Source organism: Alnus glutinosa, chromosome 5 (genome assembly GCF_958979055.1).
Source record: "Alnus glutinosa chromosome 5, dhAlnGlut1.1, whole genome shotgun sequence".
In the NCBI taxonomy this organism is placed as follows: domain Eukaryota; kingdom Viridiplantae; phylum Streptophyta; class Magnoliopsida; order Fagales; family Betulaceae; genus Alnus; species Alnus glutinosa.
Genome location: NC_084890.1, coordinates 28,820,513 through 28,892,038, shown reverse-complemented (window position 1 = coordinate 28,892,038; position 71,526 = coordinate 28,820,513). Strand labels below are relative to the sequence as shown.

The window sequence follows — 71,526 nt, the reverse complement described above, 5'->3', positions numbered from 1 at the left end:
TGGCTCAATATAGGTAATTAAGCACTTGAGGTACAGCACTGTTTCTGTCCCTCCATTATATGAAGAATCATTCAAGAAAGCAATATTGACTTTCCAGCATCAACGGGTTTATGATCCTATCAATGAAGAAATTGTACATTTGTCCGACATATCTGATAATGTTGGAGATGATTTGGACTTCCTAGGCCCATATCCTTTATTTACAACTCAGCTTATTTGTCTAATTCTCTGCACATTTTTGCTCTAATAGTTGAAATGCTAGAAATCCTTGACATAGGATACATTGATATCACAACATACAGCGAAAGGCATAGCAGAAGGTGATCTTGATCCATTTACCAAAATGCAGTTTCAGGTACATCCTCTCTCTCTCTCTCTCTCTCTCTCTCATATTTTCAAGGGCAGTTGCTTTGGGATTCTTTGTACAATTGATTAGGTGCCCTCCTTCACTTGTGCTCCAATTAGCCTATGTTGGAAAGAGAGAAGAAGAAAAGCATAAATGGAAAATTACTCAGAATAGAAAAAAGGAAGATTTTGAGGGAGAGTTTCTCAAGAATCATATTAACTAATGGAGAGTTTGTTAAAATCATATTTAGCTAAGTACTTGTACATGTGCATTCATAAGCACAAACTTTATGACCGGGCTTAATCTTATATCCTGGTCTATATAATCCAATACAAGTGAATCAATTAGAAAGTGCAAGTCTTGTATCTTGTGTATGATAGTTAATCTTCTTTTCAGTCTGGTAATAGCGATGATGCCTAAGTCAATAGTGTTTAAGAGGAAAATTGAAATGCACTAAGTATGAGTTTTAAGCTTTGGGCCAAAAGTCCCTTTTACCTTGCTTGGACTCACCTTTTATGGTGGTTTTGATGTAGCTGTCGCTTTGTTACGTTCTAGCCTAATCGTCGGGTTACCCTGATGATGGCTTAGGCTTAAGCATCTCGTATCCAATAAATTAGGAGTATATCTTTCGAAGTAGGCTTGAGCATGTTATTTGGCTTGGAGCGCATTTCACTGATATTGGAGTGAATCTCTTACTAGACATGGCACAATAGAACCGGGTCTATGGATCGGTTTCAGGCCTTTGCATGTGAACTTTGTGGGTCATCTGGGTTTGTCAGCGTAATTTCCAACGGTATTAATATAGCAAAGCAGAATAGTGAGAACTTTCAACTTTCATTTTGATACCTATATTGTCTATTCTGTACTGCATTAGAGATGAAAATGTTACTTTTGACTTGGGGAATTGAACTAGTTAATTTTGTTACACTTTGCTTAAAGTTTGCTCCTCACTACTTGTGGTTGTGCTCGACTTGTCCATCTTTTGACAAACAGGGAGAGAATGTGAGTGCTGACATGGTGCTTTACAAAACATCCCAACTTAAACAATTTAATCCTGATAGCGTGAGGAAAAAGCTAGATTTGCCGGTTCAGAAGAATCTCTTGACTAAGTATTTCTGTATCCTTTGAAGCCCTTTTTTCTTGGCTTGGATTATTTCATTCTTTCTTTCTTTTTCCTTTTTGTAAGTTACATTTCACATTTTAAAAATTAAGTACATGAGTTTCTATATGTATCTTGTCATATTTTTTCTGGTTCATGCTTTAGAACCAAAAAAATGCTAGGAGCATGTCTTGTGATGCGGGATCATCCTGTAGAGATCTGGCCTGTATCTACCATTTTTCTTGGAACCACATTAGACAAAATTTCCATTTTCCTTTGCACATAAACTGCTGATATGTCCTACTGTTGTATTTGGACAAATTATAGCTCATTTTTGGGGTCTTAAATTCATCCAACAAAGTTCACAAATGATGGTTTTAAGGACTAAACAGGTATAAGCATGTGATTTATGTCAGAAAAGGACATTATATTAGGGAGGTTAGAGTCTAAAAGCTAAATAATGGTTTATAAGTTTATGGCACCGCTGAGCACCAAAGGTTTCCGTTACATTTTGTTCTTATAATTCAATTTTCTTTAACGCCTAAAGGCTTTGCATCCCTTGAAGCAAAGAGAAAATTCAGGGCCCCTCGAACATCACCTAATCATCCAATTCCAGAGGATAACTCTCCTCTTGTTTCCAAGGAAATTATCACGTTGGAGGCTGCTGCATGTAAAACGAACTGCTTGCCAGCATCCCTGATTGACTCTGAAAACATTGGCACTGTTTCTCCTGCTGACAACCCTGTGAGTGATATGAACGGGAGTGGTGACAAATTTCAGTTGAATATCACTTGATAGTTGATTGTTAAAATCTTTTTAGGCCTAATTTTGATATAATAAATTAATTTATTTTCTTTCTTTAGGTAGAAGATGGCTTTGTCACTGAAATTCCAGAATTTTCAGAATCTCCAACCCTTGGTAAGGCTATAGTTTCCCTTAAGATCTACATATTCAATGATGAGTTTACATGGTACTCACTTGAATATTGATGCATGTAAAAGATATGGTGTCTGAGACAAGAAGTCCAGAACAAACTCCTCAGCAACCCAGGTATTCAATTCATAAACCTTGTACAACATTGCATAAGGAGCATGAATGTAAGAATGTTCCGGATGCAGTTGAGGGCGAAACAAAGACAGGTACAAGAAAGGTCATCATAAGAAGTTCTTACTTTCAGCATAAGTCTGAAAACCAGAAGGACGTGAACAATAAACAAGAGAAGGTCAAGGCTGATGATGTCGTTGATATATATGAGAATACCATACCCGGGGATGCTTCTTTCAGAAATAATTATCTTAAGGACAAAGTCATGAAAAGGAAGACCTCGTCAAATGACTCTTCTCAAAAAGTGGGTGCTCTCACTTTAATCTCTTAGTTATGTTGTGATGGCACCTTGAATAATCTTTGTACTCTTTTTATTATTTAAACTGCTTCAGGAAAATGTGCAACCGAAGCAAAGGCGTACAGATGCACCTCTTCCCGATAATGGTATGTATCAATGTCAAGAGTTATTAATGAACTCTATCCGAGAAGTAAAATTTATTTATTGCTTTAATTTTTATACTTTTCATCGAGCTGTGACTCTGAATTCTTTGTTTTCAAGTCTATCCTTTACTAAATTAGACTTATGTGATTAACGTATTTAAGCATAGATGTGATTGTTTGATCTTATGTCGTCTTGCTATATGAAGCTTTCTTTCTCGTTCAATGAGTTCCTATTTTATTTTCAGTTGTCATTCATTTTTATGGCGGTACCTTTTTGAAACCTGTTATGGTCTCAGAGTACATCTATAACTGCTGAAAACATCTATTTAGTTTAGTTAAAAGCTATTTATTTTAGTGAACTCCTGCTTTAGCTTTATAGACTTTCAGTTATATGCTGTAATTCCTAGAACTTGAATCTTGACAATATGTGAGAATTATGGGAGTTCTGTTTAAAGGAATGATTATATACCATAAAGTTATGTTGCTTGCTTGCAAATGTGTTTGTCTATTGTGGTGCATTCCTCTTATCAGAATGATCACTGCTGATATATGCATTCCTCTTATCTTTGCACATAAGATAAAAGGAATCCTTGAAGAGTTATCAGCTTCTAGAATGATTAATTTTTCATGATAGCATAAGATAATAGGAATGCACATATATTTACGATATTAACGTCGTTGATGTTGAAGAATAGAAGCTCCCTTCATGTTGATTGATCAATGAATGCACATGAATTTCTTAAATGATGTCTATAGTCAAGGTCGCCGCAGGGATCTATGAAAGAAGGCTTAAAATGGTACAACAATTGCAAGGTGGCTGGATTGGTATGGTCCGTCCTATCATTTGACAAATTGTGCAGACCAGGGAAAGAACCATCTACTAGGAAGTTCATTGCATTTGAGTTTGGGCTGCAAGTTGGTACCTTGATCAACTAGCATCTAAGATATTGAACATTTGCAATGATGAAGGTAGAAATGATAATATAGAAACTTGTAATAGAAAGACATGGTGAAAAGATCTCCTGTGGAGGAATACAAAAGGGATGAAGAGGATGTATTGTATGGGAGGATAAACCATCTGGATGAGTACTTAAATAAGGAGAATAACTAAAGAGAGGATGGGAATTATATGGCTTTACAGAAATGTTTCTGAAAGGGGGCTGAGAAGGGCCTTAAAGGAATATGATCGAGAGACCACAGAGCGAAATGAGAAGCTTCAGCTATCAGATCAGGAGGCAATACAGTAGAGCAAACTATAGAGGGATGTAGGGGGAAAAAAAACAAAAAAAAAAAAAACTAATGAATGGCATTAGACAGGTATAAGTTTGTGGTTTGTAAGCACATGTTGACTTAGATACCTGAAAGAACCAGATGTTTTAATTCTTTCTAAGATTTCCATGTAAACAATATTCATAATCTATAATAAGTTATTTATAGATCAAGCAATTTGTTTCATATGGTTGAAATTAAAGATTTGACAATTATAGGTACATGTTTGCATGAACCTGCATTTGATTTTAAAGGTATATTAAGATTCTGTAAGTTGATTTATGTAGCTAAGTTGTTTTCTTATTGAGTCATGCCTTTGTTGCTAAGTACCTAAGGCTGGTCTGTGCTAGATTTTTTTTAACATAGTAGATAAGACGTCTTGTATGTTTCGTTCTTAACTTTGAAAAAAACATTTGATATGTTTCGTTCCTTTTAGGTCACTCTGTTCCTGACTTCAACAAAACATCTACAGAGACAAAAGCTGAAGAAGGAAAATTTGGATCTAACATTTCCCATTTAAGCCGTTATTCTGAAATAGCAGAAAAATCAATGGAAAAATTTGTTTCAGTAATATCATCATTTAGATGCTCGTCATCTGGTTCTCGTGCCAGCGGTCTCCGTGCTCCTCTGAAAGATGTTCGAAATACTTGTACCAAAAGGTAATATACCTTAACCTTGATGCCAAAGTTTTATTGCTCTTATGACTTTTACTACTAGCATCATAATCTTTAACTTAGTGCACTTTCATTGAAGGCCAACCATTGGCATGGACTTTAGCCAATTTGCATATGTACCAAAGACCCAGAAAACTGAAATAGCATCTCGCAGAGATTGAATTTGGATTGTATTTTGCATAATTTTTTCGGGCAGGATCCATCTCAGTTGCAACAGGTGCTTTAAAGTCTTTTTTTCTTTCCTTTATGTGGCTTTAAGTGGGACTCAAATTAATTTTTCCTTGTTTATCTACAATTGCTGTTTTCTTCTATTTTTACTTACTACTATCTCCTTCTGTTTAGGGCTCACTTGCCACAGGGACTTGTTTTAGATTACTGGAGGCCTTTGCTTACACTGCCACCTGCCTGATCATCAATGTGTTTGTGTTTTTTTTTAATCATATTTCTGTAATTTTAGACGTTTCTCTTGTTCTTGGGCTATAATTTGTGCAAAATTCTTTCTGGTTGAAACAAATACAAAATGAAGTTGATTTCTCTACAGTCTTCATTGCTCACCTTTATTGTGTTCAAAAGTAAAAGATTCGTTTCAGTTCATATTGTGCCATGTTCCATGTATTATACACAGAGAGGATAGTGTCATCATTGAAAGCAAAATCTGCTTTACAGCTGCTTGTTATCAACATTTTACCATTAATGTGATAATGACCATCCTAGAGGTTTTTCTCTTTCAGCAATATCACCAGAAATAACATGACAAAACTACTTGCAACAATTAAATTTTTACCCCTCAAAAAGTCTTCTTTTTACTTTCCCAGTTGGGCAAACATTCTAAGGTAAAAAAAAAAAAAAAAAAAAAAAAAAAAAAAAAATGACTTCATCAATCAGTTAGTCAGATTTGGAAGCATGCTTAAGCCTACTGTACAAGCTCAGAGGATAAGGTTGGCAATTATAGACTAGGAAAGCAGTTTGAAATTGACATTGCAGTTAAGTATAGGAATGAAGATGATTCATTCAATCAGTTATCTTAGAAAATAAATAACACAGAAAAAAAAGAAAAAGAAGGGATAGATGATTTCATCAATAATTAATTTATAGGGATAAGTACTGCCAAAATCCAAATACGGCCTCTATAAAAAATGGTTGTTTGGAGTTTGTACTCTATTGTATGCTATGCACCAAAGGATAAGGAAAGGAATTAATATCTAAACACAGGGCGATGAAGATGTCAAAATCAATGACCAAACCCCAAACACGGCCTTAAAAACTCTAAACTTCCTAGTGTGCACTCCAATGGCATCCAGCAGCGCGCCCCATGGGCAACTCCTGGTGTGTGCAACACGTGGCACCGTCGCTTTCTACGTGTATGTAGGTTCGTTTTCTCTCCTTTTTGAATGACGGCTACATCAACCTTACTTATGAAAGACACCCACCCACCCCCACCCCCCACCCCCCCCTATTGGCTATATTCCTATGGATAATGCCACCCCAATTATTCTTGTGGACCTCAAATCAATTAACTCTACTCATAATATCTGATCGAGAAAGGTTGAAAATTGTAATGCAAATGTAACAGTTTTAATTAATTTTTTTTTTTTTTTTAATAAAAATTGATTCAAAAGTTGGTTCAGACTATTACGTCAGTATTGTGTGATAGTTGTGATAAAAAAATGTGATTTTTAGCATTACTCGTTTTGATATCACGTTAAATCATCGTTTATGTATAAAACTTAAATTGATAAAAAAATGGTTGACATAATCATTTCAATTAAATTCCCTTAAACACAATTTATAAAATTGTTAAGTGTCTCTTGAGTATGTGAGAAGCACATATGGGGCAAAACTAACATTTTAAGTTTTTGCCCGAGGGAGGGCGTGGAGGTAAAAATTTGATTTTAAAAGGGTTAAAAAAAAAAAACCCAATTGGGGAAGGCATGGTAGCTTGGGAGGGATTGAAGCCCCCTAAGTCACCGTGTAGTTTCGCCTTTGAGAACATGCAAATTAAAAAAATAATGTATTTCTCACGTGCTAAAAGATACATACAATTTTATAAACTGGGTTGGAGAAAATTATTAGTCTGTTTGAAAGAAATTTATGTCCTCAAATTAATATTCTAACAATATATATAATTGTAAAAGAAAAAGAAAAGGAAAGGAAAATAAGAATATTCATATTTGGCATATTGTGAATTCATTGCTACTACTATGATCATGTTTTCAACCTTCTTTAACTATCAATGATAAAGTTTTTCTTTAAAGTGAGTTTGAGGAATATTTGGCTTTAAAAATACAAGTGCAAATCACATATTATAAGGAAAAATGTCACATATTGTTAATCATATTAAAAATATGTGTGAGAATCGCATACACTAAAAACAAACATCGGTTTAATAAATTGAATTAAAATAATTTCTTCACTACTAACCAATGGCCAGAGATCCTAAGCAATTCTAATAGTAAATGCGAGAAAGATTCGGGCAACCCATCCATTGCTTGAAGTCTTGAACAAATAATAATTCAAATAATAAATTACTAAAAATTTGAATCCCTAAAAATTCAATTTCTAAGATTTGGAGGAGAAAAGGTTAAATCACTTGTATAAAAGTCCATTTGCATCCAAACAACCACAGTTTGAAAATCCAAAAAATCACAAAAAAAAAAAAAAAAAATTATATTGGTTGGATTTGATTAAGTCAGCAAAAGTAACAGTAGAAGATCTATTTGACTTTGCCCTTTTCACCTTTCTCAATTAATTAATTATTTTATTTTAGTAGTTGTAGTTTATTCAACTTTATGACATGCTCATAGTCGTTGAACACGTGGCACTGACACATGATGGGACCCTGGCGTTCCACACGTGGCCTCGATGTCATGGATTTTGTTTGGATTGGGATTGTGTCCTTGTACTAAAAATCATTGGTTCATTGTTGTAACTTGTAAGTTACAATATAATAGTAAATAATAAATAAATAAATCATTTAATATATAGGACTACTTGTCTACTTGTGTCTTTATTCTTTAATGCAAATTGTCTCTCTCGTTTAAGGCCAACAAAAAATAAATAAATAAATAAAGGAAAAAAAAAAGTTTTCTCTCATTTGGGTGTTTTTTTAATCATTGGTGTCTTTTATTTAATTGAAAAAAGTTTGGGTTTAAAGAAATAATAAATTAATTGACTAGTGTGATATAAAGTAGAAATAAATTTTGATTTTTTTTTTTTGATTTTTTTTTTTTTATGAAAAAAGTTTGTTTACCTAAAATTCAATGACTATAATAGATTTAGGTGAACTTAATTTTCCTTACCGATTAGAGTATTATCACAACTAATTTCTAGTAGCTAGGGCTTGATTTAAAACAATTGGTTACAATTAATAAATGAATGGTACCATTCATCTACAGGGCGTGTCGGAATCCTCTGCTTTGTTGATTTATTTAGGTCTCTTTTGATTAGCGTCTGAACAGATATAATGTTATTATAGTTACGTCTAAATAAAGAGTTCAAACATCTGATTGTCCGTGGTCTTATCCCTTTTTATCAATGAAAAGTATTGCAAAAAATTACATTAATACACATATAATTCTCACAAGTCATACAAATAAAGTGATTAATACACAATTGAAGAAAAAAGAAAAAAAAAAAAAAAAAAAGTCATATGCATACTTTATATGAGTTTGAATCATTCAATGGGATTAAAAATGTAATTGACTGAGACTTACAAGATATATTGCACTGATAATAATTAAAATATATATATAAAATAATTAGTTAGGGATTAAAATTTACATGTATATCTTTTTCTTTCATCGTTTATCAAAATGGACTCTTCAAGAAATGCAAATGATGTCGAAATATGTGATAATAAAAAAATCTGAATGTTATTTTCATTATACAACATGCCACTATATATATATACCTCAAAGTCCCAAATAATTAAAAACTTGCAACAGATGATTAATTATTAATGGACAAACATATCTCTATGAAATTAAAAATTTGATCGACTTTTCCATTAGAATTCTTGACACGCAAAATAAATAAATAAATAAATAAAAATCATTTGTGGTTACTAATCCTATAATATATAAAACGTCCAAATTTTTTAATTTTATAAACAATCAATAATAATAAAGATCAAAGTTTTCTTTTTAAAATAAATTTATTAAAATATGTAATTCTCATATACAAATTAAATTTTAATAATGCACCTAAGAATCACACTGGCTTCAATATTTGAGAGATGAATATTTGTGCATACACAAAAGTGAACAAAACAAACAATTTGCCAAATTTACTAACAAATTAAATAATTAATGAATGACAATAAATAACTGCTCAGAAAAATTTATTAAAAAAAAAGAAAAAGAACGCCAGTGCCATTATTGCAATAGTACTACCCTATACAGCTACACAGTGTCAGCCATGATGCATACCAGAATCCCGGGGTCATCTTGTGGTTGGAGATATCAAATTAATTGATTATTGCCCCTAAATTAATGGCCACAGCCCATTTTTCAGCCTTTTCCCTTTCTCATCACGATATAGATTTATTTATTTATTGTTTATTTATTTTTAAAATTTTGAACAGTCTAAAATTTTGTCATTCCAAAACCCTAATCGGACCGAAATTTCTTAAAATTTAACGCCTAAGGAGTGCGGAATAATCTTGTGATGCCTAAGCAAATAAACCTCGAACTTTAAACAACCTAAAAATTTGCTCGAACATTTTAGAATCCTTCCACATCTAGTCTCTATTATTTTCTGCTTGAATTTTAGGAAATCTGAACCTCCTTAATTAGGGGGAGGCTAGGGTTTATAAGTAGAAGCTACCTTAGATAGACAAAAGAAATTAAAACCATGGTTGCTCTTAAGATCCCAAAATTCTGTTGTCACACTGTCCCCGGCCTAGAGGTGATGGACTCAAAGATCAAAAACTAATTGATTATTGTTGTCCTTGTTGTGTTTAATTAAACAAAACTAAACCATGTTAATAACTTATGGGGGTCCTAAAAATCCGGTGTTATCTAGGGCATGCTTACAAACGGATGGATCGATCCCGTAATAATTGATAATTTATTAATTCTCTGATACAAGGATCAACCTCGAATTTTAACCCTTTGCATTTTTGGTATATTAAAATATAAATATACAACTTTCTATTGTTAATTAAAAAATAAACCCTAATCACTTTCAATCTACTCTAATAACGGAAAAGGCACGTGTCCCTTTACTCCTCCTGAGAGAACGTGATCTGGATTGTTTCATCTGTAATGTATAAGATATATCAAGTCAATTTCATAAACAAATTCACTTGTTTAATTAATTTGACTCCATCAAATTAATATGATTTCAATCGTTACTCCTAAAAAGGAAAAAAAAAAAAAAGCATTAGAAATTATTTATTAATACTTTTGATTTTCAGTTAAAAAGCAAAATACTTCTTCAAGAAGAGTTATCAAACTACAGTCCTCCTCTGACAAAGCTATGCAGCATGATCTGCAATCGGGTTATTAGACTGTTTAAATAACACAGAAATTTAGATCACATTAAAAAAAAAAAAAAAGAGTTGCGAACCCATTTAATTTATTCTGTTCTATCTAAAATGCGAAATCTACCTACCCGAATTTGGTGGACCTGTCCAAAGAGACACACAAAACATCAAGACCATGACAAAGCTAGCTCCAACAGTGAGTGAAACCAGTGGCGCATCAATGTGGAGACTGCAATCTCTGCAAATCATGAAGGAGAGAACCAGAAACAAGCCCAAGTCCCCAACTACTGTAAAATGCAGCATTCACACATATAAAACTCTAAAAAATAAACCCATTAAAAGACAAAAAACATCAATTACATATAATAATAATAATAATAATAATAATAATAACAATAATAACAATAAACCAATGATATTGAACTCATAAAAAAAAAAGAAATTTCACTTCCTTACTAGTAACGAGTGGAAAATATATTACAATGAATGATAATCCCAAATCACTATAATAAATATATATATAAATAGAAACAGTAACGAGTGGAAAATATATTTCCTTTCACTTTTTTTTTCTTTTTTTTTTTTTGTTAAAAAAGAAAAAAAGAAAAAAAAAAGGAGCCGTAAACATGGCTTATACGTCATGGTGATATAGGCTCAAACAATGGTCACGTTTCTAGAAACCCAGTCATCCTAAGAATTGAATTCCGAACTTTGCTTAAATCCCGGCCCTTGAGGGTCCTCCCGTTGCCGGTGCACACCGAGAAGGCCATTTTCCCGACGATTCGCCGTCCGATTATGACATGGGGCGGTACCACTTCGCCGTCGTCCCCTTCCTCTTCAAAGTCATCGCTATCCGTGCGGTGGAAGATGGTATCCGGGATATTTACAGGGAGGGAGTTGGCCATTCTCTTCTCGCTCTTCGACTTGTTGCTTCGATGCTCCATTTCTTGGTAATCTAAGCAAGTGTCGTGGTCGGGGAAAATAACGTCGGATTCTTGGAGCTCCTGGAGATGTTTGGCCATAAGAAAACCGAAAGAGAAAATGAGAGAAAATGAAAGAAAATGCAAGAAAAATGGTTTTGGGGAAATGTAACAGTGTGGGAAGGGAACTGGGGTTGGGGGTTTTAAAGGGGGAGAATCCGATCAATCTTAGTGAGTACACTTTGATTTTTTGTGTTGTGAGATGGCGTCACCATAAAGGCGTTGAGTGCGGTCCCCGTTTTCCCTCTCTCTCTCTCTCTTAAATTAATTAGTGTATTTTGTGTGTACATATGTATGTGTTTCTCTCTCTATTAATTCTCCCTGTCTGTCTAGCTGGCTAGTCGGCTCTTGAGTCTCTTTCTTGTGGCTCACGGATTGTATTGTATTAGTTTTTTGTTTTCTGATATTGCAGCTTAGCTTTTTGTTTGACTTGCACTAAATTGGCTCGGCTTTAATTGAGTTGTATACGTGTTTTGCGCGCGCTTCAATCACTATACGCAACGCAACGCAACGCAAGACGCAAGTGCATGTCTATTATTATTGCGTCTGCATGGGTTTTTACTCCTCCATTTACTTGTACGAATTTAATGTATATGAACCGTACGTGAGAAACTAAAAATGTTGTGGAAATTATTTGGTTAATTTGTCGGGAGTGCTAAACATAATATGAAAATTGGAAATTCTGTAACCTTAGGTGGACTTGGACTATATATATATACATGGTGTAATGGTGTTGTAATTTTTTTTTCTTTCTTTCTTTTTTGATCATAGTGTTGTCATTCTTCATTTTTATTGAAAAAGAAGTACCATCTTGTTTTATTATCTCTTCATACTTATTTCATATTTGCTTACGTGACGTGTTTTAAGTGGTTAAAACACGTAATGTCAATTAGTATATAAAAATGTGTGTGATAAATGAATGTTGAATAGTTTATTAAAGTATGCAGAGAGTCAGAGATGGAACCGGCCAAAAAGATGTTGGGGCCGTGGCTTTCCGATTTCAAATTATTTTCTTAAACAATATACATCACATATATGCGTATACATGTCTAAAAATTAGTTTGGACCCTGGCCTATTATATAAAATTATGTTGATCTCTCGTTTATGCTTTATAGTCTCCAATAAAAAAATTAAAAAAAAAAAATTGGTTCCATCCCTAACGGATTGGTTATGATTTAGATTAAGTCTCTTAAGGATAGATAACACTATCAAATTAATGTGTATAACAAAAACCAATTTTCAACAAATCAATGTTAGACCTTTTTTTTTAAAATGATCGAAAAGCTGAAATAAAGGATAGGCATTAAGCATATTTCTTAATGAAAATGCTTGATCGAAGAGTTGGGAAGATATAGAAATCTTGTAATCAAGATCAATTAACACTTCCAACTGTATTGTCAATTACCTGTTCAAATTTGTGTCTTAGCTGGTTAAAAGCTTTGACAAATTAATGAGACAATTAATTTAAGGCCCAAGGAAACGAAGAAAGTTCACACACGAAATCCTCCTGAAAACGTACATTACACCTAGGTAAATGTAAGAGACATATTGCTTTGTTTGTTAACCTTTTTTATTATTTCTTTTGTTTTTAAAATTAAAATATTAATAAATAGCTAAAATTATAAAATATTAATTTCCAATTATATCACATAAGAATATTTTTTTTAATAAAAAAAATTCCTATAAAATATATTAATAAACAGAGCTTATTCACTGTCTCTAATCCAATTGTCCTCAACCTGTAAAAAATAAAAATAAAAACCTAATGAATAGTCCAATGTGAATTAACAAAGGTGAGACTTGACTTTGACATAAACGACAAAAATAGAGTCGGTAGGCTTTGGTTACCAATCAAGCTGGAGAGCCGAAGCCGAGCTGACTGTAAACGGCGTAGGAGTAAAGCTTTAATGTTCCCTCCAGCGCGGCGCACCCGACGGCTCATGATACGCGTCTGAGGTGGAGGTGGGGCCCGCCTATTGTTTTATCCACGGCCTCGGCTCCGGTCCAAACCGGAGGGGAATGGATTTTCGGACACGACAAACCATTAGTGGCCCGACACGTGGGCCGTTGGTGACGGGAATCTCAATTATTCTCTTCTGGTTGTACCACGCTCACCGTGTTCGTTTTCGTGTAAGTCATTGTACAGATTTAAGGCTAGGAGGAGTAGGAGGGATATTGTTTTGTTTGGTCTTTCTTTGAAGTCTTTTTTTCTTTTATTTTCTTTTCTTTTTTTTTTATTATTTATTTTATATGTGTAGTATTTTAATTTGGTGAAGCAATGTTTAAAAAGTCTTCCAAACGGATAAGTCCGTTATGTTTACATAAATTACATGGTGTAGGAAGCAAACAAAAGCATGCAAGTCAAGGGAGAGAAAGTTTTGGCTTTTGGGCATAGGAAAAAATTGTGTACAAGTGAGAATTTCTTAGGTTTAGCTCCTTTAAGTCAAAATTAAAAAAGAAAAAAAAGAAAAAAAAAAAAAAGAGAGAGAGAGATTCATATAAAAATGTGGATTAATTGGTTATACTTTCTTATTTTATGGGTCCAACCATGTTATTACAAATGGTACGGAAAATAAGTTCAATTGGTTGAATTCAACCATCAAGGTGTTTTGAATTGAAAGTTTTTTTCATGCATACATTTTCAATAGAAAAATTAATTAAAATGGTTGAAATGCTAAAGTCAAAATTGTTTATTTGTATTGGTACGTAGATCAAAACGGGCTGCAGTTAGAATATTAACTCAAGTATTTGGGATAACTAATAATATTTTGACATTAAATCATAACAGAATTGTTGAGTTCGAATATCAATTAAATGATATGTTCATCATTTTCTATCAATTTAAACTTTTAAGATAACTGACAATTTAATACGAGCCATTTACATAAATGATGGGTTCAAATCCTTTAATTTTTTTTTGTTGTTGTTGTTAATTTAGATAATTAAGTGCAAAACAAAGAAGAGGATGGAGCTAGGTACTTAATTAACAAAAGGGGAGAGTCAGTATTCAATCTATAGAGGTAGTAACTATTAACATATATATAGTTTATTAGTTTAAACATAATAATATAAATTAAATGATTAAATTGATTCATTCTTATCGGTTAAGTGTTTGAAATGAATGATAATTTAAAATAATAATAAAACAAAAGTTTCGAGTCCAAACGTCTTTGAACTTATATTAGTACAGAGAAATTGGGATTCATTAACCGAAAAACCATCGAAATTAATCACAAACTCGATCTGTAAAAGTTCATAGAAAAAAAAAATAGAGGAGTCTAGAGGGCAGAAGCAAACAAAAGCAAATAAAAAAGATACGTGTAAGGGGAAGATGGAGAGAGGTGGTCCAACCAAAAACCTACAAATTCGAGAAAGCTTGCCTTAAGTGGGTACTTGACGTACATATACTCTTTTCATTGAAAACGACTGCACCGGCCTTACAAGCTTTGGGGGTGTTCTTCTTCTGGATTTTTTTTTTTTTATTATTCATTAATTTTTCTTTACAATTGTATGCTCTGCAAGTGCTAGATATTCGTTTTAAATTTTGGGGCCGGTGATAATGACTTCAACCTCATCTCAGATTGTGGCTGATATTTGATCATTTCTGTACGTACGTTCCTGTGTGTGTGTCATCGTTTTCAAGATTCGCCCAACAGTCACGTACTGTAGCTAGGTTGAATAATATCACAGCTTTGAAGTTATTTGGTTTTGAATTCATGTGCAGCGAGAAGGAAACCGTTGACGTCGGCCGGACCGGTGACGGGTCAGTACTTCTTGCAAGACAAAGGAAAAGCTTAATTGATCGGTCGATCTCCGGCCGGGTGTTGGCAAACCCTGCAGAAAACGTTATTCTTTTCTTAGGGTTTTGGTTAATGAGGTATACAAAAGGAGTTTCCATGTCGTAAGAATGAAGATTAATTTTGGTCGATCGATCAGCTGGTTGATATTCTAAGAAACGTATGATTATTGACTTATTGTGCATGCAATGAGTTGGCTGTCAAAGTTAGAAAATATTGCCATTAAAAATCGTTTTCTAGTGGTTAATCAAAGGTGTGCATGCTAATTAATATCATTAATTAATTTCCTTGATTTGTTCGCCGCAGATAGATATTCCGTCAACGTGAACTAGGACATTCGTTTATGTATTGTGTTGATTTAAAAAACTCCAAGGTATATTCCTTATAATATATAAGAATTGAAGGAAATTAAACCTTATAACAAATATATAAGTGAGTACGGTTTTAATTAAAATGAGTTTATTATAAATCTTTGTACGTAGTTTACTTTAGACTTCTTACAAAATTTTAAATTTACTCTCAAATAAAAAACTATAGAAAAAAATGTAAAAAGTTAGTTTAAAGGATGACAAAACCACCCTATCGACCTTAAGATTGAGTGGGAGGGGCGGAGGCACCTTGAGGGTGGGGGTCCAAGGCTCCCAAAACAATTTCGAAACCCTTGAAAGAAAATAATTTTTTTTAAGAGTTAGTCATATGATGGTCCTGACAAAAATAAAATTCAATTCCCCCCCCCCCCCCCTCCCCCAAAAAAAAAATTACTCTACTAGTAGAAACTAGATTACGTGGTAGAATGGAAGATGAGTTTCTAGCAGACCATTTGTTAGTTTATATTGAGAAAGAAATTGCTAAGGATTTTACTACAAAAATGATAATTAATGAATTTTATTCTATGAAAGACAGTCGTTGAGCACAATTCGTAGGGTATACAAAGTTATTCTTTAGATTTTTTATTTTTTATTATTTTTTATTTTTTATTATTTTTTTTTTTGTACATGTCTATAGCAAACTATAACACTTTTGTATTCGGAAGAAATTTTATTTTTAAAGATAATTTTATAAAGAGACTATATATATGTATGGACCCCCACCAAAAAATTCATTGCTCCACCCGTGTTGAGTGGTATGGCCATGGACCACCCCATCACATTTAGGGGGGTTGTTTGGCCCCCCCGACGATTGGTTTTAGGGGTGGCCAAATAATTTTCAGGTTATGAGGTGGTTCAGACACCTCGTTAATTTTGGAGTGATTGGCCAACTCCAAAGTTATGAGGGTGGTTTAAATAACCCTAGAATTGACTGACAGGGAGTAGTGAAATCATCTTAAGCTATGAGATGGTTCTAAGTGGTCGGTTAACTCTAGAATCAGCAAGAGAATGGCAAGAAAACTACTCACAAGGCCTTTTGAGGTGGTTCAGTCACTTTAGAATAGGTCAGAGGAGGTGGCCGACCATCTCCCACCATATTTTTTTTTTAAAAAAAAACTTTTAACTTGTGGTAAATTTGTAAGTTCATTCGAGACGATTCCATGATAAAAAGAAAGAAAAGTTTCGTATTTTTTTTTTTCACCAGAAAACTAGAAAAGTAACTATTTTTTTTAATCTTTGGTCGGACCGAAAGAGACACACTATGCGGTATGCACGTCCTTACACAAAAAGGCCTGAGGAAAACTAGGCCCATTACATCTGGGCTATGAGATCGAACCCAACCTAATCACCATGTTTGCTCCACCAAATCAATAGTGGCTCGCTTTTCACAGCCCAGATCATAATTGAGCTTTTTCATCTTAAAAAAAAAAAATTAAAAAAAGAAAAAAAGAAAAAGGGAAAAGTCTGGGGACTTTTCAAATTACTATTCAATTAACGATGTTCCTTCAAATTTTAGATTGTAAAAATATTTACAAATTATCAAAAATTGTCAACATTTCCCTCAATGATAAAAATATTCTTAATAAAAATAATTTTTTTTTTTTTTTTTTTTTTTTTTTTTTTTTTTTTTTTTTTTTTTTTAAAATTTTGACAATATGGTGGCTCGGCCACCTTGACCAATCGGGTGATTTGTCTATCCTCATTTTTTTTTTTCTTGGTAATAAAAATAATAGGAAAACAACTTTTTCCGGATGTTGAAGAACAATCATTTGTTGATAAAATGATATGTAAATAAATTTTTAATGAATCCTGAAAAGAGATAGAAATGCTAATGTCTGTACTCATAGGCAAACCAGAGCCACAGTTCCATTGCTCCTGAGACGGGTTTTTATTTTTATTTTTTATTTTTATTATTTTTATTATTTTTTTAATATAGGAATAATTCATAGGAGTGGTTCGCCACCCTATGACCAAACCCTTTAAAAGAGAAAAAAAAAAAAAAAAAAAGGAAAAAAAAAAATTTAGAGGGTTTGGTCTTGGACTCTTGGGAGTAGCCGAGCTACTTTTATGGGCTACGAGAATGATTCGGCCACCCCCAGACCGGCCAAGGGGGTGGTTGAGCCTCCCCCGTAGCCAAAATGGGGGTGGCCAACTATCCCCATTTTGCTTGAGCCACTCTCTTTTTTATTTTTCAATTTTTTTTAAAAGTTTATAATATTTTTATTTTTTGTTTATTTTTATTTTTTTAATTTTTTTTTTACATTGTGTCACGTGTCAACACCTGAGAGACAAGTGGCAATTCGTTAAATTTTGAACAGAAAATAGACGGGGGTATCATATTCGTGTTTTTCTAAAACTTAGGTACCATCTGGCATCTGCGATGCGAATTGAAATTGAGATATCAAAAAATAAAGTTGTCAAACTACATGTACCAAAAATGTCTTTAACCAAACATTTAATTTGTGGTAAATTTGTAAGTTCATTCGAGACGATTCCATGATTAAAAGAAAAAAAAGGTTTCGTATTTTTTGTTTTTCACCAGAAAACTAGAAAAGTAATTATTTTATTTTTTTAATCTTTGCTCGGACCGAAAGAGACCACTATGCACCTCCTTACACAAAAAGGCATGAGGAAAACTAGGCCCATTACATCTGGGCTATAAGATCGAACCCAATCTAATCACCATGTTTGCTTCACCAAATTTCTAGTGGCTCACCTAACACAGCCCAAATCTTAATTGTCCTTCAAAAAATGGAAAATGGATTATCTTCATTTTATTTGAAATGGAGAGGAGCCGATTAGTGAAATAATAAGAGCTAAAATTAGCATTTTAACTTTTTGGACAATTTTACCCTTTTTTTTTTTTTTTTTTTTTTTTTTTTTTTCACTAACCGGCTCTAGAGGCTCTGTTTGTCAAAAAAAAAAAAAAAAATGAGGTGGATTTAAAATTATCATTGAATTTATGATTGATCAATATTAAATTTTGATCAAATGATAATTTTAAAAGCCAACTTATTTTTTGTGAGACACACGAGTGACACATAAACAAATTCTAGAATGAGGAAAGCGGAAGAGGGTGGAGTATAAATGCGGACTTTTTTGTTTTTTTGTTTAAAAAATAAAAAGAAAAAAAAAGAAAGAGAAAAAAAAAAAGAAAAAAAATGAAGAAGAAGTCATCCCCTATTCTGTTAAATCCCATCTCAGCCTCTTCCAAGTTCCAAGTTCCAGCTCTCACTCTCTCTGAGACAGACCTGCTGAAAATTGAGGCTCTACTGCTTCCCAAGCGAAAAAAACCAACTGGATTTGCGTTTTCTCGAAAAACAGGGTAATCTTTCCTCCTTAGTTCTAAGAAATTTTGGAAACGGTTTTACAATTTATCTTGTTGAAAATGATAGTGAACCCATTTTACTCCACCATGGCACCATGTTATCAACTCGCTCATGCTTTTGATTTCATACTTTCAATCTAGCAATATCAACAAGCCCGGTGTGTTTCTGTAATCTTTGAGCTTCACTAATAAAACCCATTTCATATTAGCTTTAACTTTTCAATTTGTGGTGGATTTGTCTTGAATATATTTATGAATTATCTCCGCAACTCCCATATTATTTGGCATTTTCGTTTGATATGAATCATTGAATTCATTTTCCGTGTACATTTATTGTTTACTATTTTCAACAAGATCATTATTTGGTTACTCATATTTCAACCTGAATGTCAATGGAACTGGAGTTCGCAATTTGTTTTCTTACTTGTTGAATGAATATTATTTAATAGACAGAGTTTTCCAAACTCTCCAAATTGGATTGGAGGAACTTCCTTCAACTCAATCTATAAAATTTTTATGCTTCTCTTAGCATGCTAAGCACATGAGTAGCACGTGCATCTCACATACTAAGGGTTACATGGCAATTCGATAGTTTGGAGTAAAACTCTGTCTTTTTTAATAGGCAGCAAGAATTTAACTCTTTTGTTTCGACTTTAGCGTACCGATTATTGTGATTTTGGCAATTTTGGTACTCATTCATTAGCTTGTTTTCACACGTAATGCTTTCTTCAATCGTGGCAGCATGTGAGTGCCTTACCCTCTTATGACTGGATTAACAGCCGTATATTTGATTAACTTTAGCTATTGTTTTTAAGGTTTCAATCGGCCCAAGGATTTGTTTGTTATTCCTTGAATATCAACTGAAGTTCGTATTGGTTCTCGATTTTTTTTTTTTGGATAAGTAAAGGAAATTTATTAGACGCGCAAGGGGTGCAACCCAAGCACACAAGAAGTATACCAGAGACAACACCTAACAAATTAGGAACAGGAAAAAAGAGAACAAAAATCTGCATAGCTAGACACACGGGGTAAAGCGGTAGCAAAGTTCCACTCAAATAAGGTTTTGAGAAGACAAGTCTGTAGAACCATGCTCGTTTTCTCTTGATCATTGAAGCTTCGAGCATTTATTTCTCCCCATATGCACCAGAATAAGAAGGAAGAAATTGCATTCCAAACAATAATTTCGTCATTCCAAACAATAATTTTGTCATTCCGGCCAACCCCCTATACCAACACACCAAAAGGTCCACCACCCGTTTAGGCATAACCCACTCTACTCCAAACATTTGAAAAATCATAATCCACAGCTCTCTAAAGACATCACCACCTGTATTGGTTCTCGAATTTATACTTATTGTATCAAATATTGGTAGAAACATGTCTTTATTCTTTAAACCTCGTAGTTTAAGGATTTAAGGATTGAGGCTTGTTGAGTATTCTCCATTGGCGTAGGAGACTGAATTGTGTTTATGTTAAAAAGCTGCCTATGAGGTATCCTGCTAACTACTCAAATTGTTTTTTGAATAGCTCATATGCATAGTTCAAGAACAAGATGAACAGTGGAAGGGATTGCTTGCAGAATGAAAATGTGCTGTACCTGGTTAAAGAAAAAGAGGAAAAGAAAACAGAATAGAGACAGCACACACAAATGTTTGTGACAATACGGAACAATCTACAAATCCAAATTTGTGAAAGGATTTATCTTCCCAACATGTTTGGATCTTGGGGTGAAGTTGCTTGATTGAAGAAGAAGAGGACAATGATAATTGTCAGTACCAGTAATTCATATTGTTTCTCCTCATTAGGAATAAGTCTGGTAAATGGTTGGATTCCAAAAGTATTATTATTATTATTTTTTGTGTTCCCTCCTTATTGTATAAGCTTAATCATCTGCACTTCTTACATGGCCTCATCAGGTTAAGAAAACTGAGGCGGAGCCGTTGTGCGGTCCGAGGCTCTCAAATTGCAGGTTTTTGTTCCTGCAAAAGGCAACAAGGTCTACTATCCTCACTGCAAAGGCAAGCAAGAAAAATTAAGTTCACTTTCTTAAATATCTTTTTTTTTCCTAAAAATTGGAATTATTTGAACTAGAGCTCATTAATTTATTTGTTTACATATTCAACTTTTCCCTGTAACGTGTAGGCAACAAAGATTCCCCATGTCAAATGCTCCCTCAATCATGGTGGAGAACTGCTAACTAGTTCCAAAGCTCTTGAGAAGTAGGCTATTTCTCTTCCTTCATATTGATGAAAAGTTTCTTCTTTTCGTAATTTATACAGCACTTTTTCTCAATTTACTTTAATCGTCTTGCTTCATTGCCTAAATCTTTGGTTGTGCTTTAACTCTGAATGAAATGTCAGCCTAGTTCCTTGGCGATAGTTGTCACTGCTATTGTTATTTTCCAGATTTCCATTATCACTTCATTTAGGTTTTCTTCACTCGAGTGCAGGAAAATAATAAAGGTTGGAAAGAGAGAGCATCACTTGTGGAAGAAAAAAGATTCAGCTGGGTCTGGGCAGAAGGCACTCAGTCTTGTTAGAATCGTATGTTAATTGATCGTTTCTTGTGTTTCACCTCTTTGTTTTTCTCTTTCAATTTTTTGGTAAACCTCAAGGACAAAGGCTATTAGGTTTTAAACTACTAGTTTGGATAATATTCAAGTACTTGAACTAGAAGTAGTAGTACTAAATTCTGTCTAACTTCTGTAATTGGTTGGGTGTACATTTTGAAATGGCAGGTTTCTGGACTTCCTAATGAAAAAGAAGCTGTTTATGGAGCATTAGATAAATGGATTGCTTGGGAGACAGAATTCCCTTTGGTTGCAGCAGCTAAGGCTTTAAGAATCTTAAGGAAGAGGAGGCAATGGAAGCTTGTAATTCAAGTATGAGATTTGTACACTTCGTGTTTAGCATTTATTGTTGTTTATCCATGGTAGCATCTAACAACCTGCATGTACTCTGTTACTACATTGTAATTGTAGATGATATTTGTGATATCCCAGCCTGTGATTACCTAATAGGAGGATTTTTGATGAAATTAATTTCGGATCAAATCTTTGAGCCAAGGCCTAGGATATACCAATTGTAACGCCCCCCAATTATAGTTCATGTCCAAACATAAATAGCAGACCTCCTTGATGTAACAAATCAGGTTTTCTTGATGTAGTTAGTCTTGTGACCAGGGCAGGATAGCCTGACCCTCATTGATAGGTTCTTTATTTTAGATTGGTGTTTTTTTTTTTGATGATGATGTATAGAAAAGGATTTCATTTTCATTGGGTTAGTATGTTTTGCTAGATAAGTTGCACTAATTTCTCCTGTTACTATAATCCCATTGGTAAGCCTTACAGTATGATAGTTGGAATTGAGATGAATATCTATATGTATTTCAATGAAATTTGGTAGAGCTTCTCTCTCTCTCTCTGTGAAATGAACATAATATAAGATTTTGAACCCCATTTTTTAGTGGAGCATGCTTATATTAAGTTTTCCTAATATTCTTTCATCAATTCTTCTCTCTTTTCATTCCTTTTTGTTTTTGATGTGCTTTGAGCAGAATCGTTAACGTAATTTGCAAAATAACGTGTTTGATAAAAGAGAATATGCTTCTTTGGAAGGGGAGCTTAATCCCCTACAAAGCCTCCATGTTAGGCAAAACCATATAATGATATAAAGCTCATTCTGTAGGCTACGGTAACTGAAGGTTCCCACCGCCCACATGAACTCCTCAGACCTTTCTTTTGGGGACTTCATCATGGGCTCTGGAGTTGAGATAAATTTTTTGAGTTCTAATGGCACTAACAGGATTATACCTAAAATGAAGTCTCGTTATTATGTATTGAATTTAATTCACTAACTGAAACCTGAAGAAGCAATCTTTGTCAACACAGTTCACTGGGTATTGACTTAGTCTTGGTTGGTTCTGGGTTGTTGGTGAATAGAACGGAGTTTTATCACTAATGATTTGGCTTTCAAATTTGTAACTGAAACATTGAGCTGCCAATGTCAAACCTGGTTAAATATGCTTTTTGAGTAATCCGCCGTAGGTTATCATTCAGCAACATATAAATATGTTATAAATTTGTGAATTTCTGCAGGAAAAAATCATAAGGGAAAAAAATGCAGACACAAATATTTAGTAGATGTAGGATTTCTACACCTGCATCAGAAAATAAATTGATTGATCATGTGCTCTTTAGGCTAATCTTGTTTATAATCATTTAAAAATGTATATCAATTATGTGATATTTCATGCTTATGTAGTGATTACTAATCCTTGGATACCCAGGTGGCCAAGTGGATGCTGAGCAAAGGTCAAGGAGCAACAATGGGAACATATGACACCCTTCTGCTAGCGTTTGACATGGATCAGAGAGTAGATGAGGCTGAATCGTTGTGGAACATGATTTTGCACATACATACACGCTCTATCTCGAAGTGGTTGTTTTCTAGGATGATCTCTTTGTATGATCATCATAGCATGCAAGATAAGATAATAGAGGTACAAGAATGCCATCTCACTTACTCTGTCAAACCTTGCATACAGTCTCTGCATGAAAACTGGATCTGATGTCTCTCTGCTGTTTCTCTAATATATGGTTTTTTCCTTTTGAATTTTTTGCAGTGTAGTATATAATTTACTTCAAGAATTACTACCATGACAGTTCCTAAACTATAGTTTTTTTTCTTTTTTGATGCGTAGTTCGAAACTAAAAATTTTCTTTATGAAAAATTCAGGTTTTTGCAGACATGGAGGAGTTGGGTGTAAAACCAGATCAAGATACCGTCAGGAGAGTGGCACGTGCCTTTCAGAAACTAGGTCAAGAAGAGAAGCAGAAGCTTGTTCTTAAAAGATACAAGTCTAAGTGGAAATATATCCACTTCAAAGGTGAACGGGTGAGAGTGAGAACAGATGTGTGGGATGAAGATAATGCTTGAACCCGGATGACTGCTCACAGTAGTCTTATATTTTCTAATTTCCTAGAGTTACTAGATTTGTTTCTTGTTATTCTCCCTAGCTGGTTGTATCTTATGTATATTCTCTATACTTCTTCCAGTTGGTTGTCTCTTATGTATATTCTGTATACTTGGGTGGCACCCGCTGCATTTTCTAATAAAGATTTAATTACTTCAAAAAAAAAGAAAAACTAGAGAAGATTATAATTGAAATTTTATGGATTTTGCAGCTAAAGTCGAACTACTTGAACTCCCCTTCAGGGTTGAGACTAGAGACGTTCTTATTTGAATTTTTATCTGCTTCCATATATGAAGGAAAATGTGATAAGAGATATGTATAGATAAATGGCAAGATCCACTAATCGCTATGGTTATTTTTTGGTTCCATGTAGCAGTTTCTCAGTTCTCTTGTACTTCCTCTTCCTCCTCTACTTTCTCTTCTGCCTCTCCATAGTTGGTGTCCCCCCTTTTGTCCACCCTTTTGTCTAGGGAGATCGATAAATCTAGATCCGATGTCCCCTTTTGCCTAGTGAGCGTAAATCGATAGACCTCCCTCGCCAGACATTGAAGTGGATCGCTTCTTCAATGGTTCGGTCTAGTTGTTCTCAATGCAATCTTTCTTATTATGACTTTCAAGTTTTCTTGTCGTTACGATAGGAATATTTCTCGGTATCAAATTCTTTGAATTGTCCAAAAAATCACCTTTTTTGGTGGCTATATATATATATTTTTTTTGAATCCCAAGAAATCATTGGCCTGTGTCAATTATTTAGCTCATTCTCATATTTTTGGGATAAATACAAAATCAATTTTCGTGGTTGGCCTAAATTATAAATTACTCATTGTAAAAACTTAATTTTTTTTTTTAAATAATTTGTTAAAGTTTTTAATTTTTTTATATATATTTTTAAAAAAAGAGTGACATGTGTCATCACTCTATTAGTGATGATGTGACACATTAAGGGAATCAATCAAGTTTTTTACGGAATTTGACTCGAGAAACTAAATTGTTATTTTGGCATGAGTAATTCTAGAAGTCACAGTTGTGTCTCTCTAAGAATGATGTGATTTTTAAAATCACCACTTGATCAAAATTTAATAATGATCAATCATAAGCTCAACGGTGATTTTAAAAGCCGCATTATTTTTTGAGGGACACAAGAGTGACTTATAGTATTACTCTTTTGGCCTATCCCGAGACCTTCTGGATTATTTTTTATACTACAACGAACGATTTGTAATTTAGGTCAACTATATAACTGATTTGCATTTATCCCCATTTTTGTTGTATGCTTTTTAGGGAACTGTTTGGGAATATTTGTTAAGGTGCTAGAGACTACATTTTTATCTTATAAGTATTTCGCAATGATGACATAATAGTTCAAACTAATATTTGGATGTCTTTGTAAAAAACAAAAGGGTGGGGGGGGGGGGGGTCAGACCAATAATATTTGTCTGGGTAGCCAGTAGTGCTGTGTCAGATTACTGTAGCCACTGATAATGAGAATAAGATTTTTAGGCCAAACTCAGTGGGCTTGGAATCTTCACTCTATATCACAAATCATCAAGTCCAAGAATTTGATCCTGGGAAGTAAAAGGGTCATATCCAAATAGAGCAGGATATGAGTAATACAATCAAATATTTCTTAGTGGTATACTTCAAATCTAAAAAAGCCCATAATTCTACAAATCTCAAACATAAAAGAACTCCTAGACCAGAAATTTTCTTAATTTGAGAATGACAACCTCAAACAGCTTACAAATATTATCCGTAGTCCAGAAAGGAAAAGGCAATCCAACCTAGATTGATTGATCTGTATAGGAAGAGACATGCTATATATCAAATATTTATATATTTTGTTTTTCATTCTTAATCTTATGCTCCGCTTGTTTCAACGTAAAATAGTTTCTGTCGTAAAATGATTTCAGAGAAGTCATTTTTCCGAAAAATATTTTTCGGCGAAAGCATTTTTCGGTGTTTGGCCCGTATGGAAAATCATAAATATTTTTAATATTTTTATTCAATCATTTTAACCTATAAAAATTAATTTTTATTCAAAACATATACATATTAATGTAAAATAATATAAAAATTACCGAATACAAGATTCCTTCATTGACAGACAGGATTCCGATCACTTTTACCGGATTCCGTCATTCCGGCTACTATAACTCGAATCCAAGATATAGGCCAAAATCCGAACAGTTTCGTCGGAATCTGGGATGGCCGGATTCCGGCGAACGTATCGGATTCCAGCATACTGGCTGGAATATGCCAGAATCGCCGGAATCCGGCCGTTCTAGCTAGGAAATTCTGGCCAGCCGGCGGTTCTGGCCAGGTTCCGGCCAGATGGCCGGAATACGGTCGCCGGAATCTGGGCTGACCAGATTCCGTCGCCGGATTCCAGCGACAGTGACCGGATGCTGTTGGATTTCAATACCGGCAAGATTTCGGTGATAGTTGACTGCTTGAAGTGAAGGTTGACTGTGTCGTTTAATAGGGGTCGAATGCGTCTAGCGTCTTCGAAAAATGATTTACGCTTTTTAAAAGCGTAAATCATTTTCTGAAATTTACTAAGCATTTTGGTCAAACAGAAATCATTTTCCTATTGACTATTATTTTCGCCTCTACCAAACACCGGATAATGCCGAAATCATTTTACGTCGAAACAAACGGAGCATTTATCAAGATTGATCTAAGGGTGGATCGAATATACCAAGTCAGCTGATCGAAAATGCAGGGAGAATGCTATATTGCACGTGTCTTCCTATTTAGACTCCGTTTTCAACTATTCACAACTTTAAAAAAATGTTTAAAGTGCAAATCTCCCATTAAATAGGTTAATTAATTGCATCTCCATATTGATGGCTTGCAGGCCTGTTGGGTTCAATCTATGCATGTCAACATGAAACAACTATTGCTAAAATTTGGACAGCCAAAAATGTAATAATTGTTATTTTGGCCAATTGGGAAGTATCTTTAAGGAACCTTCTATTAAACATTTCTCTAATTAATACGTTTAAGGAAGTGGTTATTAACAGTTACTAATTATGATAATATTTGTAATGCATAAATTACCTTCCTAAGTTGAATTTTTTTTACAAGATATATTTTAAATAAAAGAAATATAATAATTACTTGTTACGTACGTAGGGATGAGTTAACTAAATCCCAACAATTTGTAAATGATCTATGCTTCTCAAACATCCAAAGATATAACTAAATAATCAAATTATAACTAGCTACTTATTGATTAAAAAAAAAAAAAAACCCTTCATAATAGACTAGAAAATATTCATAATATATATTTTCTTTTTTTATTGAAAAAGGATGTTATATATAATTAGGATATTTTATTAACTCAAATATATAGGACAATCCAATACAAATTTTTATTTCTAAGAAAGAAAGATGATTGTAAAGTGTAATGGCCTCCTCTACTACAAACTCTACAATTAAGTATCTTCACCCCTAGCTTAGGCTACCTCTATCCTTGTTTCCACCTTTGCTTCGAACCGAAGAAAAAATTTGAAGAGTAGAGTGTACACCATGGCCAGCTCCACCATCACTTGGACGGCTGGGAGATAAAATTTGATGAGTAAGGCGTCCTTCATGGCTTGGCACACCATGGCCGACTCCATCATCACTTGGACCTGCATGGAGATAAAATTTGATGAGTAAGGCGTTCTTCATGGCTTGGGACACCATGGCCGACTCCACCATCACTTGGACCTGCATGGAGATAAAATTTGATGAGTAAGGCGTTCTTCATGGCTTGGTACACCATGGCCGACTCCACCATCACTTGGACCTGGAGATAAAGTTTGATGAGTAGGGCGTCCACCATTGCTGCCTCCGCCACCTTTACGTAGACCTGAAGATAAATTTCGATGAATAGGGCGTCCACCATGGCTTGGTCCACCGTGGCATATTAATATAATAACAAGGATGAAAAATTGTGGTTTCAGATGAGTCATGTTGAATGGTGAGATGAAATGTTAAATCTTTTGATGATGGTTCCACAAATCCCATTCTCCTAACAAGGTATATATATATATATATATATGATTTTGGAAATAAACCTTTATTACTTACTCCAATAATTATTGAATATGTATTCACTTTCTATTTAATTTGAATAAGGATGATGTCTATACAAAATCGAATAAAATTAATAAATGTTCAAATAATCCTATTCCTGTATTATTGGGATCATCCCCTTTAATATTTCAAATTAACCTTTACTGCCGTTAATTTTTTGGGCTTGAGAATTAAATTCTTAATTAGTGGTATATATACTTCAAATCTTAAAAAGTCCATAATTCTACTAATTACATTTATATTCTTTAAAAGCTAGCATTAAATATGATCAGTAAAGACGATCGAAGAGTTAATTATCACATAAATATCAAGCTCCATTGCAATATCTAGCTAGGCATTTAAATAATAAATGACATGCTAATATGAAAGGCATTAATCCAACCTAGCTAGGTTGCATATCAAATAAGAAAAATTAATAGATATTCTTCAAAACGACACTACAAATAGAGTAATGCTAAAAGCAAAACTCATGCCCTTTTTGAATCATTCCAAAATTGATATAACTTTTTGTTCAAGACGAGGTCCAGAGCACAACACTTAGTAAACTTTTAGCAATTCGAATTTGACGCCAAAACAGATCTAGAATTGATCTAACCACGTAGGATAGTACATAGAAACTATGAGTTAGCCTTTAAAATTAAACTTTTTAGAAAAAAAATTCTCTTACCTGCGATTTGAAAAAGCAAATTTTCTGTATTTTCAAATCGCAATTTTTAAAAAACATAATTTTCAAACGATTCATTTTCTGTAATTTGGTTTAAAATTGCACTTAATTTTTGTCTACGAAATCACAATCATAAACGAACCCTAAGCTTACAAGCGGCGCTTAAATAGTTGAGGAAAGCCAATTTTTTTCAAGAACAAAAAAAACTCTAAATATTACATAAAATCAGTCTACTAATTGAACTAGGAATCCTGAAAAATCTGGAGAAAATTTGGTGCTTAAAAAAGCCTTCCAAAATGATAAAAGAAATATTTCCTAAAGTTGACAAAATTAAATAACTTAAAATGCTGATTTGGAGGCCGGGGAAAATTTTGAGGCAAAAAACGATGCTCACTGAGGGTAGCTGTGTCGTCCTGACGTGTATGCCAAAAAGAGCTTTTTGAATTGGGGCCTTATGTGCAATTTTGATACACACCTCTTGATATTGCCCTCAATACAACTAATCATGTCAATTTTTATCATTTTTGCATTGATTTTCTCTATTTTTTTTTTTTTTTTTACTAGTCATATTAAAAAAGCATTTGAGAAGTACGTGCTATTAAAAAAAAAAAATGTGTTTCTTACATGCTAAGGGGCACATGCCACTTTTAGAGACTGATTGTAAGAAATTTCTATTTGTATTTAGGGTGCGTTTGACATTGGGATTTCGTAAAAAAAAAGTATGATTTTAAACTGAATTACAAAAAATGGATCGTTTTGGATTGTATCTTTTAAAAATTTGAGATTTGAAAAAAATAGATCGTTTGGGATGTACACGCGAATGTGGATATTTGCAATATAACCGCAATATAACCTCTGAGAAAACTGTAAGCCCATGGGTTGTCTCCTACCAACAGAACTTTGTTTGCCATGGCCTCCTAAATTCTCTAACGTTTCACATTTCTACCTCGCAGCCGGATTAACAAACAACATGGGTTTGCCATTGGACGATGAATTTGGCAATCCTGCTACTCCATTTTCATATCATTAGCATAAAGTTTGAAAGCGTATAGAAAACACTGTTTACATTGTATGTAATGAATCTGATCCATAGCCATTCTTTTATTTCTTTCTTTGTATTGTTTCACAACCAAAAAATCATCTGGATATTTCATGTGTTGATGTAGTTGATTCAAGCTAATAAGCTAATGTAGTCTATTCCTTCACTTACAAAAGAAGAAAAGGTTTAGCTGCTCAAACAATGTACGACCATTCCATGCCTCTCAACCTTCAGATTGACATTAACATTTGCAGTAGGCACGATGTGATCAAGGGGATGACGAAAACTGCGCCAGTTCCTTCAGGAGAGCAACAACAGTGTCTGCTGATCTAACGAGATACCGTGCATTTGATCGCTTTCGCCCAACAGCACAAGAGAAGTAATTGTCGCCTTTGAGATCAAGTACAGAAGCTCCCTCATGTAGTGACATTCTATCCTGCAACACAGGTTGCAATGCATCCGCACTTCTGGGATTGGTTTCTTTCTTCTCTAAAGTAGACAAGGAACGCTGTTTCTTAAGGCGAGATGCCCTTGACCCACTTTGGCTGGACAAAATATTTGGCATAGATGTCTTGACGTGATTGGCTACCATGGCTCTTGCTGGAGGTGGTGATTCACAGGGAAGCTCTGGCTCAAAAAATGTATACACATCTTCATCCTGAAGGATCAAATCCACACAGATAAGCTTGTGTTTCCATCATACACATTAATTACAAAGAAACGTGTTTCTTTGTGTGTATTGGGTGCCTTCATCCTAGAATTCTCTTGGGAAAAAAAACTATGGAACCCTTTAAAACAGTCCCAGCATTGCGAGCAAGATTCAATATTTGAGGATAAGCCAGAGGAAGATTCAATATAATGGCATAAAGATATCAAAAATATATCAAACAAATTTGGTTTCCAAAAGATTGAATTCATTACATCAACCTCCAAAAACCATGCTTATAAGGAGAGAAGATGCCATTCGGTTCAAAAACAACTGACATAAGTGCAATACACATTGTACCCCTTATATTTTTTGGGAGAATGTTTTACTTGATGTTTAAAATCAATATTCACCGCGAAGCCATAGCTATGGAGTATAAGTTGGGGCAACAATTCTTTTGCATGCTTACCAACAGATTGCAAATTGCTTTTGATACATTACAATCTGAAGTATAAATAACTGCGAATGTAATGAAGGTTTAGCAAAGATAAAAATGTACTCGGTCTATAAATCAAAAACAGTAAAGCTGCTCTTAAGCTAAAAATTTCATGGTAACACACCTTTGCAAGAAAGTGCCCTACACACAGGACATAATCAATGGGTGACTTCATGCCTTTGTGATGAACTATTTCTCCTAAGATACGATCTATAGCTGCACCCTGTATAAACATGGAAACATTGAATATGAAAGATAAACACGTGAAGTTGATAAATCACAGAACAGTCATCAAAGACTTCCAGCTAAACATAACGCATATACCTTCGTAACACCAACTGCTCGGACCTCAACACATCGGCCACCTCGGACAACATCAACAGATGCATTGGAGATTGGACCTGTCCACAGATGCTGCAACATATCCCTTGCTTGAAGCCTTCCAAACTCAATATCTAATGTTGCATTTATACAAAGATTAATAAGTGAATGAAGAAAACAACAAAATCAGAATAATTGCAGTCACTTTAACCAAAAGAAATAAAACTAATTGAAGGAGACGAAAGTATGGGCGTATATATTTTCTGGTACCTGTGTATTTGTAGTTCCATACAAGTGAAGTTTGACGAAGTTCAAAATGAGATCGAGGTGTTCTCTCAGTAAAATACTCGAAGACATGCTGATATTTTAAACAAGCATCAGAAGTCATAAAATGAAAGCCGAGAAACATTCATGTAATGCTCTACCAAAAAAAATTATTTAGTTAGTATACGGACCTTTACACTATCAACCCAGTCCATGCATAAATTTTCTGGCATTGTTGTCATCCATTCTCCCTTTGTATGACGTAAAAACATCCCATGTTCTGCTGCCAACCACATGTTGTACTCACCAAAGTTCTGTACAAGAAGTTATTAGTCCGAAAGCATAATTTTCAAGGGAAAATAATTACTGGAGAATTGGACAAAACGAGTGTACATTGTCCAGGACAGCTCTGTCACTGCCACTGAGGACAACAATTGTTGTCTTTGGGTCATCACAAAGCTTCTTTAAAGGTTCCTTTATATCTGGGTGCAATTTAAGCTCCATTTCTTTTAATTGACCATTTCTCCCTAAGGCATCCACTGGTTCAGTTAAGGTAGAATTGAATCCCTGTGATGTGTAAGAAAAATGACAAGGAATCTATTATATGTGATGTCGAATAAAAGATTGCATAACAGAGTGAAACATGTGGTGAACAGTTAATTAACAAACAGAGTTCGTACAGTAAATTAAGACAGCAAGTGGACTCATAAATGAGCCAAACCCGCCCCAGGGGGCCACATTCATTTCCTGACACAGATATGACACTGAAAACCCTTATATATAAAGGAATTTTCATTTATACACAAAGGAGGCAAGCACAAGCTTGCTGTTTAGGTCTTTGTATAAGTGACTTGTACAAAATAGTATCACTTTGATAAAACTTCAAGTAATTGATAGTCCAAGTCACTCTTCAAAGGACAAGAAGGAATGGCTCATAAGGAAGATTGAAACATAACACTTTTACCATGAAAAATGGTAATTAATTTACAATAGCCCCTATAACATCTGACCATAAGCTTACCAGTATGAGCAATCTATTACTGGATTTCATATAACGATCAACTGCTACTTCTGTTGGAAGTAATGGTGGAACTTGTCTTGTCCTAAGTTGAGCTTCAACAATAGTATCATTGAGTTCGCTACAAAAGACGAGGACTTCAGAATCAGAATGAAGTATGAAAGAATATTTAAGAACGAAGAAAGAAAAGAAGGGTGCATTTGCTACAAAGAAAAAAGATAAAGAAATTTATACGGTGAATAAGAAAACACATAAACCAATATATCTATGTTAATCTCCTTTTTCCATATACACTGTTTGAATCTTACAAATGCAACATTTGAAGTGATTTCAAATCAATGGAACTGTTTAAGTATATCAATAACAGTCGAAATATCATAAACAATGCAGCCACGAAAATATGCTTTGAATGTTTGTTCCAATCACTTTTTTTCTTTTTTAGTTTCCCTCTGCTGGCTCACTCTTTTCCTGGTTTTTTTTTTTTTTTGAGTTACTCCAATCATTTCACTTACAACATCTCCTCAAGACAGGATTGGCCACCTTTAACATGGGTTATTGCGGCAAAAGGTCATTTTCCTCACTTCATCTTTATTCTCAATTCCTATCAAAAAAATGGGAGGCTATGTGAGACTTAAATAATACCATCTACTTCTCTACATCTATGTATCTGCTCCCTACAAACCTAGGCTAGGGATTAAAAAATGTCAACTTCACCACCTTGCAGTAAGACTACTATTTTTTTCTTCAAAAAATTAGGAAATCAGTTGCATTGGTATGCTACTTCATGCAACCCTTGAAGATTGCATGAGCCCGATTCGAAAACACTAGAAATTAATATTTTGAAAAAAATAGTGCACACCCTCTCATCACAACATTCAAACCATTTTTTTTTTCTATTCTTTGGGTAACTCAGCATGTAAGACCACAGGCAAAAGAGTGTGTTAGGTGAGGTGGTCTAACTGACAGACTAATAGACAAATGCATAAACATGGACTGTAGTCCAAACTCTATGCAAAATGAGTGCTTTGCAACATCATGGCATGATCAATACCTCACAAACGTTGCAGCCCATTCTTGAGATGTGTGAGTTGTCACATGCTTGAAGTTGTGCTGATGCCTTTTTTCTCTCTCATCAGCTGGCATATCCAAAGCATAACTAATGGAAGCAGCAACTTCAGTGACGTTCCATGGGTTTACCAAAATAGCCCCAGCCCCAAGAGACTGTGCTGCACCTGCAAACTAGGAAATAAAAGAGAAGATTTGAACACAAGTTTCAACTTAATAATATCTCTTACCCATACTATAAGTAGACTTCACAAATTTCATTTCATGAAGAAAATCACTATCTTCTTCTTTTCTTTTCTTTTCTTTTCATTATATACAGCAAGTACTCAAATAAATAAAATTTCATTCCCCACTCACATCCAGCACCCATGTCCAGAAAGCAAAGCAACATGCATTAACTCAGCTGCAAATACTTAACTAATGAAACCCCACATTCACCATGTTACCATTAATTCTTCCAAAAACTGAATAGAAAATTACTCATTTTATATTGTTTTCTGATAATAAGAGAACCAGAAACAGATTTCAAAGAGATTTTATCTCCAAAAGTCTCCACTACGGTATTCAAGCCAAGTTCATGTTCTTATTTTAAATTCATACTTTTATAAATTTGAAATAATGATAAATCATGAAATTTTTGTTTTTACCATCATCAGGTAGAACCGAATTATCTGACTCTTTTCTTCCTCTTCTTCTCTTTTGTAACTCCTACAATCAAGTATTTAGATAGGCCTATTATGCTTAGTCCCAATCAGTGGCTAGGAGTCTAATGCTAAATATGAATATTTCTTACGAGTTTTGGCAGGCAGCACCCTTGATAAGCCTGCCTACCAGATGCATGCCATAAATCAAATGCTAACGATGAATGTCCTTACAGGTTTAAAGGAATGCGGTGCTAACTGATGGTTATCTTATCTAATTGTGTATCCTTGTCTAGTTTTTTAAGGCCAATCGCCCTGTTCCGTCCTGTATCTCTGTATGTTTTCTTGGGTTAATACTATACTCTAGGTAACCAGGCCAATGGGTTGGTTTTTAACTTTTTTCCATGATAATCTTAGAAGGGATATAAATGCTTAGAACTTCACTCTTCTTCCTCTTCTTCTGTTCTGCAACTCTGATCATCAAGTGATTTAGAGGCCTGTTGTGCTTAGTCCTGAAATAATGTAGGGTTACAAAGCAAGTAAACCAACACCTGTAGGAAGTGGCTAGGAATCTAATGCTAAATGTGAATGTTCTTATGAGTTTTAGCAGGAAGCACCCTCGATAATCTCTGCCTACTAAATGCGCCAATAAATCAGATGATTCACATGAATGTCCCTACAAGTTTGAAAGGAATGTAATGTTAACTGGTAATTATCTTATCTACTTATATATCCTTGTCTAGTTTTTTAAGGCCAATCTCCCTGTTCTTTCCTGTAGCTGTGTATGTTTTCTTGCGTTATGTGTTAATAGTATACTCAAGCTCACCAGGTGAATAGGTAAGTTTTATGGGATTGAATGGATAGAAACACGACCCTCAGTCAAGTACTTACCTTTGGATTAAATTATTCTTCTCCTCTCAGATTTATTGCACTAAGCTTAATGCCTCAAACATATCTTCAAGCTTACAAAAAGTATATCAACAACTAAAAGATACATTTCCCAGATATTGTATGAGACGTTCATCCTCATCATCATCATTTTAATTTTCTTTACCATGGTCTCTAACCAAAAGTAATATTTTCTTCTTTTTTAGTGATGGCCAAAACATCTTTGCTTGCAGGTATATCATTTAACAATAGCCAACAGTTCACTAGCAATCAACTAATAATCATAAATAAAACCAAATAAATAGAAAGCTTAATTACCTCACTTAGAATGAGAACTCCTTTGTTGGAAGCTTGGCAGGCAACAAACTCATAGCTGACAAGATTCATTCCATCCCTTAAAGATGTTACAAGTGCTACATCTAAACAAGAAAGAGTGAATAAAAACGTTTTAAGTGCAAATCTCCCATTAAATATAGCCTTTTATACAACAGTATAGAAGAAATGATAGGTTAATTGCATCTCCATATTGATGGCTTGCCTGTTGGGTTTTAGTTAACAACAATGCTTCAATGTATGTTAACATGAAACAAATATTGGTAAAATTTGGACAGCCAAAAATATAATGATTGTTATTTGGCCAATTGGGGAGGGAACAAGCATGTCGTGCACTTATCTTAAGGACCCTTCTATTAAACCTTTATTAAGTATCTGAGTACAACTTCAATATATTGTCAATAGCAACATGTAACCATCTCTCTTACAATTGTCTTCAGTTAATGTGCTCACATTTCTCTGACAGTATGCCAGAAAGTAAAAATATTTATAGCCAATTTCCAGAAAATTGGATGGTTTATCAAGAACAATAGAAAAATATACCATTTAAAAAATGGATGGCATGGTATATTTAAAGGAGTTTAAGTAACAAGAACAAAAAAACAATAAAGAGCATAGGCGCGAGCTAACTGGAAGACTTTATTTTGCATTTAATTAGCACAAGAACTCAAGAAACCATTGATTAGGATATTTAATTATTTAATTTGCCTCCATATACTATTTCAACACCTTAGCCATCTTCTTAACTTGGGGGACCAAGAGGTCAACTAATTGTCACCAAAACCAATGGTTCTAAAGCCAAATCATTAAGCAATAAAGACAACAAAGATTATGACTGTGATCGATGGCACAAAAATGAGTACCAGTAATAGCATATAGTGCACATAACGCATGAAAGTCGAGAGATCGATCCTGTAAATAAAAAAGAGAATGCTTTAGAAATCTTCACATTTTCAGCCAACAATAGTTGCAATAGAGAAATGTTTTTCGTAAAAGCATAGCTAAAAGACTTATTGAGGTATAATAGGAAATAAATCAAGGTAAGAAAGACAAATAATTTGATGATATTTGCCTAATTTTCAGCTTATGCATCATCAATACATGATAAAAGTTTAACTTCTTATCTTACACTGCTTCCAAAGACTACAAAACAAAATGCATATCTCGGACTCTAGTTTCAAATTTCGGAGTCCACAAATACTTTAAAGAAAACAAAGGGATGGTAGAACTCAACATGTGAACATGCAATGCAATTAGTGAGCAAAAAAGTCACTAAAAAGTGCGTAACTATGAAAAATATGTTTGATTTACGGTTAAAAAGATACCTTTTATAGTTAAAAAACACGGGGACAGTAGAACTCAGCACGTGAAAATGCAATGCTAATTTTTTTTTTATTTTTTTTATTAGTAAATCAATCTTATTAAAAGCGCAAAGTGGCACAACCTAAGCACACAGGAAGTAAACAAGAGAAACGACTGCTTAGGGAGAAGAAGAACATAATTCCAGAAATTCTAGGAAATTAGAAAAAAGTGCATAACTATGAAACACCCATGTGAACATTCAATGCTATTAGTGAGCAAAAGAGTGCATAACTATGAAAAATATGTTTGATTTATGATTAAAGAGACACCTTTTATAGTTAAATAAGACAAAAAAGAAAAAAAAAAGAAAAAAAAAAAAAGAAAAGAAAAAGTCTTCTTTTAATTACTTTGTTTTTGGGAGAGCCTTTATCGGCTAGAGAAAGAGCTGAAATTTTATTGCTTGGGATTGACATGATTGAAAAGAAAATGATTACATTCATAAGTTAAAAAACTAGAGGCAGAACAGTTCCTTTACAGCTTCAACAATTGATCCGTATCCCTTTAGGGGAATTGCATAAGAGACCCATGCATCATATGTCATTACTTAAGGCATTCAAACTTCAAGCTTTTTCCTTTAAACATTCCTGACTCTTGCCCAAGCTCATATAGTCATAAGGCAGAAGTTCTTGACTAACTATAACTAAAGCACTTTATTGTTGTGAACTAGTGTGAGGGTATACAGAGCAAGAATATGCCCTAGTTCTTTTATTTGTTAATAAAAAAATTTTGAAAAGTAATTTTATTTGTTAATAAAATTTTACACTTGTAGTAATATTGAAATTAGTAAACTCACGATTTTTAACAGCTTAAATTTTGGCATAATGATAATTTATCATATCATCAAAGTAGGAGATCTTGTGGTCAAATCCTAGACCTCCCACCTTGTTATAAATTTCAGCGTGTAAGGTCACATATGGGTGGAGTGTTGGAGGGGCAAACTGGTAATTTATCAGTAATGATTCAGAGAAACAATGCATTTCCTATAGATCTATTACTACACCCACCCATATACCCATATGCATGAGTGTACACACTTGCAAGCATGTCTATCAGTGTGTATATAAAAAATAGAAGTATGAATTTATCGTCTTAACCATTAAAAGAAGTTATTATCTAATTTTACATATATCAGTTTGTAATTGATTGGACAAAAACAAAAGTTGATAAGGTAAAGACAAACCAGATGATGTATTGGAACCGCAGTTAGAGTACCAAATTTCCCATTAATGCGTCCAACAATCTCATGAACCTGGCTTGTAAGCTTTTGATCTATCAAAGCAACAAGTACAATATATTGATAATGGTTCTCTTATGCAAATATATTGACAAGTTTTAGTCTTGATATAAATCAAGTCAATAATAGTTCTCTCCCAAAATTCACTATATGTCATACAGGAGGCACAAAATTTTAAGCGTGTGTTTCACTAAGTCAAATACACAAAACTATAATGACAACAATATAACAACCTATGTGAAAGTGAAGTTTATTAGTTTATCTGTTTTTCATATTATGATTAGAAAATCAAAGAATTCGGACCCGTATTATCTGTTATTGGAGAGAAATAACATTTTACCAAATACCTAAGGAAAGACTTTAACAATGATCCATCAGCCATCCTAACTTAATTCCTATTGAGTAAGTATCATAGGCATAGAACAAAGATAGCTTTCCAGTTATATGAATTTAAATGGAGGAAACATGTTAAGAAGGAAAATACATTCAGGAACATCTGTCCTTGTTGGAACCGCAATCTGCAGCAAAACTACTCGATCACGCCAATGTGGATTTTCTTCAAGGAACTTCTCAAACGCCAAAATCTTTTGGGGGATTCCCTTAATCATATCAAGACGATCAACCCCCAACATTACCTATCCATAGAAGAACAATAACATGAGGAAATTTAAAAAGCAAACAAACTGATGGTAGTAAGTCTAGCAAATAAGACTAAGGTTACATTTGGTACGCGGAATGACTATTCTAATAGGAAAATGACTAGCTTTTATTGAAAATGGAAGAAAGTGGAATGAAATAGCTTTGGAATGATTATTCCCTCATGGGCAATGGGAATGGCTATTCCAAGTGTTAGATCATTATTATATGCTCTAACACCAAGGCTATTCAATTCTACCTTCTTCAATTCCTAATAAAAGCTAATCATTTTTTCTAATGGAATAGTCATTTTGCATACCAAATGTAACCTAAGGATTCCAAAATGAAGACATAAATCAAATATAAGAAAGAACAACATTATTATGACCATGTCTAGCACGACCAACCCCTAACATGACCACACCAACAGTTAATTGCACTCTATTCATAATGAAGAAGAACTATTAATAATGGTGCTTCCAAACAAAACAGGTAGCTCTTACCTTTCGGCCGGCAAATCTTTGCTTTAGTTCTTTCATGTTAATCTGAACTTGAGGGAGTTCAAGAGCTCGAATAAATCGCTCATAATCTATCCCAATAGGAAACTGTTGTTTCAAGCTCCCAAGAAAATAAAACATAGGCATGATGAGGAAAAATTTAGGGAGGACTTCATATTGATAATTAAAATCAAGCTGACAAACCTATGAAATATAAGAAACGAAATGTGGATTTTGCAATATGGAAAAGAAAGAAAGAAAGAGGGTGATCAGTTAATATGTACCGCAGCTACACGTGTAAGCTTTCCTTGATCCTCTACTCCTTCAGGCGTACCCTCAAGTCCAAGAATACGAGTACAAGCACTTACAAAATGCCTTGCGTAATCATATGTGTGGAAACTGGAAGGTAAAATATCCACCAATTAAAACGTTATGTATAAAATCTATATGAGCACAGTCATTAAACTTTTTAAAAGTTTTGTTGATATAACAGGTTGATATTACAATGTCCCATTTCCTGGTGCAACTAAAGGATGACAAAAAAAAACTCTTTCTTTTTCCCTTTCACTTTTAATTATCAGAATCCTAAATCTCCAATGATATAAACTTTACAGTAACTCTCATCTTATTGAACACTTCCTAGGGGAAGCTTTAATAATCCCCAACTCCACAACTAGAATAATCCTTTAAAATGGGGGAACTAGATTTAGCATGATGGAGCCCAAAAAAGAAATGCTCTAATTAGTATGAAGGCATGTACTCAACTCCTTCAAGGAGCATAATACATTTGCGTGCTCCTTTTCACTGAAGTTGATCAAACTAAAGGCCTGACCGAAGCTAACAAGAGCAAGCTAACACATTTCAGTTGCAGCAGCAGAGAGTTCATGAAGTTGCCCATTGATTTAATTGGGTTTTTGTTTTTACTTGTATCTGAAGTGACTTTAGTATTTGTAGCATAAGAGGGCTGGTATCGAATTTGGTATGAAGTTGACAATTAAAAGGAGGGAAAATGATGTAGTAACTAGCTTTTATGAGAAATTATACTGTAAGGGCTATTATACATACAACCAGACATATTTAACATTAATACATTAATCTTTCCTCACAGTGAACCTCAGGCATATTTGTTTGAAAGTTGGATTGCACCCTTTATATCTCTAAATGTGCTGTTACACATATTTGTCAAATTTGACCTGATCAATCATGAAGTAAATCACTTGTCCAATAAAATTACAGAGTAAATCAACATAATCTATCAACAATGAATACCGTTGAATAGAAGCTTATGAATTTCCTAATGTTTTTCGGAGGTGGTAGGAATGTATGTCAGTGTCATATGTTGGCATCAAATGAAGTATTGGCATCACAGATGATATAGTGGTCAATAACTACTTCAAACATAGCAATGCTAATATAAAATAAGAAAAACAAATATCAATTAGCTCTAATACAAAGACTTAAACACAAGCGTGCAACATATAGGATGTCACCAAAATGAGCACTTTTTAAATAGGTAATCAAGGAAAAAGGTGAAGACAGTTTCTCAGCTCCTAGGGAGACAGTAACCAAGGCAGAGGCAAGAACACAACAAAAGTTTACCGACTGACCAAAGTCTATCACTAAACTTGGATGACATTTGTTGGCCTTCCTAGGCGTGAGAACTATGAGTTCCATCCAAATACCAGTCTCCTCCTAAGAAGCATAATGAAGCAAAAACAGAATAAAACAAAGAATCGTTCATGTCCAAATAATATGCAGAAAAATAATAACTTACCCAACTAAATCAGCAGCAAGAACAGATCTCAACAGCTCTGACCGAGAAGGCAGCGTCCTATGTATTTCAGAGGAGGGAAAGGGAGTATGAAGAAACCAACCAACTTTCATTTTGTTGTTATATTCTTTTAGATATTTCGGAAGAAACATTAGGTGGTAATCATGGCACCAAATCACATCTCCCTCCTTATAATGTTGTTTTACTACTTCAGCAAACATTTGGTTTGCCTTCTTATATGCATCAAATTGAGACTGGAAACTACGGGTGGTTGCAAGGCGGTCTTCCTGTGGAATCCCAAGATAATGGAAAAGAGGCCACAAGATGTTGTTACAGTAACCATTATAATACTGATGAACCAACTCCTCATCAAGAAATATTGGGACGCACCTCTGCAGTCAATAAAGCAAAGTTAGGAAGGGAAAGACAGTACATTATTTATTTGTGTATTGGGGGGATGGGGGCAAAACTTACACATCATAGACATTATCCAAGATTATAGACGATACTTGTATTAGTTGTTAAATTTGATGGGACTTGAAATGTAACCAAATTTCCGAACCTTTTCAGCTAAGGCGTTAGTGAGTGCTCTTTGTCCAACTTCATCGGGTACATTTACACCAGCCCAACCAATCCATTTGGCATCAAACTCCTTCAGGCCTGCAAAAGAATTTCAAGGCTTCATTTAGCCTTCACTTCAGTGAAAACAAAACAAAAAACATGTTTTAAAAATGTAACCTCCCCTTCATAAGGCGTGGTCCTCAGCCAATTGAATTATAATATAAGATGCTTAAGAAAGAAAAAGGGATAAGGCAAGATTTGACCAATCACTTACCTAAAAGTGCACTGACTAGCCCTCCGACACTCATCTCAAGTTGCCATGAGTCCTCACCCTTTCTGATAGCAGAGACAGGCAACCTATTGGCTACCACCAACAATCGTTGTTTAGAAGGGCGGCCATCTTGCCTTGGGCATCCATCAGCCAGAAAAGCTCTTGCAGCTGCAACCCCGTTCAAGAACGCCCCCTCGCTAGGTAGACCCAAATTAACATTCTCATGTGAACGTGAATCATTCACAAGGATTTCTGCATCTCTGTTACTATCTCTTGCTTCTTCACTTGATTGGAAAGACCGGTTGGATTTCCTTAGCTCTCTTTCCCTCAGAAGCCTTTCCAATCTAGTTCTGGGTGTCACAGGACTGCAGTTATACTTGTTCCCTGGCATGTGTACAGTGTAAAGAAACCTGCAATTTTGCATGTTTCCATGGTCATGCCTAAAAAGTACTACACACGTTTCAAGCAAATTGTTCAGACTCAACCACTTGATATCAAAGTGATGCTACACAATTTAACCACTCTAGCTACAAACTGTCATGAACCAAACCAAGACATCACACATAATCATTGAAATGGTGAATTTTCTCAAATACTCCAAGAAATTGTCCACACTTAACCATTCAAACTAAGAGGACTAACGCACCTACTGCTGTACACCAACTACGTACAAACTTTTCCAAAAACTGTCCATGCTTGTCATATGAGCTGTTTGCTTTATCTTAAGAGCGACAAATAATCTTTGGTTAAACTAATTAAGCAAAAGAAGTCATACAGTGCATTAACCAATCAACTGAGCAAAAACATTGTCACGGCACGAGGAAGCTGAGATAATGACTGTTCAAGAAGTGGAAAAGAACTCTACTTTGAGCGTGAGCATAAATATCTGGGTTTATTCTAAACTAATCAGTGAGGAAAAATACAAAATGGCAGAACAAAAACAAAAATAACCCATCAACATATCAAGCGCCAAAAAAAGAAAAAAAAGAAAAAAAAGAAAAAAAGGAATCAAGAAAAATCAAAATGAGGATTGTAATCTCTACAAACCCAGAAAAACCAATCAGAAATACAGAATCAAAACCCCATTTTCTTTTTTCACAATGGTGCACGTGAGCAAGAATGGCCACAAAGAAGACGAAGAAATCAAAGAAACAAAAGGAACCCAACAGTAAATGGTTCTCACCGGATTTTTCTGTAAACTCCTGCCAATTTCTTGGGAAGAATCCACGTTCATCACCAAAATGTGACACTGACCCAGCTTCTGTTGGGAGCTTATATATAAAGCGCAAATCCTGGCCATATGGATACGAGGCAGCAAGTTGGCCAACCGATATTTTAGGGGGCTATGCTCACGAAAGGAAAAATCCGCATTCGAAGTATATAATGATGATGATAATTAATGGCACAAAGGAAATAGCTTTAGCCACGGATTACGATGAAGCTAATATGGTATACAATATACGCTCAGGCATAGCTTTTTTGGCCATGCAGCTCACTCCCAAATACGCAAATTCAAAGGAAACCAGGTACCTAATTTTGCACATTCAGACCCCACCAAGATATATCAATTATGTAATCAGTCTACTATACGAAAATGATTTGGGGTATGATTTATGGCAATTTTATTATTATTATTATTTTTTTATAACCAAAAAAAAATATATTTGTTCTTCGGAATGAATTCAATGCACCAAAGATAAAATTTGATGACATCTTGCTCGTATTACAGTGAATCAGTCCTTAATAAAATGATAGTTATTATCACATTAACCCAATAAAATAGAAGTGACGTAAATTGTAGATCCTACTTCGTATCTTTGGTTTTAAAGGCGGAGTTCAAGAATTGAAACGGTTATAAATCTTATGGATAATGCTGTAAAATTTCCCCTCAAGGGCTAAATAAAGAAGGAAATCTAAAAGTGGGTAGTATTTTGAATGCTAGTTTATCTATTTGTAATTTATTTTTGTATAAAATGAAATTTATAGTTTTTGCACACATAACGTGGGTCAATCGAAACCTGTAATGGGCCTAATTTCCGATGCCAGAAAAAACATGTAAAAGGCATCATAATTATTGGGTTCTTATCTTTATGGTAGCATTTCGTTCACAAAATCTGACATTCTTATTGACATCCACATACTTTTTTGAAAAAAGTAAAAAAAGTATGTGGATGTTAAAGAGAATATCCAAAAATGTGAGGCCTAAGAATTTAAATTCGCCCCCATTTGTGAATTATTAATAATTTGACTGAATTCTCAAAAATATGAGATTCTCCCATCCTCTAGGAATTATTTATTGTCCTGGAAATATTATTTTTTTTTCTTACTTTTTAATTTAATTAGTTGAATACGAAAAACATAATTATTAATTTTGCATCTCAAAATTCAATGAAAATGAGAAGCACATTGGTGCTCACAGTGTCGATTTCAATGACTTGCGGCACAACAGTTGAGCGGCGTAAGAATGAGACAATGAGAGATTGAGACATACTGTGAGAATCTGAGATAGAGATTAGGTTTTTTTAATGAGCAATGATTCACTACCACCTAAATATACAACTTTTCATCACTTTGTTTATGTGGTAAGGTGGTTCCCCACTTTAATTTATTTTTAAAAAATAAAAAAACTCAAAAAGTAGTGGGGGACCACCTTGCCACATATGCAAGGTGGTGAAAAGTTGTATATTTAGGTGGCATTGAATCATTATTCTTTTTTAATATATATATATATATATATATATATATATATATATATATATATATATATATAAGGGTGGGTGGTTAGCGGTAATTAACCGCCTCCGCGTATCCCTAAAACCGCCAACCGCTCTGTCATAAGCGGTTATTTATTACCACCTTCAAAAGCGATTATACTGTTAGCGGTTACGGGGTGACTATAACCGCCCTGTTTGTACTTTGTACGTGCCTAATTCAACCATGCATATTTTATGTTATATAGGTATATCACATTATTTACATACCATTAGAGGATTAAAAATATAGGCATTAGAATCATACCAAATAACTTTTGAAGGGTAAAAATGTAGCTATCATGCATGTCACTTGGGTAATCACGTTGATCCTTCCTTATCCATGTTTGAGACTCAATTTCTTGGAATCGAACTCCACCTTTGCAGAAACTTAAAATCACGCGCGGTTTGGCTTTTAAAATAATACGTTTTTGAAAATGTACTACTTTATCCGTGATTTGAAAACGTTTATTTTTTCCTGTCTTCAAAATTTATGTTTTTAAATTGCCATATTTTCAAACACATTTTCAAATGAGACTTTTTCAAATTTTGTTTAAAAACATGTGTAAGGAACGGGTAAAATATCCGACTACTGCCTACTGCCTACCGATTGCGATCGAATTGCCTACCGCATCTACCGACTTATTTTGATTGGTTAGTCGGTATAGACTTTTATTTCAACTTTCGGTTCGGTTCGGTTCGGGCGTTTGCCCTACGAAATTGCCGGGCAAACACATTTAATTAAGAATTAATGAAGGCTAGGGGATGTGGATTATATTGTTAGAGCACAAAAGACACTAAAAGAAATTACTCATATAATATTATTGGACCTTTCCTGGAGTATTTTTAATGCGTTTATCTCTCCTACAATGTTAAAATTATGAGAAATACTAGACATCCCAAATTTTTTTTTTCTAAAAGTTGGTTCCCAAATGATGTGTCACAATCCCATGAGATTGTGGCACATTTTCCAAAATGATAAATCACATGAGATTGTGACACATCATTTGAGAACCAACTTTTGAAAAAAATTATATATGAAATATCAATTTACTTCTTCCACTATTTTTGTATTGCCATTAGCTAGTGGCAGTGAAATGGAAAGTGAAGGATCTATTGGGTCAACATCGTCCACTTTTTCAATTCTATATATAAAATAGTGCAGGTACATGAGTAGAGTATGTTTTGTTTCTTACACATAACAAAGAAATTTGAGTTAAAAATAAATAAATAAATAATGAAAGCATGATACATATAACAAATCTTAAAAAGAAAAGAAAAGAAAAAGAAGAGCTAGCCCAACCTCTAGCATATGAAGAGTAATTCTAGAAGTCACTCTCGTATCCCTTAAAAAATGATGTGCTTTTTAAAATCATCAATTGATCAAAATTCAATAGTGATCAATTACAAGTTCAATGGTGATTTTAAAAGTCACATCATTATTAGAGAGACGTAAGAGTGACTTTTAACATTAATCAGTGTATAAAGGATTGAAGGCGGCAACAACAGGTTTGAAGCTAATAATTTGTTAGGTGCTATTTACGACACTCACAAATTTTCATCATAAGTTGTTACAACCCGCACCGGCCACAAACAACATTCTCACATCTTCCTTTTATTTTGAAGATCCTCTTCGAAGCTGTGGATTGAATTAATGCATGAATAACACTATTTTGTTGGTCTTTAATTTGGTTTTTATAGTATCTTTGTTGTTTTTATATTGTTATGATGTTGTAGTTTTCGACTCTAATTTTTAAAAATTAAAAAAAAAAAAATCATTATGATTTAAATCTCTGTCAATGAAATCAATGGAGGACAAAAAGCATGTACTTTTCAAGTCTACTTGCAGGAAAGCTCGTTTTTGGTGGAAACATATATCCAAACCTTTTATGAGGTCGAGACTTAATGAAAATTGAAGTTTATTAAGAATTGAAAATGAAAGGTTGATTGATATTTGGGGAGAGAATTGGATTCTAGGATATGTCATGTCAGTCAAAGATTATATTTAAACATATCTTAGAAGGGTTTGTGGACCTAATTGATTTTGAAAGGATATACCCAGACAAAGCAGGCTCTTCCATGGTGAAAACTTGAAAATGGAAGACATTTTTTTAATTAGAAATAGGGCAGTTTACGATTGCCCGTTGTAGCTAGAGTTTGCTTATTTTGAACAGGCTAAGATATCGAGACCATTTGTCACGGCATATAAGCTTTATAAGCTCTACTTCTTAAGCCGTTTAAATTTTTGTGAAATTCAAACAGTCTAATTTAAAGGATCTCATTCTTTGGTGACCAATTTGTTTTTCAAAAGCTTTTAAGTACAAAATATTATATTAAAAAAAAGAGGGTTACAATAGAACAAAAATTCAAGAGGAGTAGGCTCCCAAGCAACAAACCCATATGAAACAGACGATGCCGAAATTGAAAATCCGAAATCAGCAATCGGTCCATAAATGATCTCGAAGGGATCATAAACGATTCGATCCTCTATATCTTGAGTAAAAGTCAAGAAAATGGCCGCATAAAGAGGTATGAACACCAAAATAGAAGACGAGTAGATATATGACCCTCACGAGACCCTTCAACCCTACCTAAATTCCTAACAAAGGGGACGTAAGCATGGACATAATCATCAAAGGACTCTTTAACCTTATCCAAACCTCTCGTCGATAAAAACAATATCGACCTGAAGTGGTTGAGGACGTAGAGGGTAAGAAGTATCTCACTCCTATAAATTAAATACTTCTCCTTCTAGGGGTCCTCTTTTGTGTTTGTTTCCTTCTGTCCCTATACCAAGAGTGGAAAAAAGGAGAGGACCAAAAATAAGCATTTAAATTGAAAGAAAGGAATATGAATAAAGTACCGTACGTGTGCTATGTTGTGCGTGTGTCGTCCATTTAGGAGCTAGCTAACTAGATAAGGTAACCTTTCACATGGACCACAATCTCAATATTTCATTAGAGAGAACCAAATCAATCACTTTTTTTTTTTTTTTTTTTGATGAATAAACCAAATCAATCACTTTCTTCTATAATAAAGTTAGAAACAAGAATACCCCACATAAATATCTAAGAAATAATGACACTTTCTCATATATGCTATCGTCAAGATACGAGAAAAAAGCAAATCTCCTGTCCCTTTTCTTTTCCGCTCCCCACTTCTACCCTCTCGTTTTATTTTCATGCATTTTTTTTCATTTGTTTGTAGGTGTTCTTCAACCAGGTCAACCATTTTGGCCTCTCTGCTATGCATCCGTCTATCTACCTCCGTGTTGTACTGTTCATATCCTCCATGGCCGCTGCTGTTGTTTACTGGTTGCGTTTTTGCTTTGAATAAGAGTTTTATTCTTTATGAATTTGCCTTCATAGACGATTTATGAGATGAAAGTAATTAGTCAGGTGTGAGGGGTTCTCTCTCAAGACCTGGATAGGGCTAGATAGTTTGGTATTATCTCTCACGATCGGTTTAAATAAATTTTTTTAGGATATTTTGCTATCCTTGTCTTAAATCTAGTCTGCTCGAAACTCTTTAACTATTTTTGTACATGGTTAGCGGAAGACAAAAGTCATAGATAACATTTTTATTATAAGAATTTTGATTGTATCTATGACTTTGTAACCTCATAGCATGTGGTTATAATTTTACAGAACTTTATGTTTTGTGATGTAAGAACTTTATACTCGTGATCTTTGATCAATGAAATACACAGTTTTTTTTTTGTTAAATATATATATAATAAAATTATATTTATGCTATGTAGCTTTTAAGTGGTACGTACTAGCCTGAGTTGGGCCCTTTACAGGGGACAGCTGTGGAATAATAACTGGGGGAAAGGTAACATTTGTCCGGCTGCTGGCCAGCATTCAATTAATCGTCCACTGGAATGTAGTGTGTACGCATGCATCAGGGAAAGCTAACGAGTTTATTTCCTATTTCACATTTATGTAGTTTGAGAATATTTTTTAATATCTTTGATATGAATTACATATGGTTCGTAACTTGTATGATGATGTTTTCTAAAACATTCATACCTTTTTATTTTAATTTATTACAGAAATGTTTGGCAGTTTTTCTTTTAAATGGTGAAATTTATAAAACTGATCGAGTTCTAGCTAATTACTTTTTCGCTGAAAGACTCCCCCGGTTACGGTTTTATTATGCGGGACGCCGATGAATTGTCAAAGGTTCCATAGGCGAAATTCTCATCCTTCGCCCAATACAAAAAAGAAGTGTTACTCCCACTTTTTTAAAATTTTAAGACTGGTTTGTTTATGAGACGAGTTATGAAATATGTATGTCCAAACTCGGGCGAGCTCGAGCGTGTTGAGAATGTCATTTGAGCCGAATTGAGCCAAGTATTCGACAAGCTCGATCGGCTCAAATAGAGCTCGAGCTAGGTTGTTAAATTTAATGTGTGATCCGAGCGGACTTCAAGCCCAAATTTGTAAACAACCTTTATACATTTATTTATAGCATAAATATATAATATGTAATTAAATAATGTAAAATATAGTACATAATTATAGTCTATAAGTAACAAATTAATAATATATTCTTATATATAACTAGAGAGTATAAACTACAGTAACTGTATATTGTGAACAAGTAGAAAGTCTAATATACTATATATAACTAATTAACTATAGTATAACTATATATAATATATAACTATTGTTAACCTTGCATGTGTGATGTATTATATATATATATATATATATATATATATATATATATATATATATATATATATATATATATATATATATAAAATAATAGTTATATACTAACTATTAATAACTTAATATGTTAGTTTAACATACTAAATACTATTATCAAAGTACAATAATTAATATGTAATACTATATTTACTTAGCTAGTATACTATATATATGCATATATAATATATACTTTTATTATTATTTTTTTTTATCAAAATTACCTATAGACTATAGTTTACTACTTAACTATGTATGCATAGTTAGATAGTTGCTTAGTAATATTAAGTTACTATATATTAACCAACTAGTTAATAACTTAATATATTAGTTAATACTAAGTTGCTATATGTTTATACACACATATTATGTGTGTATATGAGCTGGGCTCGTGAATCTTAATCAAGTCAGGTGAGCAAGTTGGTCGAGCTTTATACGAGTTAGGATCACGAGTGTTAGTCGAGTGAGTCGGGTATGTGTCACTTAATAATCGAGCAGTTTTCTACAGCCATGGACGAGTTTCTACAGTCACAAATCGAGTTCAAAACGAATTTAAATGAGCGGGTTGTCGAACGGAATAGTTTATTTATAGCCCTCCCATCGCCATGTGATTATGGGCGGTAGAAAGTACAAAAACTCCTAAACGGTTAAGTCATTATGCTTGTGTTTCCTCTTGTCTAGCACCATCGGCCATAAAATGCAACAAGAAAGGAGTATCCTCCAGCCGTTGGCCATTAGAGAGGCTGAGGCTAAGTGGAGGGTCGAGACCACCTCCCTGACTTGGCTCGAGAAAGGAAGCCAAAGGCCAACCTTGAATATATCCTCAAAGAGGCACACTTCATCTTGTTTGCCATCTACGAAATCACTCTCCTCGAGCTTGGGGGAAGCACCCTTTCCAAATTTCTTTGGAATCTACAAGTTGATTGCTTGACATTGTTAGCCCCTGTAACTCAAATTTTCTCCTATTCCATGTGAATTTCATGAATAATTTTGAAAAATCCACACTATTGGCTCTAACACCCGCAACCATTGAGAACCTAACACAACCTTACATCCTTCAGCTGGCAATAATAATAATAATAATAATAATTCCATCACAAATTTAGCACCATGTATCAATCCCCTATTTTTCCTATAAGTTATTATTTTAATGTATTTGAGCAGCTCGTTCGGACGGGACTTGAACAAGCTGCCGAGCAAGTACTTCAATTACAGGTCTCATTCGAATAGGATTCGAATGAGTGTACCAAATGAGCCTCTTGGGTCTCCTTATAAGAACATATTGTTCGGATAGGGTCCAAACGATATACCGAACAAGTCTCTGTATTGCTAACCTTGTCCAGACAGAGTCCGGACTAGTTTCATTGACTCTATTTTATTTCGCATCTCCTTTGATGAAACTTGAAGGGCGTTCTGATGTGAATCGTGCGGAAACCGTTTTATCACAAAAATATATCCTAACACCACTTCTAATGCTTCAAAAACTCCTCCTTAGCTCCACACAGTACTTTTTTTTTTTCTTTGACAAGTTCACACAAGAAGGGGAGGGGGGATTCGAATTTAGTGACCTCCGCTTCATAAGGCGTGGTCCCCAACCAATTGAGTTACCCCTTGGAGACTCCACACAATACTTATACATTGAACATGCACATAAAAGTACCAACTTTTTACGTGTCACTTCTCCGTTTTAGAAAAAACCCTAGCTTTCTCTATTAACAATCACAACATCGATCATAACTTCTCAAATTTCACAACGCACCACACAAAAAAAAACTTTAGTATCAACAACTATATTACTTCTATCAAAATGCTAGCGGAATGTAATTGATGTGAACCCACTAGTAACAAAACATAGAAAATGATAGATCGGCTACTTCGAGAGAGCTATAATCTTCAATGGCTATTTCGAGAAAACCTTGACCTCCAAAACACAGTAAATTGTATTTATCACAATTATTTTAATCACATGTCTGTTTTTCGTGTCTGTATTTTCAGTGTAGAGTTTGTTATTTGATAGTTGGCAAGAGTTTGTATTGAAACACATGTTCAGTTAGATACTATATATCTTTGTAATCTCAGTTTTGATCTCAATCAAGCGAATACAGAAAGTAATTTTTTTTTTCTCTCCAAGTTTTTCTCTCTGCTGTTGCTCTTTACTTTTCCCTTTTTGTTCTTCATTTTCCTTACCACAATTCAAATTTTATCATGGTATCAGAGCATTCTTCAATCAATCTGAATCTGCTCGATTTCTTTCTTTTTCAATTTTTTTTTCTTGATCAATTTTTCAATGGAAGATCCGATCATTATCGACATGAGTGAATCTTTCACCAATCCCTATTATCTTCATCACGCAAATAGTCCTGGATCTGTTCTTGTTTCTGCCTCACTGGATGGAGATAATTACTATTCATGGAGTCGATCTATGATCATAGCTCTCACAGCCAAAAACAAGCTTGGATTCGTTGATAGATCCATCGTCAAACTGGCTCCTACTGCATCAACATATCTTCCATAGATTCGGTGCAACACAATGGTGTTATCGTGGATTTTGAATTCAATTTCCAAGGATATTGCAGCTAGTGTAATATATCTTAACACTGCACAAAGAGATTTGGCTCAATTTGAAGGAGAGGTTTTCTCAGAAAAATGGACCAAGAATTTACCAAATTTAGAAGTCCATTTCCACTATTTCTCAAGAAAACCTAAGCGTCAGTGCTTATTACACTAAACTGAAGGCTTTGTGGGAAGAACTCAACAATTATCGTCCAATTTCTGCCTGTTCTTGTGGTGCGCAACAATCTGCTCTTGAGTATTTTGTTTCAACACGTGTTCAGTTAGATACTATATATCCTTGTAATCTCAGTTTTGATCTCAATCAAGCGAATACAGAAAGTAAAGTTTTCTTTCTCTCCAAGTTTTTCTCTTTGCTGTTGCTCTTTACTTTTCCCTTTATGTTCTTTATTTTCCTTACCACAATTCAGATTCTATCAGTATTCTAAAACAATAATCAACTCATTCATTTTCTTATTGATAATTTCTCCTTAAATAGAGAAACAGTAGACTACCGATTACATAAAAGACCAATTAGAGATCTTGACTTCTAAGATTATGACGACTCTAGTAAGAAAATATTTTGAATTAGAGATCTATTCCATAGTAGACTATAAAATAAACGGAGATATACTCATTGAACTCTAGCACAATACGAAAAATATCTAATAATTATGATCATATCAATAATGTTAACTTTAACAAACGGCGTTAAAAAAGGGTGTAGTCACACAACCTTATAGCTAACTCCTTCAAGAATCACCTCCTTGATTTCCCAGATTTCCTCTCTTAAGAACCTCACTTTCTCACATTTTTGGCACCCTTTCGGTCGAGTAAAACGAGCAAGAGTGATGTGCATTTTTGTTTTCAATCGAAGGGCTCCATTTATATCATTTTTTTTTATTATATTGTTCATCTTCGTTCGGACGAATTATGAGGTTCGTCCGAACGTGCATGTGTCAGAAATCACGTCATTCTAGTGATTTGGTGACACGTGGAGATCCTATCTCATTCGAAAAGATATTTGGTCTCATTCAGATGAGAATCTAATCAACACACACACGCCCATCAGCCATCCCATTCGTCAAATTGACACAGGGCCCAATTTGGGTCGTCGGGATGAAATCTCATTTTGGTTGGAACGTGGCTTAACATAAACGTGTTTCTCAAGTTTACCTCAAAGTCGTTAGGATGAGGCCTATTTCTCGTTAGGATGAGACTCCTTAACTCAAAATTTTTTTTGATGAGACTACTTAACTCAAAATTTTTCGAACTCCTGAAGTCAAATATTGACTTCCTATTGGCCCAAAACTCGCGGGTCCAACCGTACTCAACCCGTTCGGGCAACATTGCGTATGTGGTTGTAAATTGGGCGTAACTTGAATTACGTGTATTGGAATCGCGCATAAAACCTCAATCCGAAAAGTTCTGTCCGACACGCCCAATGTAGTTACTAAGTAACAGCTATTTCTAGGCTTGAAATCCGCCATTTCCTCTCTGAATCGTCATTTAGATAAGATCAGAATGATTAGATAAGATTTATTTGACAAAAATTCAACATATTATTTTGATTAGATCATAATATTATACAAAGTTCAAATGACCACAACATAATTGTCACGGTAATTCCCAGACCAAAGAAACCCGCTCAACTGGATACCTAGCAAAAAGAAACCCAATTGGCAATCCTTCTTTCTTTTTTTTCTTTTTCTTTTTCTTTCTTTTTCTTTTTTTTTTTTTTTGGATGAATCAAAGAATTTTATAAAAGCTTAACCATCTTTACACACGCCAGTAATCACTAGCCCATAAACCTCAACTAGATGACACTATCTAGAATGCCTATACAGTCATTACTACAGGAAAACAACAAATCTATACCGGCAACTTCTATAAATTCCGACTAATTACAACCTCTAATATCACCAAGCTTTAAGTACGAAGATTGAAACTATCGAAACCCCACCATCAATTTGAGTCCAACATTACTGGATGAACTAGAAAGCAAAAAAACATATGCTATGTTTGCTGGTTGCAATAAGAAAGAAGCAGCATAATCACACCTCTTTTAGCAGAACTAGTGTTAAAATCATTTTCTACAAATTTTTTTTTTTTTAAAAAAATAAAATAAAAAAATAGAACAATTGTAAAAATCACGTCTTTTCTAGAGAACCAGCGAAACTCTCATAATCTTTGTTTGCAGATCGGATCCAGCCACTCCTAATTTTGATTGGGAAGCCGGAAGAAGAAGAAGAATCAGAATCCATAGTGTATATATATACAAACATCTCTTAAACTACTACTCAATTGTCATTGTGCAATCCCAAATTACTAATTATGTCAATGTCTCCCGATAACAAAAATACCTTTCATAAAATTATATAAAAATAAAAAATTATTATTTTTTTAAAAAAATTAAAAATTAAAAAACGAAAAAATAAAATAAAAATAAAAACCAAAGATTTTCCTCTTTTTTAAGATGTTATTTTATTATAATTTTCGGTTTCGGCCACCTCTTGAATATATATATTTGTTTTTTTAAAAAAAATTTATTTTCTTAAAAATTGTTTGTTTTCTTTTCCAATTCAAATACAAAAATCATTTTTTTTAAAACAAAATAGTAATTTTCTAATTTTAGTTTAAGTTTTTTTTTTTCAAATTTATAAAATAATGTCTTACTGAAACTTTTTTTAAGGTTATTTTTGCCTTTTTATTGCCTTTAGAAGAACACTGATAATTTTTTTTTTTTTTGATAATTTACAAAAAACATTAACACAATTAATAATTTGAAGGAACAAAATAAAATACTTTTTTGATTCTCTCTTCAAAATTTATATATTATATATGAAGAGTCTTACTTTTACTAGATATGAACAATCATCCTTCAAGTATGGTTAGCTAAATAATCAAACGTCAAATTTAAACCCAACATGTGTCTAGGGATCATAAACAGTTTAATTCATTTCATTTTTTAGGATTTGGATTTTTGAGATGAGAAACGAATAATGCATATCCAAGACCAAAATAAACTATGCAGACAAGAACAATGAGGAATTTTTGAGAAATTTGAGCCACTAATTATTCTACATTGATATTTAAAGATTTGATAGGAGGAAGTCTAACTCAGCTCATATCACTGTAAATTTCTCTGGCCAAATGGAAAATGGTCCAAAGCAGGGACAACTCAGACCAAATCCTAGAATGGTATCTAGGATGAGTAGGCAGCAACCAGAAAACATCGTGCATCCTCTTGGCATACCCCTAGCGAAGAACACTACACATCATACTGTGTAGCGATTCTTGGCATTTTTGTCAAGTTTCTTTGCATCATCCTGAAAGAGCAGACCAGCAAATTACTTGCAAAACTCATAACCTATGATAAATTATGTGGGCAATAAAGGAAAACAAATTAAGTACATGCTTCAAAAAACATCCTTACATGGAATATAAATCCTATCGTGTCATTGTAATCGAGAAACTCCTTCCACTGTTTCCCAATGCTCAACTGCAGCAGAAAAAAAACATATGGGGACAAATAATAAAGACGGTATTATGATGAAGGCCGGTGGGTTTATCTACTTCAAAAAAGTTACCTGTGCAGCTTCATTTGAAGCATTCTTGGTCCACACACTAACTTTTTCCTGCCTAGCTCTCACATTGACAACTGCTCCACATATTTCGTCTCCGCGATCAAATTGCTCTCCAATCATTGCAAGCAACTAGTATCAGCACACTCAGAAAATTAGATGTCACAAAGAATTTTTGATTCAGTGTTAACCTACAAAGATCGTCTGAAACATACCGTATACAACCAACAGGTGTCAGATTTCCCTCTATTAAAAAAGGTTATAGTCCACTTCCCTCCATTAGCACAAACAGGGTCCTCCCATTTTGGCTCTATTTGATGTTTAAAACAATAGAAGTCTGCTCCAACAAGCAATTTGCTTGGATGATGAATATTATTGTAAACGCTGCGCAAGGAATAAATTGCCCACGCAAATTTGTCAGTTATTTTGAGCAGGAGATCAATAGAGAGACCAGAGGAATTGATAGTTCAAGAAGGCATATCAGCAATTACGGCAGCAGAGATTCGAGATCATAATCATACAAACTATGCCTAAAAATTTACCAAAATTAAAATGCAATGAGATACTCTGATATTCTACCATGTCTTCAGGCCCCATTTACATTTTATACATGTGCAGAGAAACTGGGTTCTCAGGCCAAAACCAATGAGAAAGGAGGGAAGGGAGTTCACATCATTCAATTGGTACCTTTATTTGTTTCCACAAAGAGTAAGGGGATTGTTATCGAAGTTTAAGTACTAGATAGAAGATGATTTATTTTAGGGAAAAAATTACAAGATCAAACAGGATAAGACAAATAGCTAATGTTTCACAGAGAGGTATAGAAGTGGAGCCAATTACTCCCACAGAAATGTTAACTCTCAGGCCAAAACGAATGAGAAAAGAGGGAAGGGAGTTCACATCATTCAATTGATACCTTTATTTGTTTCCACAAAGAGTAAGGGGATTGTTTTTTTTTTTTTTTTATAAGTAAAGAGTAAGGGGATTGTTATCGAAGTTTAAGTACTAGATAGAAGATGATTTATTTTAGAGAAAAAATTACAAGATCAAACAGGTTTTAGCTAACGTTTCACAGAGAGGTATAGAAGCGGAGCCAATTAGGAGCCAATTACTCCCACAGAAACGTTAACTCTCAGGCCAAAACCAATGAGAAAAGAGGGAAGGGAGTTCACATCATTCAATTGGTACCTTTATTTGTTTCCACAAAGAGTAAGGGGATTGTTATCGAAGTTTAAGTACTAGATAGAAGACGATTTATTTTAGGGAAAAAATTACAAGATCAAACAGGTTTTAGCTAACGTTTCACAGAGAGGTATAGAAGTGGAGCCAATTATGATTTATTTTAGGGAAAAAATTACAAGATCAAACAGGTTTTAGCTAACGTTTCACAGAGAGGCAGAGAGGTATAGAAGTGGAGCCAATTACTCCCACTGAAATTTTAACACACACAGAAATGTTATCTCTCTCTCACACACACACTCCCACAGAAATGTTATCTCTCTCTCTCTCTCTCTCTCTCTCTCTCACACACACACACACACACACACACACACACACACACACAAGAGCAAGCTCCCAAGAGATTATGACAATAAGATTCCAAAAAACAAAAATTTGTATAGCCCGGTCCTCATCTATGTAATGCAAATTTGGTTTTTTCAAGATGATTTATTTTAGGGAAAAAATTACAAGATCAAACAGGTTAAGACAAATAGCTAACGTTTCACAGAGAGGTATAGAAGTGGAGCCAATTACTCCCACAGAAATGTTAACTTCATCAAATACTCTCTCTCTCTCTCTCTCTCTCTCTCTCTCTCTCTCTCTCACACACACACACACACACACACAGACACACACAAGAGCAACCTCCCAAGAGATTATGACAATAAGATTCCAAAAAACAAAAATTTGTATAGCCTGGTCCTCATCTATGTAATGCAAATTTGGTTTTTTCAAGGAGACAGAAGCAAAGTCCCACCTGACCTAAATGAACAATTACAGGGAAATTATTAAAAAAAAAATGGAGTTTCACACACACACACACACACACACTTAAAGAATGGTTTTTTCAAGGAGACAGAAGCAAAGCCCCACCTGACCTAAATGAACAATTAAAGGTAAATTATTAAAAAAAACGGAGTTTGACACACACACACACACACACATTTAACATTCTTTAAGTTTGACTTTGTGATTTACACTTAATAAGGTTATTAATTACCAAAACCTTATAAGATGAATGATATTCTCCTCTCTTGACTCAAAATGGCTACAACTTGAACCAGTTTGTTTGAGGAAATCAGAAGGGTTACTCAATACTTATCAAAAAGAAAAAAGGAAAAAATTACTTGAATTCAAACTCCCCCCCCCCCCCCCCCCCCCTTCCCCCGGGGTCCCCAAAAATAAAAAATAAAAAAGCAAAAAGGCATTGTCTCAGTATTTGACCTATTTTTTTTAGAATAAGTCTATATAGTTGATGTTTTAGTGTCCATGACAATTGATACATCCATAAACTTGAAAGCATTTCACCTTGCACCATAAAAAAAAAAAAAAAAAAAATCCCACTGTTAAGAATATAATTATGGATTTCAGCCATAACAAACATATGAATAAAGTCTACTGACTCAAAAATAGTAGAGGTAGATAGATGCAGTTCACAAAGTTTTGCTTCCCTTAAAACTGACCAAACACAGAAGTTCAATTGGTCCAATAGAACCGCTGCCCAGTTTAAAATCATATGACGTGCAAGTAGATGGATGTACATATAGCAGATAAAGGGTTTAGAGGGGTAGAAATTAAAACTTTCTGAATTTCAGGGACAAAGGGCCAAATATCAGGGACCGAAAGTGTATACAGCCAACTATAAAGTATGGCACATAATTAAGAAGAACCATATATAGACATGAACATGGTACCATACGGTGATCAATCTCAACAAAAAAGTATGAAACCAATATTTAACCAAATAAAATACCAAATAACCAATACCTGTACAGATACACAGAAAACTACTCTACAACTTCATGTAATACTCCATAAAAAAATTCAATTACGTGATTCATATGAAGCCAGAAAGAATTAGTTAAACTCAGTAATTTAAATGCAAGATACAACTATCTGCAAAAAAACCTACCCAAATTTACTTGAACAAAGTTGTTAGAAACCGAAGCACAATGTCTCTACCACATAACACACCCAAGACCCGGTTGTTTCACATGAAAGAATCCAAATGCTCTAAAAGTTCCTAAGGGAAAGCTACGAATCCAAGTAACACAATGTTCCAACCAAACATGCCAAACTTCATATTCTTTTTGAAACTAAAACAAACATAAATAACACAAAATTCCAAAACACCCCAATTCCTCCCGACTCTCTGCAACCACAAACAGATCATAGTTTGAATCGAAGATCCATAAATGTTCAGCTAATTCATTCCCATTAGAAGAGAAGAAGTGATAAACCAACCTAACTCTAAACAAAGAACACTCTCTTTTCCTCATTTCTCTTAACAACAAGAAGTTGCCAACTTTTCTTTCCATTTTCCCTCTTTTCCCCTCAAATTTTCCATTTCCTCTCCGAAATCCAAATCTTCCACCTCCTCAGCACTCAAACAAAGATCAACCAGAAACAAAAACCCAATACACAAACATATTGTATAGTATAGCAAAAAAAATAAAAAAGCAAACATTTAACCTCCAGAACTCTTCAACCGTAGAAAAGGTGTAGATCGGCCTCAGAGAGCTACCCCAAGCGGCCTGCTTGGACTTGGCAGCGGGGTTGTCGAACCAGAAGGTCCACGAGTGCTCGAGCGGGTGGGACTGGTGCACCACCTCCGTGCCCGTTTGCTTCGAGTCCTCATCTTCCCCGACGATCTCTCCCTCCTCGGGCTCCTCGTCCTCCTCCCCAGCTCCGCCAGCCCTGGGGTTAGGGTTAGGGTTTGCGATCATGTTGATGTTGGTGTTGCTCTCTTCCTCGGTGGTCGCTGACTTTAGCGCCTCCTCCACCACCATTTTCCACTTCCTCTCTTCGTTTCTCGGGGATTTTCCTTCGGTTTCTCTCTCTTTCTCTCTCTTTCTTGGTGTTTCTTTTTCTCTTTTCTCAGTCTTTGGAGATGGAGAGAGGGAACTTCATATAAAAGTATGCATACATAAGCAGGTGGCAAATGGGCTGGGCAACTGGGCTGGGCTGGGCTTCTCTTAGTTTTTGGGTTCAGTCTATGGCCCATATGATGCTTGAAAAGTATGTTTGACAGTCCTATGCCTAGGGTTAGAATATTTCAAAGCCCATGGGGGTAGCCTGTGACACCCCAAATACTTCGGAGGTGGTGCACCATATGGGGTTTTTATTTTATTTTATTTTTCTTTTTTGAAAAAAAAATCAAAAGAAAATAAAAAATAAGAATGATTTTTAGTCTATTCTCATTGGAAAAGTTATTCGTCTAATTTTTTTAGAGAAATAGGTATTTATCTTTATAAGGGAATATTTTTGGGGGGGGGGGGGGGTTTGGGGTTTTTATTTTCTTTCGATTTTTTTTTGGGGAGGGGGGGGGGGGGTTGGGGTTTTTATTTTATTTTATTTTTCTTTTTTGAAAAAAAAAATCAAAAGAAAATAAAAAATAAGAATGATTTTTAGTCTATTCTCATTGGAAAAGTTATTCGTCTAATTTTTTTTAGAGAAATAGGTATTTATCTTTATAAGGGAATATTTATTCTAATGAGAATAACTATTTCAAAGAATAAACCCCTACCAAACAAAGGAATAATTATTCATATAGAATAATCATTCCATTCCAAGGGTCTATTCCGCGAACCAAATGATACCTTAAAGTACCAATAGCAAACTCTAACAAACCCACTTTCTCTTAGTGTTCCTTAACATAAAATATATGAAAGTATTTTTTTTCTCCTCTTTCCTCTTCGCCTTGCTCCCCAACCAAAACTCGTGCATTCAGTGATATTTCTTGCAAAGATTCTCGGATTTCCTCCATAGACCTCAGCTCCACCCCTCTATGCACCAACTTTAGCCTTATTCCAGCCTTCCTCCTTTCCAACTTGAGTGGTTCTTGCTTTGGCTTGAAATCTCTCAACCTTTCCAACAGTCTCATTGAGTATCATTCTCCTCTTCTTCCATGAAAGACGCACCCAAACTAGATTTACAGGTTCTTGATCTCTCTTTCAACAAGCTTTTCGGCTCAGCCTTGATTTCCTGGCTCTTTCTCATTGGTTGCAATAATATGCAATGCTTGGCCTTGAAGGTAAATACCTCACCAGGAATAGTTGCCAAAGATCCTCTTGCTTGGCACAAAAGCTGGTGGGGATAATTGATAGAAGGGAGATGGGTTATGCACCAGCCAGATCGGAAGGTCTGTGGCCATTCATGCTTCCCCTCTAGAAAATAGGGTTAGATTGTAGTTGGGCAAGGGGATTATGTTGGGATTTTGTAAAAAAAAATGTGAGGCTTCATAGAGAACATGCATTTTATATAGAATTAATAAAAAAAGTTAAAGAAATAATATTTTAATGATACTTGGAAAGATTAGTAAAGCTATTGTTGAATATATTTGAATAGGGAAACAAATAAGAATTTTAGATGAAATGCACTTCTCAATTGGTGCATTTTGGATTCAAATCTATGGGTTACCTCTGAAGCACATGACCTCAGCTAATGCAACTATCATTGGAGGAAGACTGGGGAAGCTTCTCGAGGTATAAAACACAAGTAACCTAGGCATGCAAAGAAGGAAATTTCTTAGAGTTAAAGTACTCATTAATCTGCAACATCCCTTGGTTACGGGTTTCAAACTTCGCTAGATAGGATAAACCTCAGTATTGTATTTTAACAAGACCAGAAATTACATTCTCCATGAGGTCCAACTTTGCCAAATTATGCATTCTCCTGCTAATCGACATTGAACAATAGTGAAACACATTCTTCGATATCTTAAGGGGACAATTGATCATGGTCTTCATTATTCGAAATCTTCTCTTTGGTTGAAAGCCTACTGCGATTCTAATTAGGCTAGGATCGCGATTCTACAAGTAGTTTTGTTGTATTGCATTGTGATGTGGTCGTTTTGCGTACAAAAATATTAATAATAAATTTATCACTCGCAATAGTACAAATCCTTGTAGGATAGGGCTATATTGAGGGTGTCGAACCTCAAGGACTATAGGGGTATTGTTATCAAAATTTTTGAGATTAAATATAACTTAATTAAAAAGATATTTGATTTTTGTTTTCTAAAAATAAATACATAAAAGTAAACGAAACATAAATTTAAAGAGAGTATGGATGGGATAAAGAATATGGGATTGATTTCATCACTCACTTCATAACAACGGTCAATCATAAATTAACAAGGAAAATTCATACTATGCATGATATAGGGCTTGTCTCACTCGAGTAGTCAAGAAATTATCTCTAAAGAATAAGTATAATCCATTTTCGGTTGGCACGGACCTTCTACCTAACCACTAAGATGCAGTATGACCTGTCTTCCCTAGGTATAGATTAGCTATGTCTTTAATAGGATACACACAATCAATGGAATAGTATAACCCATCTTCAGTTGGTATGAACTGTCTACCTAAATTACACTAAACTAAGGTGTAGTACAATCCGTTTTCCCTAGGCATGGTCTATCTAACCCTCTTGATCATATGTCAATTAAAACCGTTGTATAACAATCATTCATATAATCACAGAAAATATGAAGGATTGAGTTCAATCAATATAAAAGACTTTCTAAGACAAGATAAGAAATTCATAATGATTGAATATAAATATTAAAATCAATTCTCACAGTTATACAACCATCATGCATATAGAAAATACTAAATTAAAATACAATTAAACCATTGTTACTTGGAAAAGGCTACATCAACACCCTATTAGGAATTTAACCGCTCATCGTGGTGCTGGGATGGCCTCCTGCCATGTTCTTCTCATCTTCAACTTTGTCAAGCCTCCAAGAAGAATTTTCTGTCTAAAGCTAAGTACAAGCACAAACACACATTCTCTTGAAGCATAAAGGTCTATCTATAGGGACTAGGAGAGGCCTAGAAGCTCTTGAAATTTCAGAAAATCTTGAGTCTTCTTGTCCAAATATGAGATTGAAACTTCAATCCAAGTAGAAAAAAGATTTCAAATTCGTCTAAAATTGCGGTCTTTTATTACGGGGTGACTTTGGCATAGTAAACGTCAGAATTAGGGAAAAGATATTTCTGACATATTTGCTGCATGTTTTATTAGCTTTTTAACACCACCATATTTATTGCAATCCGATATCTGAGCCAAAAGTTATGATCAAAACACTGAGACATGTGCAGAATCCAAATTTGAATCCAATATGATTTTGATTCTTAGTGGAGAAATTTCGATTTAATCATTCACTTTATTTGATTAAACTTAACCACATCATATAAGTCTTCTATTATGATTGGTTAAGTTTACCAATATCTTCTAGGTCTTCTTAAAGTGTGTTTTAAGCCTAAAATCAATGGAATTAATTGCATCCTTATTTAAAATCTAAAAACAATAAAACAACACAAAATCAAACAAATAACAATGCTAAGGAATTAACATATGCAAGTTAAGGGGCTTGAATGTGCAACATTCGACGTTTATCACATTGTTCGAGTTTGAGTTCATAGAGTGCTAAAAAGTAGCGTAACATGTTGTTCGCTACTCTACAGAGATTGAATACCGATCGTTGGACATTGTCACCACCGAGCTATATTGGTTAAGAATGTTATTCAAGGACCTTTGTATTCCAATTCTTTCCCCACCTATTGCTTGGTGCAATAATATAGGAAGCTTTGGCATTAGCTTCTAACCCTATTTTTCATGCTAGAAGTAAGTATGTGGAGGTTGACTACCAATTTATTCGAGAAAATATTCTCTTTTTTTTTTGGGATGAATTAAAGCTTTATAAACCACCAAAAAGAGAATACTGCCCTCTCGTAAAAACTAGCACACATCCAAAAAAAGAGCAAAGGCCTGCTACATCAGCAGACCATAATAACTAAACAAGCCTGCAGCAAGCAAACTACAATGTCGTATTACTAATTAACAAACTACAGAACAGACTATCTCAACCCAAAACAAAACCAGCAATACAAACTACAATAAAGGGTGTAAGTGCCACCTATATACAAGACCTAGGTGGCTAGACAGATCCTTAAACCTCCCTTTAGCCAGCAACCTCGACCGTACCTCCCATTTGATAGTAGCCACAATAGCCTCTTCTGACTTAGGAGTATTCCCATGTTGAAGGTCATTTTGATGCCTCCAAGTATGGTAGATCACCGCCCCAAAGCATAATCTACCCAAACAAGCCTTTAAGTTTTTCCCTGCCACATAGAGCTGCCCCAATTCACCACATCATCCCACAAATGGGGATATATAAACAAACAAGTAGCCATCAATTCCTTCCAAATTCTCTTGCTGAAATTGTAGCTAAAGAACAAGTGTTATCAAGACTTCATACCCCCATGGCAGAACAAACAGTTAGGATTGCCTATATAACCCTAGCAAACCATCTTTTGCTTGGTAATGAGGGCATCCTTGCAAATCAACCAACTAATAAAGGCATGTTTAGGAGTGGTTGTAGAAAACCAAACTAGCTTCCACCAATTAGTTTTCGAGAACTTTACTCTTATTCTCTCCCATGTTTCTACACAAGAAAAAGTTCCTTTGCTTGAGTCTCAAATAGGAGAATCAGAACTTGCAAGTGGAATCTTTGGAAGGAGACATTGAATATCCACCAAAGCTTCGGACCTAGCTCCTGGCCATTGAGAAAATGTTCTTAATAAGGATATTGTTTCTAATTTTATTTCCTCACTTGATTAGGTTGCTGACATCTTCACTAAGGGCTTATCTTCCGTTCCGTTTAATTTTATAGCTTTGTGACAGTCTTCATGTTCATGTTATTCTTCCCCTTCGTTTGAGGGGGATGTTAAGGATGTATTTCCATCAACACAAGAAACATATGATACATTAGCTTCAGCTCAAGTTTCGTTTCAAACAACAACAAGAGAATTGAGATTATTGATGAAAATAATTTATTGACTTCTAATTTAAACCAAGTGTGTGTTTGTGTGCAAACAAATATCTTAAATGCGAAATTAAATTAGACAAGATATTTGTTACGAAGTGGAAACTCTATGAAGAGAAAAAACCACTCCGGGGCAGCCAAACCCAGGATATCTACTATTCAAAAACAAAGTTAGTTACAAGACATTCGTACTCACATAACCCTATGCAGTAGTCATACCTTTAACTCTGACGTATAGCCCAACACGAATGCTCCCCAACCAGATCTTCCACTTGAAGGAGTTTTTGATGGATTCCTTTACCTTAGGGCCGACCCCTAAGATAGACTTCACACGAACACTTGAGCACACACTAGCATCGACTTGAGAGCTAGCAGATCTTTGATTCTCCCTAAACACCATCTCAAAGCACTATGGAATTCACTACCGAATTCTGTACAAAACACAGACCTAGAGCCCCCTATTTATAGGCTTCAAGAGACTTCAAAAACTGCTGAGATTCAGACTCTAACTGTAGAGCGTCCGGACGGAAGATAGCCTCGTTCGGACGAATTTCTGTGATATCCTTCAGAAGCAGCGCAATTCTATCTTTATCAGGTTTGCGTCTGGACAGCTTGACCGAGCGTCCAGACAGTCTTTTCTAAAATCCTTTCCGCTTTCGAATGGAAATCTGGAGTTATTTGATTTACTGGATATCGTCTGGACGTGTTGCCATGTCGTTCGGATAGTCTGCAAATATTGAACATCGTCCGTATGTGTTGCCGAGTCGTCCGGACGGATTGCAGAGACTTCTCAAACAGTGTCGATTTCTGAAAAAAGACTCCTTGTTGAATACTTATTGACAGAGGGTCCGGACGGTGTTGCTCTGACGTCCGGACGTCTTCAATGTTTATCTGTAGGACAGTGTAGGGCGTTCGGACGCCTTCAAAGACTCGTCCGGACGGTTTCACAGGAACCGACTGATTTGTCTTGAATTTTTGCAATTGACACTTCATGGGTATCTTCTAGAAGCTTGTGAGCAGTAAATGTCTCTATGTATGAAGATTCCAATTTGAAAACCGACTGTCAAATATATGAAGATTGGAAAAACCGACTGTCCTGCAACCATCACATAAAGTGGTTTTGTTTGAACAAGAATGTAGCCAATAAAAATTCTAACAATTGAGACAAAAGTTACAAGCACTAAACAGACAAGAGCTATAAGATGATAAATTAGATTTATTGTTGTTAATGTAGAAGTAGAAGAGATTTGTATTGTTCAGACTATTTCTCTATAAATAGAATCTTGTATACATTGATACAAGAGTTACAAGCATTCAAGAGACAAGAATTACAAACACTCAAGCGACAAAAGTTACAAAAACTCAAGAGACAAGAGTTACAAGATGATAAATTAAAATTGTTATTGATAATGTAGAAGTAGAATTATTGTTGTTAAATTGCCACGTGTCCCAAAAGTTACAATAAATTAAAAGCCAAGAGTTACAAGATGATAAATTATAATTATTGTTATTAATGTACAAGAGTTACAAATCCCTTCTACCTTGTATACGTTACAAATCTCTTTTACTTCTACATTAACAACAATAATTCTAATTTATCATATTGTAAATTTTGTCTCCTGAGTTCTTGTAACTTTTCGGACAAGTGGTAACTTAACATTTGAGATAAGAGTTACAAGTACTCAAGAGACAAGAGTTACAAGATGATAAATTAGATTTATTGTTGTTAATGTAAAAGTAGAAAAGATTTGTAACGTAATATGAAAGATGTAAAGGAATCAAAGGGTCGAAAAATCTGCCGGATATATTATTCGTCCGTCGAGAAGTAGGAGCAAGCGTCTATCTTTTGCAAAAATGGAAGATTTTGCCGACGAGAAAATGTGTCTCTGTGACGAGAATGAAGAATATAGAGATTATATTGTTTCCGATACAGAAGATGATGAGGAAGAGCAGCAAAAGAAAGTGAAAGACCTCGATGCACAGGATTTTCCCACTCCCAAGAAGGATTCCAAACGTAGAAAAAGGGGTGATGGAGAGAAAAATCCCCGGGAGGAGCACCGGCACTGGCGACGCTCAAAGAAGTAGACAAAGAAGAAGAATGAAAAGGACACAACGTCCTTAAAATCCCAAGATGTTCCAAATAGCATGAAAGGAACATTTGGCAGTAGCGTGGCTTTGCAAAGTATGATAAATGAATTAGAAGTAGAAGGAATAGAGTTTGATTTGATTGACAGAGAGAGGGTTCATGTACTGTTGGAGACGTGGAGATCTCTCATGGTTGCTGAATTGGAAACTCGCTTGAAGGATAGTCTGATACCATGTAAGAAATAATAATTTAAGAAAGAGATGAGAATAGGAAAGAGAGACATGTAGAATTAAATTAGACAAGAGTTACAATCACTCAAGAGACAAGAGTTACAAGAACTCAAGAGACAAGAGTTTCAAGATGATAAATTAAATTTATTGTTGATAATGTAAACGTAGAAGAGATTTGTAACGAAATGTGAAAGATGTAGAGGAATCAAAGGGTTAAGATATCCACCAGATATATTATCCGTTCGTCGAGAAGAAAGAGCAAGCATTTATCTTTTGCAAAAATGGAAGATTTTCCCGACGAAAAAAATATGTCTTTGTAACAAAAATGAATAATATAGAGATTATATTGTTCCCGATATATAAGATAATGAGGAAGAGCTTCAAAAGAAAGTGAAAGACGCCAACGCATAGGATTTTTCCACTCCCAAGAAGGATTCCAAATGTAGAAAAAGGGGCGACAGAGAGAAAATCTCCCAATAGGAGCACCGGCACCGACGACTCTCAAAGAAGAAGGCAAAGAAGAAGATTGAAAAGGACACGACGTTCTTAAAATCCCAAGATGTACGAAACAGCATGAAAGGAACATCTGGAAGTAGCGTGGCTTTGCAGGGTACAATAGATGAATTAGAAGTAGAAGGAATAGAGTTTGATTTGATTGACAGAGAGAGGGTTCCTATACTGTTAGAGGCATGAAGATCTCTCAAGGTTGCTGAATTGGAGACTCGCTTGAAGGAGACTCTGATACCATGTAAGAAATAATAATTTAAGAAAGATATGAGAATAGGAAAGAGAGACATATAGAATTAAATTAGACAAGAGTTACAAGCACTCAAGAAACAAGAGTTACAAGCACTTAAGAGACAAGAGTTACAAGATGATAAATTAAATTTATTGTTGATAGTATAAACGTAGAGGAGATTTGTAACGTAATGTGAAAGACGTAGAGGAATCAAAGGGTCGAAAAATCCACCGTATATATTATCCGTCCGTTGAGAAGAAAGAGCAAGCATCCATCTTTTGCAAAAATGGAAGATTTTACTGACAAGAAAATGCGTCTCTGTGACGAAAATGAAGAATAAAGAGATTATATTGTTCCTGATACAGAAGATAATGAGGAAGAGCTTCAAAAGAAAGTGAAAGACGTCGACGCATAGGATTTTTCCACTCCCAGGAAGGATTCCAAATGCAAAAAAAGCGGTGACAGAGAGAAAATTTCCCGGTAGGAGCACCGGCACCGGCGACGCTCAAAGAAGAAGGCAAATAAGAAGAATGAAAATGACACGATGTCCTTAAAATCCCAAGATGTTCAAAACAACATGAAAGGAACATATGGAAGTAGTGTGGCTTTGCAGGGTACGATGGATGAATTAGAAGTAGAAGGAATAGAATTTGATTTGATTGACAGAGAGAGGGTTCCTGTACTGTTGGAGGCGTGGAGATCTCTCAAGGTTGCTGAATTGAAGACATGCTTGATGGAGGCTTTAATACCATGTAAGAAATAATAATTTAAGAAAGAGATGAGAATAGGAAAGAGAGACATATAGAATTAAATTAGACAGTAGTTACAAGCACTGAACATACAAGAGTTACAAGATGATAAATTAGATATATTGTTGATAATGTAAAAGTAGAAGAAATTTGTAACGTAATGTGAAAGACGTAAAGGAATCAAAGGGTCGAAAAATCCATCAGATATATTATCCGCCCGTCGAGAAGAAAGAGCAAGCATCAATCTTTTGCAAAAATGAAACATTTTGCCGACGAGAAAATGCGTCTCTGTGACGAAAATGAATGATATAGAGATTATGTTGTTCCCGGTACAGAAGATGATGAGGAAGAGCAACAAAAGAAATTGAAAGACATCGACGTATAGGATTTTCCCACTCTAGGAAGGATTCCAAACGCAAAAAAAGGGGCGACGGAAAGAAAAATCGCTGGGAGGAGCACCGGCATCGGCGACGCTCTAGGAAGAAGACAAAGAAGAAGAATGAAAAGGACATGACATCCTTAAATTCCCAAGATGTTCCAAAAAGCATGAATGGAACATCGGGCAGTTGTATGGCTTTGCAAAGTATGATAGATGAATTACAGAGAGAGGGCTCCTGTATTGTTGGAGGCATGGAGATCTCTAAAGGTTGCTGAATTCGAGACTCGATTGAAGGAGGCTTTGATACCATGGAAGAATTAAAAATTTAAGAAAGAGATGAGAATTGGAAAGAGAGATATATAGAATTAAATTAGACAAGAGTTACAACCACTTAAGAGACAAGAGTTACAAGAGCTAAAGAGACAAGAGTTACAAGATGATAAATTAGATTTATTATTGTTAATGTAAAAGTTGAAGAGATTTGTAACGTAATGTGAAAGACGTAGATGAATCAAAGGGTCGAAAAATCCACCGGATATATTATCCATCCGTCGAGAAGTAGGAGCAAGCATCCTTCTTTTGCAAAAACGGAAGATTTTGCCAACGGGAAAATGCGTCTCTGTGACTAGAATGAAGAATATAGAGAGATTATATTGTTTTCGATACAGAAGATGATGGGAAAGTGTAGCAAAAGAAAGTGAAAGACCTCGAAGCACAGGATTTTCCCACTCCCAAGAAAGATTCCAAACGCAAAAAAAGGGGCGACAGAGAGAAAAATCCCCGGGAGGAGCACCGGCATCGGCGATGCTCAAAGAATTAGACAAAGAAGAAGAATGAAAAGGACACGACATCCTTAAAATCCCAAGATGTTCCAAAAAGCATGAATGAAATGTTGGACAGTAGTGTGGCTTTGCAGAGTATGTTAGATGAATTAGAACAAGAAGAGAGTTTGACTAGATTGACAGAGAGATAGTTCCTTTACTGTTGGAGGCTTGGAGATCTTTCAAGGTTGCTGAATTGGAGACTCGCTTAAAGGAGGCTCTGATACCATGTAAGAACTAATAATTTAAGAGGTAAGAATAGGAAAGAGAGACGTATAGAATTAAATTATACAAGAGTTACAAGCATTGAAGAGACAAGAGTTACAAGTAATCAAGAGACAAGAGTTAGAAGATGATAAATTAGATTTATTATTGTTAATGTAAATGTATAAGATATTTGTAACGTAATGTGAAAGACGTAGAAGAATCGAAGGGTCGAAAAACCCATCGTATATATTATCCATCCGTCGAGAAGAAAGAGCAAGCGTCCATCTTTTGCAAAAATGAAAGATTTTGCCGAAGTGAAAATACGTCTCTATGACGAAAATGAAGAATATAGAGATTATATTGTTCCTGATACAGAAGATGATGAGGAAGAGCATCAAAAGAATGTGAAAGATGTCGACGCATAGGATTTTTCCACTCCCAGGAAGGATTCCAAATGCAGAAAAAAGGGCGACGGAGAGAAAATTTCCCAAGAGAAGCACTGGTACCGGCGACGCTCTAAGAAGAAGGCAAAGTAGTAGAAAGAAAAGGACACGACGTCCTTAAAATCCCTAGATGTTCCAAATAGCATGAAAGGAACATCTGACAGTAGTATGGCTTTGTAGAGTATGATAAATGAATTAGAAGTAAAAGGAATAGAGTTTGATTTGATTGACAAAGAGAGGGTTCATGTACTGTTGGAGGCTTGGAGATCTTTCATGGCTGCTGAATTGGAGACTCGCTTGAAGGAGGCTCTGATACCGTGTAAGAAATAATAATTTAAGAAGGAGATGAGAATAGGAAAGAGAGACATATAAAATTAAATTAGACAGTAGTTACAAGTACTCAAGAGACAAGAGTTACAAGAATTCAAGAGTCAATGGTTACAAGATGATAAATTAAGTTTATTGTTGATAATGTAATCGTAGAAGAGATTTGTAACGTAATGTGAAAGAAGTAGAGGAATCAAAGGGTCGAAAAATCCACCGGATATATTATCCGTCCGTCGAGAAGTAGGAGCAAGCGTCCATCTTTTGCAAAAATGGAAGATTTTGCCGACGAGAAAATGCGTCTCTGTGACGAGAATGAAGAATATAGAAATTATGTTGTTTCTAATACAGAAGATGATGAGGAAGAGTAGCAAAAGAAAGTGAAAGACCTCAACGCAGATGATTTTCCCACTCCTAAGAAAGATTCCAAACGCATAAAATGGGGCGACGGAGAGATAAATCCCTGGGAGGAGCACCGACATCAGTGACACTCAAAGAAGAAGGCAAAGAAGAATAATGAAAAGGATACGACGTCCTTAAAATCCCAAGATGTTCCAAATAGCATGAAAGGAACATCTGGAAGTAGCGTGGCTTTGCAAAGTATGATAAATGAATTAGAAGTAGAAGGAATAAAGTTTGATTTGATTGACAGAGAGAGGGTTCATGTACTGTTGGAGGCGTGGAGATCTCTCATGGTTGCTGAATTGGAGACTCGCTTGAAGGAGGCTCTGATACCATGTAAGAAATAATAATTTGAGAAAGAGATGAGAATAGGAAAGAGACATATAGAATTAAATTAGATAAGAGTTTCAAGCACTCAAGAGACAAGAGTTACAAGATGATAAATTAGATTTGTTGTTGTTAATGTAAAAGTAGAAGAGATTTGTAACGTAATGTGAAAGACGTAGGGGAATCAAAGGGTTGAAAAATCTACCGGATATATTATCTGTTCGTCGAGAAGAAAAGCAAGCGTCCATCTTTTGCAAAAATGGATGATTTTGATTTTTGCCGATGAGAAAATGCGTGTTTGTGATGAAAATGAAGAATATAGAGATTATATTGTTCCCAATGAAGAAGATGATGAGGAAGAGCAGCAAAAGAAAGTGAAAGACGTCGATGCACATGATTTTCCACTCCTAGGAAGGATTCCAAACGCAGAAAAAGGGGCGACAGAGAGAAAAATCCCCGGGAGGAGCACCGGCACAGGTGACGCTCTAGGAAGAAGACAAAGAAGAAGAATGAAAAGGACACAGCATCCTTAAAATCCCAAGATGTTCCAAAAAGCATGAATGGAACAT

The 71,526-nt window shown here is 34.7% G+C and overlaps 5 protein-coding genes across 9 annotated transcripts in view; 2 read left to right on the top strand and 3 right to left on the bottom strand.

The window, feature by feature from the left end:
• The window catches only part of LOC133868772 (exonuclease 1), an 8,068-nt gene extending 2,661 nt beyond the window's left edge, over positions 1-5,407 (top strand). For 2 of the 3 annotated variants that reach the window (XM_062305774.1, XM_062305773.1), the window contains exons 6-15: positions 14-191; positions 285-355; positions 1,340-1,463; positions 1,993-2,189; positions 2,309-2,363; positions 2,447-2,793; positions 2,882-2,933; positions 4,636-4,858; positions 4,953-5,090; positions 5,216-5,407. In XM_062305774.1, coding sequence (XP_062161758.1) covers positions 14-191; positions 285-355; positions 1,340-1,463; positions 1,993-2,189; positions 2,309-2,363; positions 2,447-2,793; positions 2,882-2,933; positions 4,636-4,858; positions 4,953-5,034 — 1,329 coding nt within the window. In that variant the 3' untranslated portion in view covers positions 5,035-5,090; positions 5,216-5,407. Of the gene's footprint in view, positions 1-13; positions 192-284; positions 356-1,339; positions 1,464-1,992; positions 2,190-2,308; positions 2,364-2,446; positions 2,794-2,881; positions 2,934-4,635; positions 4,859-4,936; positions 5,091-5,215 lie in introns of all 3 variants that reach the window. The other variant, XM_062305775.1, reaches the window with a different exon arrangement.
• Positions 5,408-10,787: 5,380 nt separating this feature from the next.
• Positions 10,788-11,490, bottom strand: LOC133868700 (protein S40-1-like). The gene has a single exon (XM_062305678.1). It carries the CDS (start codon positions 11,378-11,380, stop codon positions 11,024-11,026), a length of 357 nt encoding a protein of 118 aa, XP_062161662.1. The 5' UTR covers positions 11,381-11,490; the 3' UTR covers positions 10,788-11,023.
• A 7,178-nt stretch (positions 11,491-18,668) lies between these two features.
• LOC133868600 (pentatricopeptide repeat-containing protein At4g18975, chloroplastic) lies at positions 18,669-23,994 on the top strand. Of its 2 annotated transcripts, none has more exons than XM_062305530.1 (8): positions 18,669-18,829; positions 20,360-20,600; positions 20,749-20,850; positions 20,975-21,051; positions 21,282-21,375; positions 21,570-21,713; positions 23,120-23,332; positions 23,569-23,994. In XM_062305530.1, the coding sequence occupies exons 2-8, from the start codon at positions 20,592-20,594 to the stop codon at positions 23,767-23,769; spliced, it is 840 nt and encodes a 279-aa protein (XP_062161514.1). In that variant the 5' UTR covers positions 18,669-18,829; positions 20,360-20,591; the 3' UTR covers positions 23,770-23,994. The 2 variants fall into 2 exon arrangements, with proteins under 2 accessions (XP_062161514.1, XP_062161513.1); XM_062305529.1 differs by having other exon boundaries at positions 18,670-18,829; positions 20,360-20,648.
• Positions 23,995-29,640: 5,646 nt separating this feature from the next.
• On the bottom strand, positions 29,641-43,112 carry LOC133867815 (alpha,alpha-trehalose-phosphate synthase [UDP-forming] 1-like). Of its 2 annotated transcripts, none has more exons than XM_062304573.1 (18): positions 42,780-43,112; positions 41,600-42,006; positions 41,327-41,424; positions 40,768-41,156; positions 39,278-39,392; positions 39,000-39,101; positions 38,345-38,495; positions 37,807-37,895; positions 36,128-36,176; positions 35,250-35,350; positions 33,389-33,576; positions 32,341-32,458; positions 31,713-31,886; positions 31,511-31,633; positions 31,326-31,413; positions 31,059-31,189; positions 30,859-30,957; positions 29,641-30,250 (listed from the first exon to the last, which is right to left on the bottom strand). In XM_062304573.1, exons 2-18 carry the CDS (start codon positions 41,985-41,987, stop codon positions 29,861-29,863), a joined length of 2,793 nt encoding a protein of 930 aa, XP_062160557.1. In that variant the 5' UTR covers positions 41,988-42,006; positions 42,780-43,112; the 3' UTR covers positions 29,641-29,860. The 2 variants fall into 2 exon arrangements, with proteins under 2 accessions (XP_062160557.1, XP_062160558.1); XM_062304574.1 differs by lacking the exon at positions 42,780-43,112 and adding an exon at positions 42,372-42,432.
• An 11,521-nt stretch (positions 43,113-54,633) lies between these two features.
• Positions 54,634-59,315, bottom strand: LOC133869374 (eukaryotic translation initiation factor 4E-1-like). Its single transcript, XM_062306352.1, has 5 exons — positions 58,889-59,315; positions 55,411-55,579; positions 55,202-55,327; positions 55,048-55,113; positions 54,634-54,940 (listed from the first exon to the last, which is right to left on the bottom strand). Exons 1-5 carry the CDS (start codon positions 59,203-59,205, stop codon positions 54,890-54,892), a joined length of 729 nt encoding a protein of 242 aa, XP_062162336.1. The 5' UTR covers positions 59,206-59,315; the 3' UTR covers positions 54,634-54,889.
• Between the last annotated feature and the right edge of the window lie 12,211 nt (positions 59,316-71,526).

Excerpts from the sequence above, each read along its gene's own strand:
- LOC133867815 (XM_062304573.1), bottom strand. The coding sequence starts at position 41,987 with ATGCCAGGGAACAAGTATAACTGCAGTCCTGTGACACCCAGAACTAGA. Across the intron at positions 32,459-33,388 it reads TGGGCTGCAACGTTTGTGAG|CGAACTCAATGATACTATTG; the intron begins GTATTGATCATG and ends CGTCTTTTGTAG. Across the intron at positions 31,190-31,325 it reads ATGGAACTACAAATACACAG|ATATTGAGTTTGGAAGGCTT; the intron begins GTACCAGAAAAT and ends ATGCAACATTAG.
- LOC133869374 (XM_062306352.1), bottom strand. The coding sequence starts at position 59,205 with ATGGTGGTGGAGGAGGCGCTAAAGTCAGCGACCACCGAGGAAGAGAGC. Across the intron at positions 55,328-55,410 it reads ACACCTGTTGGTTGTATACG|TTGCTTGCAATGATTGGAGA; the intron begins GTATGTTTCAGA and ends TGCTGATACTAG. Across the intron at positions 54,941-55,047 it reads CGATAGGATTTATATTCCAT|GATGATGCAAAGAAACTTGA; the intron begins GTAAGGATGTTT and ends CTGCTCTTTCAG.
- LOC133868700 (XM_062305678.1), bottom strand. The coding sequence starts at position 11,380 with ATGGCCAAACATCTCCAGGAGCTCCAAGAATCCGACGTTATTTTCCCC.
- LOC133868600 (XM_062305529.1), top strand. The coding sequence starts at position 20,592 with ATGATAATTGTCAGTACCAGTAATTCATATTGTTTCTCCTCATTAGGA. Across the intron at positions 20,649-20,748 it reads CCTCATTAGGAATAAGTCTG|GTTAAGAAAACTGAGGCGGA; the intron begins GTAAATGGTTGG and ends TGGCCTCATCAG. Across the intron at positions 21,714-23,119 it reads AATGGAAGCTTGTAATTCAA|GTGGCCAAGTGGATGCTGAG; the intron begins GTATGAGATTTG and ends TTGGATACCCAG.